Genomic DNA, 54,236 nt, shown 5'->3' with positions numbered 1-54,236 from the left:
CATCCTCGGTGCTGGCCGAGGGGGCTTCAGGAGGAGCGTGGGTGGTGCTGAGCGGTGAGCGCGGCGCTGAGGAGCGACCTCCATGCCGGGCCGACGCGGTGCCCTGGAAGGCGGGAGCCCAGCCGGGCCGCCGCTTTTTTGACCCATTTTCGGAGTCAGCGGGTAGGAGCCTTGCCGGGGCTCATGGAAGCAACTTCTGGGCGCTTGGTCTTTCCTAGGGCTTCTGTAATGTGTAGTGAGGTCACATGAGCTGCTGGGGGAAAAAAACCTTTGAAAAGCAAGGTGTGCAGCTGCTCCTCCTCTGCACGTCTCCAGTCCGTGCTTCGCTGCTTGCCTGGGATGATGTGAGGATATATGTTCTGTGCGGAAAAAGGAAAAGTTCAAGCTGTTTGTTGTGTATCTAGCCTGAGTTCCCCTTGAGCTCCTGACATCTAATGGGTTGCAGATGTTGCTTCCAATGGCACAGCCGTCCGTGGAGAATGTAAAATTTAACTGTGCTACTTGTTCTTTTTAAAAAGGAAAAAGGCGGTCTGAGCAGACTCGTAATACTTTAACTGTTTCCCCAATTCCAGTGTTGTAACTTTCTTTGCGTTGGGAGTATTGGACTACTTTTTGAAGGACTTGGTGGAGTTTTTTAGGTTTATATTGTGTAGCTGGTAGGGAGAGCTTCCACCTTTGTTATGTAGCATCTAATTGTATTTTTGACGTAGTTTGTTAATACTGGAATAAAGCTACTTGTGTTAAAGTTCACAGATGTCTTTGCAAACCCTTAACTGCAATAGCTTAGTTAAGCAAGGTCTTGTTTGTAACTAACTGTGTACTTTAAACCAGCACAAAGTACCTAGCAGCATTTCAAAGGCTGAAGAAACCTGTGTGTAGAGATGCTGTGACATGAGTCAATCCTGTTGGATATTGTGGTTTTTTTTGTCTAATGGCGAGTAGTTCTAGCTTTTAAAAAGTAGTAAGTCTTTGAACCCTTGAGCATCTCTTTAAAAATGTAAAATTTCTGTTAATTTCCCCCCTTTCCCGAAAGACTTCAAGTCCTCTCTGGTACTTGTCAAGCATAAAAACAAATAGTACTTTCACTTATAGCCAAGTGTGAGGCTGTGTAAGTGTGAGTTTTCAAGGTAAAATTTTAAGTACAAACAGCAGTATCTCTTCACTTAGAATAGCAAACAAACATTAAATTCAATTTTTTTCTCTTAGAGTATCTGATGTTGTCCATGTCTGTTAAAAAACCTGATGTTTGACCTTGAGATGGAAACAGAGTATGTGACTTCTTCATCTTGTGGTTCTTCTGCCCTAGTTAACACCTGTAATTGCTGCTCCTGTGATATGAGAGCTGAAAATCAAGCAGTGACAACAGTGCAGCTTTATGCAGCTTTCCTGGTTGCCCTGGAAGAGGGAAACTTTGCCTTTGCAGAGGGGATAGGTTTGTCACAAGCTCTGAGGAGAACAGTAAGTTGCTTGTTGCGTTTGCTAAACTCCAACAGCCCTCCCTCCATATATGTGTAGGATACAAGAGCAGTGAGATGTACTGTGGAGAACTCGGCTGGCCAGCAACAGTCATTTATAAGCATGATTTTCTGGATATTTCTCACATCTAGTGATGTAGAGCAGTCTGGCACTGGCAAAAGAAGCTCCAAAGGGGGTGGTTATGTGGCTACTAAAAGCTAATAAAATACTGATTTCTGTGGTTCCAGTATAGCAGGAACGGTGGTGTTTTGTTTGGGGATTAGGAGGAGGGACAGCAGAGGTGATGGAAGGTAGTACTTGAGTTTGGGCAGCTGGTATTTATGCTTAAGTATGAGGATAACAGTTCTGACTCATTTTTAAACACTTGAATTTTTAATTATACTGTGTCGACGATTTCTGTTTGCTCTTCAGCCTAATTGCTAGTTGGCATCATGAAAAGGTGCTATGAGAAATTCCTGAGAAAACAGGAAGAGAAGAGGACTGTGGTCTTACGTATTCATGCGTATGATGTTTACCGCAGTACAGCCTGGCTGTCTGTGCTTGTGCTTGATAAGTGCACGGAGGCTGCCTGCTTGGTAGAAATTAAAGTCCACAAACAAGTTGGGAAATGAGTGGATACATTAAACTGGGTACTGCGGAGGGAAGGGAAGAGGGAAGGAACCTGAAGGCAACCGCTAGGCAGTTAAGAATGGTCATACGGAGTGGTGAAAGCACACACAGACCAAGTGCTGCTCTCACTGATAAGAGTGAGGTAGGAAGGATGTTTGTGTGTGTTTCACAAATGGGCAGATCATGCTGGCAGCTGACGGTGTGGAGGAGGTGAGGATGAATGAGGTAAGATCAGACTGGGTGAACAAAAAGTAAATACAGAGAATCATGAGGGGCTTTGAACACCAAGCATTAGGGGAGATAAGTTGGTGTAACGTGGAGCAACGAGAAATAATTGCCCTGGTTGTCCTGACCCCCATCTCTTCGAGGGGTATTTACCTTTGAAATGCAGGCTGCTTTGCCTTGCCTGGATTTTGTTCACTTTTTTCATTATCTCTTGTGCCCTATCACCTCAACTCCCTGCTCCACCAAGGATGTGTGCCCATCCATGACCCACCTGTATATCAACATCTCACTTAAGCATCTGTTAATGAGGTGGGAGTCTCTGTGTACCACGCTCTGAAAGCCAGAGCATTTGCAACTGTCCCGTTATCCTCTGACCTAAACATCACCACTAGATACAAAGCTTTGGAAACTTCTCAAATCAGTAGATAGTTTCAAGGAACCCATACTTAATTTTCCGTAGCATTTCAAAGTTGGTGTGTTGATGGTACTTTTTGACAGAATTGGGTCTATGGTCAATCTCAGCTTCTGTGTTTTTATTTGCAGTTGACTAACTGACTTAGAAAACTGTAAACATTAACAGAAACTGAGCAGCAAATTTAATAACACATTTACTAGATCAGTTTGAATCATTTAAATACCATAGCTGCAAGTGTATAACTGGCACCTCAGAACAAGCACTTTGGAAAAGAAGTACCAAAAATTGAAAATCTTTGCGGGCTTGAACATTATCGGTAGCAATGGAAAACTGAAAATGAAACAGCTGTAGAAGAGGGAGACAGATGTAGTGCTGGGAAAGAGCTCTGGGATAAACTGGTCCAGTGCGTGTCACTGCACAGTTACAGCTCTGAGATAACCAGAGGTGGCAAGAAAAGCACTTTTGTCTCAGTTTTCCACTATGTGAATGGACGTTCAGCAGAGAACCGACACTTGCACCTTTGACTTCAGTGCTGTAACTCAGGAGCAGCTGAACAGTTATGACACCAGAATCTGCGGCAGCAAATAATATTCCAGGGAACTTTGCATGATTTTGTGGTCATTTGTGTTGTCTTCTGTGGGGGACGGCAGCTGGACTGCTGGTAACCTGGCGTTGGTTGAAGACATTGACCTTGACAAATTATTGTGGGGGACGGCAGCTGGACTGCTGGTAACCTGGCATTGGTTGAAGACATAGACCTTGACAAATTCCCAGTGTACCCTTAAGATGGGAAGTTGTGTGTACTGAGTCTGGACACGTTTGCGGAACTTTCTCCCTCAACATCCGGGGGGATGTGCCCAGCCAGAAGCTGCTAATTGTTACCCAATTAGAATGTGAAAAACAAGTGTTTGACCTATAAGCAAAGGCCACGGTACCTTCTTCTAGTACCTTTGACTATGTATAAAAGGCACACCCTTTCTGTAATAAAGGAGCCATTTTTGAGCCATTCTAATACCATTCAGTTGTGTCGTGTCCGTCTCTACAACGACAGTCTTCATGTCACATCTCTTCTCCCAAATGCTTAATGGATAATGCAGTTCTGAGTCTGCAGCTTCAGGTCTAGAATTCAGCTTCTAGAAATGTGTAGTTCTGAGAAAAACTGAAACTGAGTGGAAGGGTCTGTAAATGAAAATGTGCGTGTAGTGAAGGTATTAGCGTCTGCAGTTACTTTCTCAGAGTGCATTTCTCAGCTAGACTGGAGTGACTGATACCTTGTCACTTAATGTCACTCTTAAGGGTTAGAATTTAAATTTGTGGTTGTCTATTCCCACTTGTTAGCGTTCCCTCTTTGCATGTCTGATGTGCAGACAGTGATAAAACCTGTACAGCACAGCAGTTTCTCCGTGGATGTGACTGACTTTCCGTAGTTGGGGCATACATCAATTACTCATTCAGGACTGAAAATGAGATGCGGCTCTGTCACTGAGGTGTTGCTATTACACCGTTGCAGATGCATTACTGAATGCACCGGGAGGTCAGGTAACATGCCGATTTTCGTGAGGGGAGTCACCTTTAGATTCCGAATGATCCAGCCTGATATTCCTTTTTATTTAAGAAGGTATTTAGTTTTTTATATCGATTTGACCACGTAGTGTGTCTCTTGGATGCTCAGAAGTTAAGTAGCAGAGTAGTGTACAGCCTTCAGCCATATCACACCTTGTGATATTTGGTCTCCAAGAAGACACCTTAAAAGCTGTTAGGACCCAGTCTAACAGCGTTTTAATGATAAGCTGAACATGTAGCCACTTTTTAATTCCAATTTTAAATTCCGTATACCTGGCCCATGCATATTACGTTATAGTGAGATGGCTGCAGTGTCCTGCACAATGTTCTTCTGCTTTGATGCTTCAAAATTTCCTGGAAATGAGCAGGAAGAGCCAGACTATGGTTGGCTAAGTGTTTTTCTTGCTGTATTTCTGATGTAATGTCTTGTTTCATTGAGCTTGGTCATTAGCCTTTCAAGGTTTATTTTAGAGAAGACAGCTTTTGCTTCCATTCATCCCAAATGGGTAGAGACCAAGTAACTCACAGTAGCAGAGCTGGGAATAACTAAGAGCCAGACTTTTTGATACCAGTTGTGTGTATAACGATGCAGTCCTTACCGTTTCAGTAATTTGTTTTTCATTGCGAATATTACTCTTCCATGATACCAGGTTGAGGTTGGTGCTGCATACTCAAATAGTATTGTCAAACATTCTCAGGTAAAAAGAAGGAACTTAACACAACAGGCAGGTAAGGTTAAGACAGTTCTCTTGTGCTCTGGCTTTCTCACAGCTGGTAATCTCCTGACTCTTCAGCTTAGTCTCCCAGTTCTTGCTCTCTAGGAATGCCAACTCTTGCTAGAGAGAGTGAGCTCCAAGTAACCTGGCAAAAGCAAAGTTTTAGGGGAAAAGAGTGACAAAAAGTAGGTCAGGAAGCTGTCTGCTACTTCCATGTACTTGTGGTTGGAAATACAGTGCAAGATAAGGGGGTTTTAGAGGCTGCCTCCTATTCAGGTAAGCTGGATGAAATTCTGGTAGCCTTGAGGCCTCATTCTGTTCAATAAGGTGTCTTTTGGGAAGGAAGTTGTTATTAGGGGAGAGGTAGGTGGCGATGCCCATGAGCTGAATCAGTTGCTATGGTTCCCCCAGAGCTGGTAATACCTCTCAGTCAGCACTGTGAGAATCTGCGAAGTTGGAAAATACATTTCTTTTAGTAGTTATTAAAAACCATTTAAAGTGAACTTGTATTCTTCCATGGTTCCGGCTACTGATATTAGTACGTCGTCTTAAAGGCAGTTCGCAATATTTGGATTTATGCTTGGTCTACAGCCTTTTCCACTCCCTGTAGTAAAGAAGATCCCAAAGTTGCTGAATAGTGAAAAACTGAGCTTAAGAAAATTAGTATTTTACCACAGCTAATTAATGAGGGCTTATGAAGATACAGACCTCACTTAGCCCAGTTAAAAGTTGGTTTACTAAGAGGCATTAGATTTCCCTTTTTTGTTTTACAAAATCAAAATGTTTTTTTCTGCTTCTTTTTTAACACCAGTAGTGGATTTCACTGTTTACCTGTATGGAACTCCTCAAGCTACAGCAGTAAGACTGGAGTTGAATTAATACTCCAGGCTTACTGCTCTTTTCTTTTTTTCCTTCATATCTTCCCTTTTTGTGGGAAAGTTGTATGTATTGTTTAACTCTTCTGTTACTATCCATTGGTTTTATTCTTAAGAAAGCTCTGTCAGCTGAGCCTCGTTTTCCTAAATCAAGAATATTAATGCAACAAATAATTTTGGGTTAAATGGTGCTTTTATGTAAGGGTAAAGTTGCTTCGCTTTTTTTCTTCTTTGCTTTTGTTCCTATAAGTACCTCCACAGTACTGGCAAAAACTACCTTTTAACTTTCTTTTGCTCTTTTTATACCTGATAACTTGGTATCCTCTTACATGCCGTTGTTTAGTTTCTGTAGTCAAATATATGCAAAGTTTTCTGTATGTTGTGCAAAAGAAATGTCTGTTTCCTGGTCTGTCTGTTATCCTCTCAAAGTAGAAGTCAGATTTCTTCATCACTGCCAACGGGGAGTAAATACTGTAACAAGTATTTAGTAGTAAAACTTGTGTTAGAGGGATTATTCATAACACACATGTAACTGACTTTTGACCCAGTCAGTTCTGGTTTTTTGAAACACCCAAAGTTCCTTTTATTCACTCCTAGAACCAGCCTATGTTTATTTACTTCATGCTGTTTTTTTCACCTGTTGTTTGTCAAAAGCTTATTCTAAATTAATCCTCTCCTGCACAGTCCTTTTATTTTAGTGAGGTTTTGTTCTCCTTCTGTAACACACTGTGCCACAGTCTCTCGAATTCTGCCAGTGTCCGCAGGTGTCTATGGCTCTGACGTCCTACAAGAATTTAACTTCTTGGTTGCATTAGTTTCTTAGGAAGGCTCAATTGAGGAGGACACTGTTGGGATTTGTAAAGATAAAGACTCAGAGGTTCGCTGTGTTGAGTTCGCTGTCCTCTGGAGCATGGTTCAGTGTGGCACGGGTGAGCTTTTTTGGCGAGAACGGAGCAGGTTGTTTCCAGTAAGCCTGTACCTGTTCCTTACTGAGTCCCAGTTAGGTCATGACAGATCAGTGTCATGAGTGCTCTCTTCTTTAGCAGCACTTTGGACATGTAAAGACCACAGTATTAACTGTTACCAATCTGGTGGATGCTGAAATCATTTGGCACCGCTTCTTTCTGGTCAAAAACCGATCAAGGGTTTGGTGTGAAGAAAAGGCCAACAGCAGCTGGTATCTTCCTGTTACTGAAGTTTTCATAATTTGCATGCAATTCAGTAGAGCCAAGTGTCGGGTCCTGCATTCTGGTCACGGCAACCCCCTGCAGCACTACAGCCGTGGGGAAGGGTGGCTGGAAGGCTGTACGGCGGAAAAGGACCTGGGTGTTCTGATTGACAGCCGGCTGAATATGAGCCAGCAGTGTGCCCAGGTGGCCAAGAAGGCCAACGGCATCCTGGCTTGTATTAGACATTTTGTGACCAGCAGAAGAAGGGAGGTGATTGTCCCTCTGTACTCAGCACTGGTATAGACTGGCATGAATGAGTGGTGGAGGAAGCACGGAATACACTTCTTTTGAGTAACAGAAATGGTTAGGTAAAATGGAAAAATTTGCTGAGTTCAGAATTTTAGAAAAAGGTGATATATATGACTGCTCTCAGTGGAGTGATCTTCTGCAAGCTAATAGATGGCAGAGAGAAAAAGACATGAAGCAGGGCTGTTCTGGCATTGATTTCTGCTGGTTTTTGTTGAAAGAATAATGAAAAATCTAAGAGCTAGTTGCTTAAATTTCTAGGAACAGATAGTAATAAAAATATGCCCCCTCTAATTCATAGAGAGCGTTGTAGACTCTAAATTGCTGTGCATTTGAAAAAAACTTTCATTACAAGAAAGATTTTTAGAAGGCTAAGTGCAGCCAACCCTGTGTGCCTTTATCTGTATGCTAATGAATTTATTTTTATGAGTACTGTGGTTTTGTTTCCTTGTGGGATTCCAGTGCAGCTGGTGAACGTTTCTGGAAGCCTGTGTGCAGGCTTGTGAACTAACCTGTAGCCGGTAGTTTGTTTACCTTTCATTTGGAAGAGGCAAATGTGTGCATTAAGCATTGCAGTGTGAAAAACTATTTAAATGTAAAGTTTTGCTTCTTATTTATGATGAAAAATGTTGCTGTTCAAGGCTGCAAGTGATGCTCTGCAAACCTTTAATTTAACACATCTATTTGTAATTTTCATTCAATCTTGGATAATTTGTTTATGTAACCTGTTGAGCACTTGGTAGGAACAGCCAGTTTTTAATCTTTGTTTCTTTATGCAGAACCAAAAAACTGTTGAAACACAGCTTTAGTTTAATCCTTTCTTCTCTTGTTTCGTATCACGATTCTCTTACCATGTCATTTCTGAAGGGTCCTATTCTTTAGGATTGCTGCCAGGCCTGATTTATGAATCATCTGATAAAAGAGCCAGCTCCATTCCCAGAAATGTGGCTTAGGTGGAATTGTATGCCAGTGAGTCAGCTTCAGGGCAGCATTTTCAAAGGAACGCTATATAAATTACACAGTATGCTTGTGGGGGTGGTTTAGTGTTATGAAAAATCTGCTCTAGAGCATGGTGCACCCACATCTACACAGAGCTCAGTCAACTATCTTCAGTTGTTTTAAGTGCCATGGGTATGTGTGACAGAAAAAAAAAAAAGACCGTAAAAATAAAAAATAAAATAATTGTGTGCTCTCGTGGCCAAGAAGGCCAATGGCTTCCTGGGGTGTGTTAGAAGGGGAGTAGCTGGTAGGTCAGAGAGGTTCTCCTGCCCCTCTGCTCTGCCTTCGGGAGGCCCCATCTGGAATCCTGTGTCCAGTTCTGGGCCCCTCAGCTCCAGAGAGACAGGGAACTGCTGGAGAGAGTCCAGTGCAGCCCCAGGGATGATGGAGGGATGGAACATCTCCCTGGGGAGGAAAGGCTGAAGGAGCTGGGGCTCTGCAGCTTGGAGAAGAGGAGGCTGAGGGGTGACCTCATAAATGTTTATAAATATGTCAAGGGGGAGTGTCAGGAGGACAGAGCCAGGCTCTTCTCAGGGATGTCCAATGACAGGACAAGGGGCAATGGGTACAACCTGGAACAGAGGAGGTTCCACAAAAATATTAGGAAAAAGCTTTTTCCCTGTGAGGGTGCCAGAGCCCTGGCCCAGGGTGCCCAGGGAGGTTGTGGAGTCTCCTTCTCTGGAGACATTCAAACCCCACCTGGACGTGTTCCTGTGTGACCTGCTGTAGGTGATCCTGCTCTGGCAGGGGGGCTGGACTAGATGATCTTTTGAGGTCCCTTCCAACTCCTGACATTCTGTGATTCTGTGATCTTGGAGAAGAGATAAACAAGTCCAAAAGACAGCAGCTGGGAAGTCCAGGAAGTGTTCATGCTGGATGCAGGTCAGTCTTATTGTTTGGGTTGATTAGTTTTTAGTTCCTTAGAGATTTTCTTCTTGGGTATATCTGTATGTCTTACTCATACTAGAATATTGCTGGTGAGCTTGCTGAATTAAGCATGTTGGCTTTTAATGGAAAGGCAGACAATGAGTAGAAAAAAAGCATGACCAACACTCAGATACACCAACAAAGGCTTTTGGTGAGGTTTCCAAAGCAGCCGGAGTAATTAACTCTTAGAGAGCCACGTAACTCTTAACATCTTGTCAGGAGACAACATAACTTTGGTCTTTGCCAAAAGCTTCTCTTGTATTATAAAGTAAACTTTTGCGTTAAGTTCAGTTCTTCAGTGCCCAGGTCATGTACTGCCTCTGTTGATTCCCAACCCACCATCCTTATATATAGATCGCGTGTTGCATTTGGAGATCTCAATGAACTTTCCTTCTGTTTATTTTTTTTTAAAAATTAGCTGATTTACATAATATTATTAGCCTCAGTTGTATACATTTGTAATTACCTCTCTCACACGTCTGATTTATTTCATCTATGCTCAGTATATTGGGTGAATGTGGGATAATGTAATCCACTGATGATGGAAATAATTGTTTATGTAAGTATGAGCCACTATGGTCTTCAGTTCTGTATATATATGAAAAATTACTCAGATTTATATGAAAATACAGACTTCTCTGACACTGGAGCTGTAAGGTAGTAGTTACTCTGGAAGGATATCTCTAATTAGCTGTGTATTCTGAACAAGTAATTCCTATACAGCAGTGCGGTTTAACTTTTCATTTACATAGTCACAAAAACTTAAAGAATGTACTTGATGTTTTCTGCAAAAATGCTAGGTACAGTTTCTAATTTTTCTTAAATTGCAGCTTGCGAATGCATCGCTAGTGATGCCAGGAGATGGGTTCAAATTGTTTCTTTTCAGCCTGAACTGAAATGAAATTAAAAGACAGCGTTCTGCTATATTATTTTTCTTCATTCAAACAATTGCTAGAACTGGCATAAGAAGGTGATAACGGTCAGAAGCAGAGAAGAGAAGTGGTCCCTATGAAAAACTTAGTACTTCTCAAGTAAGGATTAGTCATCTCCACAGCCACTGAGAAAAAGCTGGTTTGCTTTATATAAGCTAGGTATTCTTTATCACGAATCAGTTCAATAACACCTAAAATGACAATGTGCAATTCAGGTTAGGGTGTCATGGTGTTTATTAAGTATTTCAGGCCTTATCATTTGTTTGGATGAAACTCATTTCCTTCTGACATTGCAGGATATACAATTATAAAGAAGAACATTGGCTGAGAGCAAACGAAGCAGAAATGTTATGAAGGATGTATGGGTGGCCAGATATTGATTGAGAAAGGGCGTGCATACCATCTTCAATCTAACTCTTTTGCAGTAGTATATATTACTTAAGAGAATACATTCCATGATAGTTGTTCTTTAGGAAGCTACTAACACCTCTGTTTGAATTTAATTTTTTGCTTTTTAATAATTTTTTATCTTCAGAAAATCTCTTCTCAGAGCAAACAGCGCTGTGAAAGAAACACCCAGTACCCTATCTTCTGTCTAGTTGGAACCCGTGAGTTCAAGGTGCAATGAGACCAAACAGCAGGTAGTTTTTAACCAGATTTGTTTTATTTTTCTAAAGGGATGGTTTGTACTTGCCCTCTCTTGCCTCCTTCCTTCCATCTCTGGCAGAAAATGTAACTTACGTTCTGATGGCTTAGTGAAGTGAATCTACCCAAGAAAGGATGATCGAGTTCTGGTGCGGAGGAGGGAATGTGACTGCGCAGCTACGGTTAGGTGGTAGAAAAATCAAGGGTAAGATCCACCTGTGTTAGTGGCAGTGAACTGTTAGGCTGTCTGGGCTGTCTCTGCTAATCTGACCTTCAAAATCCTTCTGAATTTCTTCGGTAATGTGCAAGTTTAAATATTCTGTGCCTTTACAAATGAGTCCATGATTTGAAAATATTTCCCAGGTGTTATGGATTAGGGCTGGGCTGGCCATTAAATATGGACAGACACTAACTCCCTTTCCCTCCCCAGATGGGAAGGAAGAGGGAGTGAGACAGAGAGACTTACAGACTGGACAAAAGAAAATTAAGACAGCTTTAATGAATAAGGAAATAATAAAAATAGTGAACTATATACATATATGCAAAACCAATATTGAACCAAACTGTAAGCATCAGGTGTTATTGCTGCTAGTAGCACACATTGTCTGCAAAAACATGCTGCAGACTTCAGAAAGGGCACGAGACTGAGCTGGGAAGTAAAAATGACTGAACAGAACTGATTCTGTTTAGCTCAAACCAGGACACCAAGTAAATATATGATTACATCTTAATGGCTTCTGCATACGGGTGTGTTTTATGTATGGCTGGAAAATAAAAAAAAATCGTGAAGTAGTTTTGGCTGGAAAAATGTAGCACATGAATTTTTTACAGAAATGCCTTTTAAAATCATCAGTGCAATATCTGTGCATCACAAGGAGAATGACATTTCTGAGGAATGTCTAAGTATCCATCTGTGTCTGTAAGCATCACAACTTATTTTTCTGTGCAGTGTTCTCATTTAAGTAAAAACTATGTTACTCTAGCATCACCTTTTCTAGTGCTGTTTCTGGAAAGGTGAGTGGCAAGAAAGGAATGGGAATTTTTCAATGTAGGCTGTTCCTCTCTCTGATCTCTACAGTTCTGAAGCAGAACTAAATCAGTACTCTTTTTTTTTTTGAAACAAGGCTTTCCTTGGCATAGATATTTTTCCCTAAACTGTCTGTATTCTTCCCTGCAGCAAAGTCTGTCTGAGTCATGACAGGCTTTTTTTCCCACTGAGATAAATATGAAGTTCTTTTTATAGACATGCTAAACTCAAATTGTTAATCAAGGGACCTGGAGAGTAGGAACCTCATCAGAGCAAGTTTTTTTCCACATACGCAGAAAGACGCATCAGTGTTGACCAGATGGACTTCTGTAATGTTACTAGCCCTGGTGCTATATAATTCACTTATCACTGTATCAAAGACCAAACCAACATGGTTGGAGTAAAGTAAGATCTGACTTCATTTGCAATTAGACTGTTAGCAAGGTGAAAACATGTGGACAAAAAGTTTTTTGTTGTTTTGTTGTTTTTCTTCTGTCTAATAGGTCAAAGAGATGGAAAGGCAAGTACAGGTGTTCTTATAGTCCCTTTGGGAGCTGTGAGTTAGATGATGTTCCCAAGTAGGATGTTTGTGGAGAGTCTCTGGTTCGCTTTGGCTGCCCTTTAGCTTTGTGTCGAGCTCTGTTCTTTGTGCTCCCCAGGCTAAAATAATGAATAGTGCAGAAGCTGTTCTGCAGTTATTAGTATGAATATTTAAATGCATTTCTTTTTGTCCAGGCTAATATTCTTCTGGTATGTGTTTGAGCAACTGGATTTTCCTTTCCTGTACATTTAAAAACTCCTAGAAAAGATATTTTCTTTTCAAAGTGCATGACCAGTGCAAAGCTGGGAGTTGCACTAGCAGGTACAATAGATACCCCACTGTGTATAACTCTTGGCCAGTTACTCAGTCATCAGATCTGTGGCTTACTTGCCTGTATAATAGGACGAGAATTACTTGATAGTGTAGATTGGTGGATGAAATATGTAGAAATACTGATTTTATCACAGCTGCGGGATGCATTTCTGTCTAAATCCAGACGTATTCATCATCTGGGTTTGTTGATGCTATGGCCTTGTAAATAAATTGCTTCTTATGTGATATTTGTTGCCTGGATTAAATTACCATCTACAGAAATTCTTTTAAGTTATTTTCAAGAGAGTTTTACTCAGTGCAAGTATTGACAAACATTTTTCTGTATATATTCCTATATTTTACAGTTTGTTGGTTTTTTTGAGGTAAAATGCTGGGTTTACTGTTTGTTTAGTTTTTTTTAATTTTGGTTTTGTGTGTTTGAGGTTTTTTTCCCTGTATTTAGCGGACCTAGAGTTGTCATATCCATCTTTCTTGTGTTGTCTGATACTGACTAAGCTTTCTTTCCTTAACTGGTGTTTCTTTTCCATAAATATTTTCATAATTCCCTTGCACCATATAGAGCATTTTATTCATTAGCCTGAAGGAAGCATGAACTCTATTTCAGCATTCTTTAGAAGAAGTTGGAAAGTGCGTTAGGGCAGACAGGACACTGAACTTTTCACAGCACCTTTCAGATGGAGGGAAAACAGCCTTAACCTGCAGATCAGGAGGAGGAAGCAGCCTGTGGTTAGGTACATATATTTACAAGCAGCTTGGGATGAATGAGGAAGGTGAAGGATTATCAGGGTACAGAAAAACCTCTTGGAACCATCCGTGTTTTCTCAGGCTGCCCAAGTACTAGTTGCCTGTGTCTGCAGAAACGAATGTGTTAAAAAAACCGCAGATTAAATCTTAGTGCTGCTTTTTCTTGTCTATGATTTTTTTTAAGTGCTATAAATTTATCATTTACTATACTTTTAAAAGCACAATTTGTTCCGTATTATTCATGTATAAGTGAATGTGGTAACTGAAAGATTTTTATGTTGAATTCCAAGTGAAGATGAGGTGGAAGGCAAGGTGTGAATAATGAAGATAAACTAATAAATATTGCTCTCTAAACCAAAATTTCCATGAAGGTGCTTCAGGTACTTTTTGGGTTGATAACATGCAAGTTATCAATCAGGTAAATGTCTTGGGTTTTGTATCTGCACTGAAGAAATGCATTGCATTAAATTACAACTTGAAGTAATACAGAGGATACTGTGACGGGTGGATACTCTTCATGGCTTGCAACTCCTATTATTTGTTGCTGTTTTCCTGGCAGATTTCGGAGAAACTAAGCCAGCCAGTGGGTTCTCATACAACCAAGACTTGTGTGGGAGACACTCAAGGAGCACCTGAATGGTGTATCAGATCCTCCTGAAAAGTCCTCACGTGACTCACCAGTGGTTCTCTCTTGAGAACAAGTGTGTTAGACATAGTTAGTCCATCTAAAAGCATTGCCTGTAGTTGTCGTAAACCTTGAGGCCTGGACAATTTAGTACCGCTTCAGGGTGCTTCATGTAAATACGATGTTGTTCCGTGAGATCTGCTGGCAGAGCTATTCCGCTGGAAAAGGTGTTTGTAGTCTTGCTCTGTAACGTTCAGCAGCCGCTCAGTTTCTGCTCAAAGTGACTGGATTTCTCCTCTGTCATGTTAGCACAGTAAATTTGCAAATTAGCATAAAAGCACTGTAATTTTATATGTTGAGGTCCTGTTCAACTAAAATTAGATTTCCCATAGAGTGGAAACTGAACTTTTTTCTGGTCTATGGACGTAGATGACTACCAAGTCTGGAAATTTTCAGGCTGGCATTGTTCATAAAGGCTAAAGTTTGCCGTTAAAATATGTTAAGAATTCTAGGTGAAGAAGTGTAGCATATCTTGCTTTTAATACATTGATTTAAATTTTATAAATTAAGAGTTTAGAAGTACTTTTATTATTTTCTGATCTGTTTTGATTATTCTTGTGAGGCAAATTCTGTGCAATGTGATTTCAATACCATCTTTCATGGGAGTGCAGAAAGAAAAATAGTTTGGTGTGATGGGATGAGTTCACTAGAAAAAAGGAAATAAAGAAGACCAATACTGAACCGTGCTGTCTGTAATTGAAAGCAATGAGCTGTTTAGGTAATACTGTGAAGAGCAGGTTTGAGTTATGTGTGTAAATTATTATTACCTTTCTGTTCTTGTGCAGGCTGCTGTATTGCTGAAGTCCATACCTAGATCACCCAGTCTTCCAGACCGTGTGCTCCATGCTTTGAGACCAGGAGGACCTTGGTGTTCTGAAATGAAGATGGAGGCGGTGGGAAAAGCAGAAGAACTTGTTGATTCAGAAGTTCCACCAAAGGCTTCTGAAAAGCAAGAGGCTGCTCCTGATGAAGACGGACCTATAGAACTCGAAACACAAACTCAGAAAGACAACATACCCACTGCAGCAGACTCTGCGGTGCTCTCTTCGATGCCTTGCTTACTGATGGAACTGAGGCGAGACTCCTCGGAGTCTCAGCTAGCATCTACAGAGAGCGATAAGCCAACGGGCGGTCGAGTTTACGAGAGTGACTCTTCTAACCATTGCATGCTTTCCCCTTCTTCCAGTGGGCATTTGGCTGACTCAGATACATTGTCTTCCACAGAAGAGAATGAGCCCTGTCAAGCTGAAGCTGCTGTAGAGGGAGACCCTTCTGCTGTGTCTGGGGCTGCAGTTGGGAGGAAATCCAGGCGATCCAGGTCTGAAAGTGAAACTTCAACAATGGCTGCCAAGAAAAACCGACAGTCTAGCGATAAGCAGAATGGCCGAGTTACCAAGGTAAAAGGTCATCGAAGCCAAAAGCACAAAGAGAGAATCCGGCTCTTAAGGCAGAAACGGGAGGCAGCTGCTCGCAAGAAGTACAACCTGCTGCAGGACAGCAGTACCAGCGATAGTGACCTGACGTGTGACTCGAGCACGAGCTCTTCAGATGATGATGAAGAGGTTTCAGGGAGCAGCAAGACAATCACTGCAGAGATACCAGGTAGAGGATGTTTTTTAAACTGAACTGTAACGCATCTGACATCGTTTCTCAGCTGTCATGCTATATTAGATGAGTTACACTTGAGAAAAACCAGGAGAACTGCAGCTCTGTGTAAATTTGAAGACTGCAGTACGTTAACAAGACATGGGCAAGTCATAAATTCTGTTCTGAGGTTTCAGTGCACTTTTGCACACCAACAAAGCATAGAAATGGCAAACTGGAGGAAGCACTATCTTTGAATTCTGGAATTTTTAGATCTTTTCCTTTGTAAGCCTATATGAACTCCTCTCAGTGCTGTCAGATCCCATTAGAAAGTGATAATCTAATAAATACATTCTTAAGATAAGTGACCAGCTTTGCTTTAACGTGTTAAGACCACAGCTCTGCAGCGGTGTTAGGGATACTGTGGCACGCCTCTTGCACCTCTTCCAGTAAGGCCATTCATTATTGCACTTAGGCTGTGCGTTCAGCTCTGCGTTTCAGTGCATGACAAACCTACTCAGCCTTAGTGAAAGTTCTTGCAGGTTGCAGCTGGTCACCTATTTTAGGACATAAATACGGTTTTGGTTACGCGGGTGCCTGAGCTATATCCACACCTAAATTTTACATGTTTTAGAAAAAGCTGTTTCCATTTTCCTATTGCTTAAGCAGCTAAAATCTTTATATTACAAACTTTCTGACACATACATGTTAAGATTGGAGGGAGCAAATTTCAGGGGCCTTCTCATGATTTTTTAGCAAAAGAAAGATGAATTCTTCAAATTTTTGTCTGCTGAGTCTTTGTTATTTTATTAGCCCAAGTGCTGTGGACAGGAATTTATTTGAATTATTCTTGCAGCTTTTTATACCATAGAACCATCATCATATGGCAATCAAAAATAAAATCATATAAAAGTAAACTTTTTGGCTTGCCAGTCTTTACTGTTACATGCCTTTTTGGCCTCTTGTGCTAGACTTTTAGAGCTAAAGATCAGTTTACACAGGGCGAGAACATTTAAAGGAAAACTGCAATAATTAGTCTTTAAGTTGCTGACTAATGTTTGCTAGATTAATTATTCAAATATTTGCAGCTGATTTTACAAATAATTGTGTTTTAACCGACTTGATTATGGTGAATGAATGTCACCATGAGAACTGGCATTTTTGCCACATATTACTAGGAAGCAGGTTGCACAAAGGAAGTTCATATTTATTATTAGAAAGTCTGGGAAAGGCATAGTCCTCCTATAATTATTGAGTAGTAAACTTTTAATAGAGATCTAAAATTATTTTTACCAATTTAGTAGTTAGTCAAACTTACAGCTTTCATGGTTTGTGCTCTTTTACTTACTATATTTACACTTTGGGCAATTAAAACCTGATTTAAAGCCTGTCAAAGAAGGCTATTTCATTGAGTTTTGGGACACCACCCCACCCTTCAAAAAAAACCCCAAACACACCCAGTAAGTTCCTCAGGCTGTATTACTATTTCTTCTAAGTCATAAAAGTACCTTGTGACCCAGAGAGGCACCAAATGGTATTTTCAGATCTGCCTAAATTTCTGTCTTCCATTGTGGAGAGCTGAAAACACTCTAGGGTACTTTTGCTGTGTCACTAGGCTCCTCTGTGTTTAAGCTCTTGGTGTTAACAGTGATATGCTTGCAACTAAAAGCTTTCCTTGCGGTGCTCAAAAGAACTTGGTGATTTAGTGGTAGTTACACCAAGGCCCAGTTCTACCTGCAATGCAAGATGTGGGAGTGCAAAACCCATCCTGAGGAGCAGTGATGTTTGTTCTTACCTCATAGCACGTGTTATCTGCTTGACACTAAATCACATTTAAGAAATTGGAGCCTTTGAGCTGTTCTTGTGGAATCAGATGCAATGCATACCTGCCACATTGCAGTTTTCCCTTAAATAGGAATGACTTTGGTTTGTGGGAAACAGTCTCCAAGTGCAGGAGAAAAATATTCTCTATATAGACCAGGACAAGGTTAGCCAAAAACGTATCTTGTGCTACTTATGGGTTAATGACTTGGTGTTGTCTGAGCAGATGCAGCGGAGCTATGAGTCCAAGTAGGGGTCCCAGCTCTCCGTCGCAGTGGTTGGTTCGCATGCCATCTGTGATCCCTCTTCTTGGAACTGGCAAAGTGCTTACCTTAAGTTGTTTTATCTGAGTAGAAAGCCATTTTAGTGCACTTAGCATTACACTGTGAACAGCCTCAAAATTTAAGGAGTGAACATATAGAAAAATAATACAGGGATATCAAAAGGCATTACTGGAAATTCAGGCCGTGAGTGTCCTCTGCAGGCAGTCAAAAGTTAAAAGGTTTAATTTGATACTTGAACTTGAGTGTCAAGAAACTACAGTGCGCCCGTCAGAAGGAGATAAGCATGAAAAAAATCTTTTGTCTTCTACTTTTGAAAAAAGTCTGCATACAATGATGCAGGAGAGATTTACAGGTAGCCTGTGTTGTTCTTAGTCCTGCTGTGCTTGGACATTTCAGCTGTAGTGTTGGTTACTGTCTTGACACCAATTATTATTGGGACTGATTTTCAAATGTTTGTTGTCTGAAAAAACAGTTTTGCCAACAGAGATGCTCAAAGTTAGTGTGGCCTTCATGTCGGAAGGTTATATATACTCTGGCTCTTTGTGTTGACAAAGGTAGTGCTCCAGAAGGCAGTTTGCTTGTGTGTGGTGTGAAGAATTGAAGTGCACCATTTGAGAATACAGTAGTCCTTCATCTTGCATAACCAAACCTCTTCCATTTTAATAGTGCAGTTATTTTTTTTATAAGCCATCCACATAACTGGCTCTGAAATATGTTTGGCTAGATTACTGAGGTAAGGAAGATGTTCGGTGAAATATGTAATAATGCCATAAAGTTCTGAACTGAGAAGTTGTGGAGTAGGGAATCAGTTCCCTCTGCTGAACTCAAATGGAAAGGAGGTTAAAATAACTGGCACGCTTATTTTTCTTGTCTAGAGTGAATGAAGTGTAAAGAATTAATATCTTACTAGTGATACTTCCGTATAAGTAGGAGCTAAGCACAATATATGTTACGTTATTCTGAATGCACTACATCATGTTGGTTTGCACCTGAATGCACAGGTACAATCTAAACTTCACAGGTGCTGACAATCTTTTCACTGACCTGAGCAGCCATAGTCTTGGGCTCTTCAATTCAGGGATTGCCACGACTTTTGACTTGTTGCAGGTGAGGAGCCATTTCTGATATTCAGATGATTGAGCCTCTCTGTTGGCATTTAAGATTTTACCAGATAGTATTCATGACACAAGAGGATATTCTTTGAGTCCTGGAATACATTCTGCTAGACCTGCTACCATTGCAAGTTTTTCCGTTAAACAGTTTTAAATTTGACCATGCAAATTAACTCTGAATTAAATTGGCATGAGAGTAAGTTTGGAAGTCGATATTTATTTCTGTTTAAGCACTTCCTTTGGAAGAAGGAGGTTTTTTTTTAAAAATGAAATATATTATGAAAATAGTGGCCTTTCACCACCATTGTCCTTTCTACAGCTCAGAAAGATGGGAATTGACATCAGAGGGACTCACGTTCTAGGGTTTCAAAAAAACTGTTCAAAAGTTTGAATATGTAGAAGTCCAAAGAGAGGGGCACAGTGTGCATGAGGGACCCTCAGGCAGGTTGCTTCTTCCAAAGAATTGTGCTTAGAGCTTGGATAAAACGTCTGGCAAGGGATGACTTTGGTTGAAGTAACTCTGAATGTCAATTATATAAGAACGCTCTGTTAAGAGTGATTTGCACTAAGATACTCTTTTGGGAATATTGGGCAGCATAACGCCACGGAGGAATCCGCCAGCGCTAATTAGAATGAAGCAGTGGCATATCTTAAATCGTTGGGTTGTCAGGCTTCCTAAGTTAAATAACTTCGGACTTGGTTATTATTTAGATAGTACTTAATAGATCCCATAGACAGCATTGGGGCATTTCTGAGGTGGTGTTCTGCAGGAGGTGTTGTCTTTAAAAATAATACGCGTCTTGGATTCCTACCCCTTTGCTGCTGAAAATTTCTTCACCTTTTAACTTGGTGTAACTTCAAAAACCATGGAGCTGTAAGTTAACAGATAGCTAAGGGACCAGTTAGATAAATGCTAGCTTTTTTAATGTAATAGAAATTAAATTTTAGGGTTGATGTTCTGTTTAACCCTCCAGGCCACCAGTAAATAAAAGATGGAATAAGGCGTATTATAAGAACTGCAAATGAAGTATTTGAAACACTGATTTGCTGCTACTGTAAATTGTAGATATACTGTGAATGATGTCTTTTTAAAATAGTATTACAGGGTAATAGATATTTCAGTGCATAGTTTCTTCAGTTTAGAAAACAATTTTGTCAACTTTGACCATGCTAGATCATTGTTAACTTTAAAAGCGTAGTGAGATTGTATCACATATCGTCATCAATGTTTTTTATTTAAGTTGCCATTAAAACTTAGTTAACGTGTCCAGTCATAAGCTGTGGACATCAGAAAAACTGCCATTTAGTTACGTGATCTTAGGATATAATCCCTGACTAAAGATGAAAAAATGGAAGCATGTCACATATACAATACTGGTATATGACAAAATGTTTTCAAGGAGAAAAAGATGCTGAATAAGCATCTGTTTTATTAAAACAGTACCATTTTATTTAATTACCTTTAGTTAAAGTGCAGTCAGAGGGATGTAAATTGGTTGCTCTCAGGTAATTTATTTTGGAGCAGAGGACCTGAATGCTGAATTTCCAGCCTGTCTGATAGGTGAGCAGATAGGAGAGAAGACTTAAAAAATAGGGGTAAAACATTTTTGGCCCCTGTTGTGTAGCACTGCTACTGCTCAGAAATAAGAGAATAATCCTGGGCTTTGTTTAGCTGTTACTGGAAGATTTATGTATACCTCATTTAAATAGCTCCTGAAAAGAATGTATTGTTTAAGTAATACTGTAATTTCATGTATGCAGTGAAATCCCTATAAAGATTTGGTGCCTTATGTTTTTATTAGTAAAAATTTGCTTAGGTTGTGCTATGATTGCTCTCATTCTTAAGGTATTTTCTATTATTCTTAAGCTAGAGTATCCTAAAAGTTTCACGTTTACGCACTGAATTGTCAGGTTCTGTAGCTGCTTTCTATAGTTTAATGTGATGCTTGTCTCGTTTTAGAATTACCTTAAGTAGCATTTTTGTTTGGAGGGCACATTGTTCACTATTCCTTAGATAGGTGCAGAGCCTTGTTTTCTTGGGGTTTTATTGCTCCCTGGGGGATTCCTGAGGGAGCTGTAAACTTACAGATAGATACTACTGCCTTTTCTTATTGATGCGTAGTGTAAGATAGTGAGGATAGCCTTCTCGTCTTGCTGCTAAAGTTCTAATTCCAAAGCCAGTCGTTTGACTCATCTTTTTACGGACGGAGGAAGGACAACAATTTTCCTTCCAGCCTTCCCCGTCTGTTTTCTGCCTTGCCTAGATTTAACACTGGGAATGCTGCAGAGCTGGTGGCTCGTGCAACGAAGGGCACCCTACGAGGTGACGTGAGGTTGATGGCTCCTCTGTGTTGTGTGGGTTACCCCTGTGATGTAGCTGTGTCCACCAGACCCAGGAGAGGTTGCTTTCACCTTGTGTTAGCCCAGCATTTTCATCTCTTCGTGTCTGTGTTTGTGTCGTGTTCTTTTCATTGGTGTCCAGTGTATTTTCCAAAATTCAACCCAAGAGCTTTGGGCTTGGCTACGTTAGATGCTCCAGTGACTATATCAGGCTTTATCTGCTACCTTGTGTACAATTTTGTCAGTATTTAACAGTCTGTTATAAAAGGGTTCAAGTATGTAAGTAAAATACGCATAGTTATCCAGGTCTATCAGTTAAACAGAACTAAATGTGTTATTGTATAATGTTTTTGATGCCTTCAGCTGAATTCAAAACAGAAGTTGCAAGGGAATTGGACTAATTTGATTTATTATTTAAAAAAACCCTAAAACTTTGTGACCAAATTGTCTGAGGATTCTAGAATAAAAATAATTTTGAAGGCAAAATTTCTATCATAACCTCAGTGAGTGTAAAATGTTATTTATTTTTTTGATGGTAACACTGTTGCTTAATATTTGCTAATTCCTCACCCCGTTGTCATTTCCAAGGGACACAATTAGAAAAGTTTGTTTTCCTGAGTTAACATGCCTTAATAAACGATATTATGTTCTTACTTAACGATGTCTTATCAAATGGCCTCAATGTCTTTAAAGCTGGCTTCAGTCGTGCTGGGGGATCTGGAGGAGCGACCAGGGAAATTCCAGGATTGCTTGACAGGGGCACCGTGTGGGATAGGAACTGCATAGGCAATGTCCTGGAAGAGGCCATGAACTGCTTTGCCGAGATGCAGAGGCAGACAGAGGAGAAATTTCGCATGTGGATAGAAAAGCTAACCCGTCTTGACACGGATGAAGAAAGCAAGCAACAACTGGAGCCCAGGGAACCTAAAATTCAACTAGTTGGCCAAAGAATCCCCCCTACCACCCAGTCAGGGGCTTTCATACAGATGCCTGATAGCCAAGTACTTCCACAGCAGTCATTTAATTCTTACGTGGGCTATCAAAATGTGGATGCTACGCTAGAGTTTCCGGCGACTTTTAATAACAATTTTCCACCTATCTTTCCAGAGAATGGGAATATTGCAGAGCCTGATCTGAATCAATCATAAACTTAAAAAAAAAAAAATCCGTTCTTTGCAATCTTGATGTTGCTTTGGATTATGTTAAATCAAGGTTTGCTTTTCTCTTATGTTTGTTTTCTTTTTCTCTTTTGGGTTTTATTACCATGGTATCACTTTTTTTTTTAAAATTTGTAGAGGATTATATGTAGTTCTAAAAAACCCGCAGTATACCCATGTGCATGTGCCAGCACACACACAGACACTTTTAAAGGTGTCTGTGGGGGAAACACTTGGGAAAATACAACTCAGAATGCTTGTTTAGATACCCCAAAATCAGTAGAGCTATATTTGCTGGAATAGCATTCAGAGTATTCATCCAAATGCTCTTTTTGCATGTTAAAACATTTATATAAGGAAATAAGTTTTATATTTAAAGATGTAAAGTACCCTAGAAAACCTGTCTAGATAGACTCATAACGTTTTCTTAACTATCTGTTTAGTCCCAAGTTTTGAAGCTTAAATAGTCACACATTAGTTTTTTCTTCTTTGTTTTTAGGCAGAAGTAATAAGTAAGCTTACCCTGAAGATGTAGCTATATATAACAAATGTGCACAGCTGATTATTTTTTTTTGTCTCCCATTTAGTAGTTCATTTTCTGTCCAGAGTTTTTATTACTGTCACTGCTGTGTTGTACATGGCATATTTATGGAAGCAGCTGTCTTATATTTTGTGCACAAATACACACATGTATACGTACATCTGTGTTCAGTTTTTGGTGGAAGTCACCTGCTCTAATTTTAGGCGTTGAATTTGCTGTCAGTGCATCTCCTGAGTCAGCGGGAAGAGGCAAGCACCTGCAGAGGGTGCTCCTCTGGCCGTGCCTTTCTCGTCCATTAGTTGTCTCAATCTCCCTTATAAACAGTTTAGAATAGATAACTTTGGGCTAAAGGTAGGCGAGATGAATCGCCCCCAAACTGCGTGTGCACGCATGATCCGTGCGCACAAAGCGCTGCCGCTTCCCTCTGCGTACACGATCCAGCCGCGTCCTTCGTGCGGGAGTGAAAATAGTTGTGTCAGCCACGAGATAAGCAGCTGCCGGTGGATGGATTGAGCTGTGTCACCGGAATTTAAAGGAAGCCTTGACGGTCAGATTAGTAAACACTGTGATGGTCGGAAGGTGTGGTTTGCTGGTCTGGGTCAGACAGCAAGAGCCACCTCTGGACCATTTTTGGATGCTACTGCAATCATTATTGACTTGAGATGGGGAATGCTAGAACATTAATTTCATTTAAATAATACAATAACTTGCTATTGCGTGGATTTTTTTATATTGATAGTTAACCTCAATAGGCAGGCTTGAAACTGTGATGTTTAAAGTAGGATTAATTTAAACTATATATTAGAAATCTCTATTTAATTCTTACTATTATCACTACACACAGGGATTTTTTGGTCACCTCTCCATTAAGGCCTTTCTTCATGTGAAGTAACTTCTCCATAGCTACCAAAAATGTATATTTATCATCAGTTAGAACTTACTAGAAGTTTCTAATGCAAATTAAATCAAAATTCTAATAATGGAAATCTAAAGTCTTTGCATAGATGTAGTTTAAGTAAAGGGAACACTGTAGGTCTCCTTTGGCTGTTATTTTGCTTTTTGAACCACAGTCACTTTGTCTTTTAATTCACTGTGATTCCTTTTATTCCTGCTGGAAGTAACCACTGTATCTCCAGTAGGTCTGATTTTTTTTTTTTTTTGGCCTCCCTGAAGTCAGTGGGAGTTTTTCCATCAATTTACATGGAGATTTGGATCAAACCTGTAACTGGAACTCAAGAAATGTTTTTTGTTATCAGTATAATGCTAGCACTGGTGTGTTAACATTATTCTTGGCTCAGAATTAGCTTTTTTTTAAAAGTATGTGATGCCTTCATTTAAAAAAAAAAGGAAAAAAAGGGTTGGAGAGTTGTGTTATTTTCAGAGTAACAGTTTGAAAGACTGTGCAGGAGCTAGTTTTTAAGTACTGGAATAAATTCTTTACAAATCACCTTCATGCATAATTTTGATACAAAGATTTTGATATGAACTTCTAAGAAAACTCCCTCGTCTGACAGTGTGTGCGTTTTTAACTTACTTATAGGTAAAAGTTAAATGAGTTGTTTCATGTTCGATTGCAATGTAATAATCATGTCCTCATCTGTTTAAACCTTAAGGTCTTTCAAGGAAGATTGTTTGCTGATACTGAAAAAAAACCCAACCCAGATCCTTCTGGTGTTCATAGATTTGAGATATATATATATATACTATATGTACCTTTGCGATGAAGATAAGAACAGCATATTTTAAAGCATGACAACTTTACAAGTCTTCCCATGCATGCAGAAGCAGCTTTTTGCAATGACTGGTTTCTTTTAATGTGTAAGAGTCACTTAACTCGGTACGTCTTTAAGCATGCCCTTAACCTTTTTTTTATAAAGTAGTATCTATGGAACAATTAGATATTTCAAAACAAGTTGTGTAAGGAGATCAGTTGAACTAACTTAAAAAAACCCAACCTAAAATATTGAAATAATTCAGTATATTAATAGATTAAAAATTGGGTTGCAATAGGCAAAAATGAAAAATAGTCTGTAACATTTTTATCCATTTATGTTGATTTTTTTCAATGTAAGTATGAACGTGAAAGAATGAGCAGAGGATTATAGCAGTTGAGCATAGAGACTAAAGCTCTACTCTTTCTAGGATAAATTTATTCCAAGGCACCCAGAAGACTGAGGGATTAGTTCATATTAGATACAATTTTAATTTAATTTCCCCACAAAAGCTACCTACTGTTAAGAACACCCGTGCAAAATCAGTGGTTGTAAATGGTTTTGCAGGTGGTAAATACTGTTTTGTTTGGTTGCTCTTTTGAGTTGCCCCAAACCTGGAGCCAGAACTTCTGCTTGCCGTGAATCGGCTCCTTTGAAATCAGAAGTGTGTGTTGATTTACACAGTTGAGTGTCCGGCCCATGGGTTTATCTTCCACATGACGAAGTATGTTTCTCCTCGGAGCCGAAAGGAGAACCCCATCTTTCTGTTCAGGTGAAGTAAAACCTGCCCGGTGGAGGATTTGGCAGGCTGCGCCATGGAACAGGGGCAGATCTCTTCTTGCTTTGTACTGTGAATTTGAGGTGCAGAGCACTGAAGAAACCAACCTACAGATAGGGGTACTGGTGGTGAGTCTGTATTTTTAATGTGTGTGTGGCAGCCTTTGGCATCTCTTTGAGAAAACAGATGCCTAATACAGAATTTCACATGTTGGGGTTTTTTTTTTTCCTCCTGGAAATTTTTTTGCTATGTTATATGGCTGCAATTAATTGTGTCGTGATTTCCATTATAAGCTCTTATTTTCAAAGAGCTTTGACTGGAAACTTTCAGGGAGTTAAAATTTCTTCAGCTGAAATTTTAACATGAATTCTAATCTCATCCATTCTGTATTTCGTTAAAGCAGTCTGGCTTTATTTAAGACTATCTTGAGATTATCAGAAGGAAACTCTTCTACTTTCCAACCCAGAATTATGCCTTGAACGTATGTTTATGCTCACATCTCAACAAATTACTTCAAGCCCACCAGATTTAACAAGTAGAGGAGAAATCGGTAGGAGTTTTGCGCAGATGGGGAGAATCACAGATGATAATTTAGAGTTTCTCTAATTGCCCGAGGCTTTATACTTCAGAATGGAGTACAGAAACATTCTAGTTTCTTTAAAAGAATTTTATTTATCTTGTAGCTTTGAAAGTGTAAATGCACCAAGTCAGGTCAACTGGTGTTAGACTGGTGCAATTCCAGGGAAGATAGTGCCAGTTTAAACCCAGGTGAATTACTGACGTTCCCGTATTGCCATTTTTGTGATGGAATTACATGTTTTCAGTGTGGCATCTGTTTCTTCATGGGCGTAACTGAACACCCCTATGACTGCAGAGTCGGGATTTAGGAGCAGGTGAAACACACCGACTTTGTTGGCATTTTTAGTGCCAGTGCAAAAGTAGGTCTTTATATAAAGGCTTGGCTCAAATGTCACTAAATGTCAAACTGACGATTCAGTAAATAAAAAAATAAACAATCTGCTCCAAGAACTGGACCCTGTGTGGGAGCCTTTGGAAGTCCAAGGGCTTTAGCCTGCGGAGTTTTCTTGCAGGCTTGGCTGTGGGTTCTTCCCCAGACATTAGTGCTGCTTTCCTCCTCCAAGTGGGGTTTTGGTAAGGAACGTACATAGGGATTTCCACCCTTCACACATTGTTTGATCTGAGAGCTTGGGGTTTTGCCTCACATGCTTTGAATAAAATACCTGAATATTCAGGTTTTATTTAGGAAATAAAAAATTAAGGTAATATGCAATGTAAAACCAAGTAGAGGCAGTGGAACTTTATTCACTGTTTCTGTTACAAAAAACCAACTGAGCAGGGAAAAAAAAAAAGAAAAATATTAAATCTTTTAGATATACTGCTCCTCAGTGTTATTTTTAGCAGTATTAAGACAAACTATTTCAGGCAGAAAAATACTTCTCTATTTTTTTAAGTTATCAGTGTCTTTTAGTGTTTTTGCAGTATTGTTAGTTTATTTTATCTGAGCTGCTAGAGTTAAGGCTGGGGGACCAGTCTTAACTTCAATGAAATGGGGTTATATTTGGCAGTTATTTTACAAACTGAAACTTATTATCACTGGTTTCTCTTGTTAATATATTTATCTCCTCCTGTATCCACATACTGTAAATCTCTTTTAAAGTAGTATTTCAAGGGCATTAAGAAATTAAATCCTAACTGTATTAAAACCAGTAGAAAATTTCTACTTATTTCAACAGGGCTAGCGTTTCACCTCCTTAGAAATTGAATTTATTCTGCGGTTTTTGGTCAGAGAATCCCTCGGCTGACTTTAAGGGGAGTCTTTGCCTGAAGGGTTTGTGTAAATCAGGCCAGTTGAGCAGACGTTTTTGAAATAATCGCGCTCTGCACTGCGACCACTGCAGTTACATTCGGAAGCATGAGAACAACCGCGCTGTGCAGCTTGTACTGTAGCAGCTAAAGTATTCAGGCTGACTGATAGGGATGGACAGTACTTTGCAAAACATGGAGCTGGAAACTGGTCGTTCTCACAAATTGGATGAGCCTCATAGTGTCAGATCAGCAAAATGAAGGCACATGGAAAATTAGGTTTATTGAGTTAGAAGCGATTCCGAGCACTCTGTGAAATCTCACAGACTGATCGAGCTGGGGGTTAGTCGGGACCTTCAAAAGATTTTTTTTTTGTCGAGGCTGTATCGGGCCTTCCGTGGGAAGACGTGGTTTGTGCTTGCAAAAATGTGAGGTTTTCTGGAGGAATGTGTGTTTGCCTGCCTTCTCCTAATTAATGTTAAGTTGTGTTTATGTGAAGGATTTTTTTTGTTCAACTGTGATACCTTTGTGAGAGGAGGTGTGTTGATTCCAACTCCCTCCTGATACACTTTTGCAAGTAAAACTGGGGAAGAGATCTGGCTAATGTATCTGCTTCCATAATTAATGACTCATTAGGAGGTATCCGGGAAAATAAATCCTATGATGAGCTACAAAGTGCATGCCACTTCCTTATATTTTCCATACACAGCCAGGTTCCATGTGCCTTTGCTTAACGCACAATGAAAAAGGCTTTATTATGTCTTTATATATAATTTGGTAAAACAAATCCAAAGTATTCTCCATCTGATCAAACAGCCTGAAAGAATGAGTGTTGATCACCAAGACTTGAATTTGAAAGATCTCTTTTGATGTGATATATTAAAAACAATCCAGTCTGAGAACAGATACTCATTGGATCATATTGGTTTGAGTTCACAATTTTGTCATTATGGTAAAAAGGAAAAAAAAAACCAAACCAAAACACAAACACAAAAGCTTTACTGTGTGAAATAAAGGAAAAAGTGAGGAAAGTGGATTCATTGATAACTTATTGTTCACTTTATGATTTTAAAGAGAATGTTGTTACACTGCTATTGTTTTTTATTGTATTTACGATGTAATCTTTGCCTAACCTTGTAAATTTTGAAATCTAACTACTGTAACCTGGAATAAATAAATAAATATGAATAGTGATGAAGCCTTTCATGTTGCTAAACGTTAAAAAAGCACAGGTCTCCTGCCCTCCATGCCCCTCTGGGATGGATTCAGCTAGTTTAAGCCATTTGAACTGCATGTATTTATGAAACTGCAGCTCTGGATCATGTTTTAGGTGATACCAGGTTTGTATTGTTTCTCTAAGCTGAAAAGACTGTCATTTCAGCCTGTGGTCTGGTATATGAAGCCTTTCTGTTTGCATAAAATTTACTGATGTGCCTACTATAAAACCATTTTGGCAAGTTTAAGATGAATCTTCAGGGTTTTGGCACACAAAAGGCAATTACTGTAACGATCATCTGATCTTAAAATATAGGGATTAGAGTCTATTCTGTATTTCGTTTAATTCTGAAGTAAATAGAGTTATGTCTTAAGTTTCAGCATAAATGAGGGCATTCTTAGATCTTTTATTTTAAAATGTCTCAGTATTCTCTTTTCCTACGTAAAAGTAAGTACAGTTTAGTCTAGAGTGCTGAGAGTGTGCCTGCATGCCCCGTGAAAGATGCAGAGGTGAGGCTGGAAGAAGACATCTCTCCTGTGTGCTGCCTTTCCAGCTTTTGCATCTTTTGTGAGGGCATTCCTAAACACTATTTTTAAACTCCTCAGTAATTTACCAGTTAAAAATATCTCACTAATTAGAGGTGAGTGTTGTTTTCAGCAAAGTTGAGCTCCTCTATTTGTTAGCCCTGAGAAAGCTGTAGATCTCAGCTCACCTCAGTTTCCACCCATAGGCAGAAGGAGGTTAATAACCACCGGGGAGCTCGGTGAGATCCGCTAATGGAAGGCTTTTTGTAAGAATGAAGTGCTGTAATTATTGTTGCTATTATTATTTTACCTGTTCTGTATGTTTTAAGGCTTAGGGTGATACTCACACTGAAATAACGCTCCATGTCTCCTTACTGCAAAGACACTGATGACTCCAGAGGGCGATTTAAACCCCCAAAATTAGACTTTTAATTTTGAAATTACCTCAATCAGGATAGTCCTCTGGAGATTTCAGTCTTTTTCCACCACCTGTAGAGAAAATACAGCGAGGTTTAAATCATGTCTCTAAGGCTGGAGTTCATCTTGCTGAATTTTAGCAGTGCCTTGTCTAACGTGGTTTTCTAAGCTATTTCTGTTCACTAGGGAAGGAGGGGAGATGATGATGCTTCAGGAGGCAATTTCCAGACTGAGATGACCCTGAAATTCCTCTCTCCAGCTATGGTGGGAGGATTTAGGTGACACTACAGGCCTAAATTTAAGAAAACTAAAGAGAAATAATAACTCAAAGGATGAAACTCCCCCGTTCGGGGGTTCTGATATCTTTGGTTTCCTATGCCCAAGTCCTCCAGTGGGCTGATGCTGTGTCAGCACCAAGGTATAGAGATCCTTCTAGGATAGCTGCTTTTAGTGTACAGCTGGAATTTTACACTTCATTTCCCCTTTTTCTTTGTGCTGCCATTATAATGAATTAAGGGATAATAGGAATGTGGATCTTGCCACACAGTTTAGACTGAGTGCCGAGATGTGGCTCTAGGAAAAGCATAGGAGTGGCTAGCAGATGAGAAATTACTGAATTTTCTGTGTTGGAGGCTTAAAATGAGAGTTGATACGTGTAGGCTTGGATTTTTGTGCATGTGGCTTCTGATTCGATTGTCCCAAGCTGTGTAAATTAAGGGAGAATTGTGCGCTTGGAAACGACATCCCCATGATGACCTCTGCCTCTGAATTCCTAAAAATAAATAAAAAATAAAGCAGTCTTTCCCTCTCCTGTTAACATTAAATGTCAACAGCTGTATTTTGCTTCTGGTACTTATTAACTTTTTCAAGCATTTGTTGCTTTAGAAATGTATTAAAAGCTTATCACCAGGGAAATATAAGTCTTGCTGCTATCTTGGATTCTTGAAAGACACAATTTTTCTAAAATAGATAGTTAAAATTACTGGCCAGGGAACCTCTTAATTGTACATTAAATTTTGATTCTGGCATGGTAAGTTTTGGTGTCTGTTTTTCTATCTGTGGACGTCCTGTTACAATCAGTAATTATGAGGAGTGGCTCTATTTCAGGAAGAGTTGATAATTTACAGCTGTGGTTGTAGTTAATCATAGACTGGCCTAGGCTGGAAGGGACCTTAGAGATCATTTAATCCAACCTCCCTGTCACGCGCCGGGATGCCACCTCTCAACTAGATCAGGCAACACGTGGGGGCCGAACAGGAATCTTTTTTACCCCTTCAACCTCAGAGCATTTTTTCACTTATTTTCTAGCTGAAGCCTGACGTCCTTATTTCTTGGTACCATGCATTCACTTTGCATCACATTGTGGGACGATCACTTAGTTGGCTAGGGAAATATTATTTATTTCCGAATTTAATCCCTCCTGTCTCATCCTTGTAGCGCTAAAAAGGAAACAGACTTTGGTGAACAGAGGAGTTTTTAGAGGATTTTCTTCTATGTGCCTTTGCTGCAACTTTCATCTAGTCGTAGTTGTCTACAACTTATTTATTGCTTTATTTATGTTTTTTTTTCTTAAACACATGTAGGCATTTATTGTTTATTTCTTTTTTGATACATGCCGGGAATCCTAGGAGTTGTTGCAGCGCTGAGGCTGTTATCTTGGCCCTGCTGGTTATCTACTGGTGATAGGGATGGAGAACCCTGGTGTCAGAGGCCTTGCATTTCCAAACCTAATCTAGAATGGCAAGGCTGAGAAAAGCGAAAAGAGTTCTCTGCTGTGATTGCTTTGTAAACAGGCAGATTGCTTTTTTTTTTTCCCCCCAGATTGTTAAATCAGTGGCTGTTACACTGACAAATATAATTACAGTATGTAAATTATATTGAAAATATTTTTGTCTGTTTGATGTATACTAAATTTAAGCTAAGTTATAAGGTGTGCTGTTTGGAAGTGTGGAAGATACAAGAGTGGAGCTACAGATAACGAGTTTATGCTTGTATTTCCTACTGATGAAGACTTTCACACAAGTTATTTCTATGGGTAGGTGATGAGAATATCACTCTGCATGTATATACATTTATTATACATTTTTGCATGATTATACATGTAGGAGTGGTACAATTTTGACTTGAGACTATTGGTGCTTTTTATCCAAATACAATTTTACTTGTGTAGACATATCTATCTAAAATCAAATTTCGCTTCTGCTTTTTGGAGATTCTGGTAAGAAGCGAAAGAAAAAAAGACCTGAAGTAATAGTACATAGCTCCTGAAATTTTAGATAACCTTTTGAAAAAATGGTCAAATAGTCAATATTGTACTTGACCCTCGTATCTTCTGCACTCAACTGTTTATTTTGATATATCACATTATATATGTTCATGCTGAACTCTGATGATAAGACTGAAAGAAATCATGCCTCTCATGATTCAGTCGAGTTGTAACTTCTGCATGTAATTTAATCATTGGCTTTCACAAATAATTAACTGAATGTCAGCCAGCTTAGTTTTGAACTTGGTATTCTATTATTTTGTAATTGCCTCTTAAAAAGACAAAGTTTGCCTTTCAGTTATTTTCGGGACATCTTTTCCTGTCATAATCATCAGTGTTTCATGTTGTGAACAGTTTGGTCTTTAATACATTGGCATTTAACTACTCATTTATTTTTGTCAGTTCTGTTTTAAGTTTGTGATATAACATTGTTTTATGAAGCTGCTGTTTTGAAGGCAGGTCTGATCAGGAATAGTTTGTGAATTTCTTCATACCTTGTTGCAAAACTGATATTTAGTATGAATTAAGCAATATGGTCAATCTTTAATGAGGTGTGTTGCTAATCACCAAATAAGCGTTGCTTAAAATAATGAGTTGGATTATATTTGAGGGACCCAGTTTTCGAAAAAACCCAAACCCAAATACCCAAACAAAACCAAAACTGAGAAAAACCCACCCTAAAAACTTCAGCTGAAACAGGTTTTCAGAAAACTAAATTTGAAACTCTTAATTCATAATATTCTCTCTGTCTTCAACAGGCACTTAACACTCCTCAGAGAAATTAATCTCTCCTGAATAGTCTTTTAATTTTATTCTCTGTGACTTTTAAAGGCTTCTTTAGTCAGGTTGTATCTTCCTAAACGTATTATTATTTTCTATTATCCCACACAAATTGTAGCCTCTGTTTGTCATATCCATAACAAAAAAAAATCCTGCAGACACTCAGCTGCCAGAACTTTGTTGGGGTTGAAGAATTACAGCAGCCAAGCAGCTGAGCTGTGGCCCAGCCTGTTTTTCTGTTTCATACTCAGTTTTGTGGATGAAATCTTTGGGGAGTGGGAACTCCAGACACTTTCATCCACTCTGAACCAATAAACTGTGGCTGAGATGAGGCATTTGAATTAAAATGTGGATCCTTTCAGAATTACATTTTTCTGTTTTCTCTTTACTTCTACATTAATGCTTGTCTTGAATTTGACTTAGTCCTGAGCCTCTTCTCTTTTGAGCAGGCTTCCCAATCATAAGTGTTTTTCATTCCTCACAAAGAAAATAGTCCATCTTCACAAAAAATAAATAGATTTTTGTTACTCCTCAAGAGTAGATTTCAGAGTCATGTAACCTATTTTCTCTCCCTCTATCCCCTTTCACTTTGATGGCCAAAGATGCATATGGTAATCATATTGAATTAAAAGCATGTTTATAGCTTTGTTGTAAAAGCACATTATAGTTTTTTTTTCTTGATATTCTTGATCTTAAAAAAGCAACACCGGAGCACATTGCCGTTTTGAAAAATTCCCCTGTCTCTGACAGGTAAATATTGTGAAAGGAGATTTGCCTAATGTTAAACTTGGTGTCACTAGATCAGTTATATCAAAAAGTTAGTTTTATTCAGTCAACCCTTAAGTAATGTAAGCTGTCACTTGAGTTTTGTAAAATTCACCAGATAAATATCTTGTCTTGCCAAATTTAATGTCCTGTAACTTTTTTTTTGTTGTTTTAAACTGAAGGTTTTATCCTTTTAAGATTGAAAATGTGACATTGTCAGAAATGGAGATGTTTGTGTGTTAATGTAAAAGATAATACACAAGTAACTGATACATTGGTAAACATGTTTTTCTTATATATGCGTGTTCTGTGTATGCAAAGGTTAAAATGTCTCTAATATCAGACTATGTACATTAACTCAAGTTTCGTACAATTTATAGTCCTTTTAAGAGCTTCATGTAGGAGAATGCATTAATCATTAAACAAACTACTTGTACTTTTAAAGGTGCCTTTCACAGTATGCTGAGTCGTAATCCGCCGTGCTTTTCTCTCCTCCTGCAGATGGACCTCCAGTTGTAGCTCATTATGATATATCAGACACAAATTCAGACCCAGAAGTGGTAAATGTGGACAATCTGTTGGCGGCTGCAGTAGTTCAAGAGCACAATAATTCTTTAGGAAATCAAGACTCAGGCTCTACCTGGAGAACCAGAGGGCTCCTAGATGAACTGAGTGCTGATACAGGTTTGTTTAAATTCCCCTGCTCTGATGTTTCTTCCAGCATTTTGGTCAGTGTTTCTGCTTTTCTTGCTTTCAGTGTTTTTGTAGTTTTTAGAGTTTTAAAAGCTACTTGTGTGGATTTAGCAGTAAATCAATAGAGGTGCTTATTATCTTTACTGGTGATGTGGACAGCGGGATTGAGGGCACACTTGGCAAGTTGGCTGACAACACCAAGCTGTGTGGTGTGGTCAACATGCTGGAGTGCAGGGATGCCATCCAGAGGGACCTTGGCAGGCTGGAGAGGTGGGCCCAGGTCAACCTCATGAAGTTCAACAAGACCAAGGGCAAGGTCCTCCATCTGGGTCGGGCAATCCCAAGCACGAACACAGGTTGGGCAGTGAGTGGATTGAGAGCAGTCCTGCGCAGAAGGATTTGGGCGTACTGGTTGATGAAGAGCTTAACATGAGCCGTCAGTGCACACCTGCAGCCCAGAAAGCCAATCGTGTCCTGGGCTGCATGAGAAGCCGCGTGGCCAGCAGGTTGAGGGAGGTGACTCTGCCCCTCTGCTCTGCTCTGCTGAGACCCCACCTACAGTTCTGCATCCAGTTCTGGAGCCCACAGCACAGGAAGGACATGGGCCTGTTGGAACACATCCAGAGGAGGCCACAAAGAGGATCAGGGGGCTGGAGCACCGCTCCTGTGAGGACAGGCTGAGAGAGTCGGGGCTGTTCAGCCTGGAGAAGAGAAGGCTCCGGGGAGACCTCACAGTGGCCTTTGAGTCCCTGAAGGGGCTCCAGGGAAGCTGGGGAGGGGCTGTTCACAAGGGTGTGTAGTGACGGGATGAGGGGCAGTGGTTTTAAACTAGAGCAGAGTAGGCTTAGACTGGACTTTAGGAAGAAGTTCTTCACCAAGACCCTGGCCCAGGTTGCCCAGAGCAGCTGTGGCAGCCCCATCCCTGGCAGTGTCCAAGGCCAGGCTGGACCGGACTTGGAGCAACCTGGGCTGGTGGGAGGTGTCCCTGCCCACAGCAGGGGATTGGAACTAGATGACTTTCAAGGTTGCTTCCAACTCAAGCCATTCTACCATTCTATGTCTGACATTTATTCCAAAATACAACTGATAAAAATTGGCAAGGATTCCCGCAATGCATTTTTTGACACTGATTTTTTAAATTATTTTTTCTCTTTCTTTTTCTTCAATTACTGCTTGGAACTTAGTCTGAAGGTTTTTTTGGAACTTAGTCTGGTGGTAGTTTGTTTTTTTTTTTTCTTAATGAAAGTGAGCTGAGCTTGTTACTGAATGGTTGATTATGATGACTCATGCCACCAGCTAGTAAATGATCATCATCTCGTTTTAGGTATTGTAATTGCCCTTGTATATATTGTTTATGTCTATTTCTTTAAAATAAAAGCATATTCCATCTGCATTTCTAACATACCTTAGAAAATTGGACAGACCAGCAGCAGGTAAAGATGATGGGTGAAAAGGTGCTGGTAAGTGGGTGTAGCATCAAGAAACAGCAAAGGAATTTCCTTCAGGAAAGCAAGAGCAGGAATACTCTGGAAGAATTCAAAGAAGTTCATGTAGCTCCTAAAAACTGCTTGCTAAATGCCTGCAACTCTTCACTAACAACATGAAATACTACTGTGTTCTGGATGCAGAGAGCTAAAAGAATTTTTCCCATTGACTTCATCCCATAGTCTTGTATGCTGACATACTGCCTTTCCACTTATTTTTTAATACCCATGTTTAGATTTTTGGCTGCCTGAGACATAGAGTCTTGCCTGCAGCGGTGGAGCACGGCACTTTTTTTCTGTTTCATTCTGTCTTTTCCAAATGTAAGCCTGCCAAAGGGCACCTACATCAGAAGCCTCCTAGTAGCTCCGTGTTACTTTCCAGTGTCTGTAAGGCTTAGAGAAAAATGTATGTGGCTGATTTTGAGAGAGATGTTCCATTGTTATAGAGTGGACAAGTCCATATTTGAATAGCAGAATTTGTGCTGCGTTATTTTCACTATGGTGCGCAGCTGGATGTTGTTCCAGCCTTTTTTGAAGCTAGCAGGCGTTTTGCAAGCTCACTGACGGTGTTTGTAGGATGGCAGCTGACTGGTAGTTAGCTGCTTGACCCCTAACAAGCCCATTCTTTTATTAAGTGATTAAATGATTAGAATAGCAGAAATTAACTTTATGATATAGCACTAATGGATTGATATTTAAAAGGAGTGTAAGGAAATAAAAAGTAATGTTTCTCACCAAGCTTTCTTCCCCTTTCTGCTTCCAAGTGCAGTGCTGCGATGCGCTAGACATTTGTCTTCTTTCCTCCAGCTGTATCCAAGGGGACTTGATAGAAAGAGGTTGCCAGGTGTTGTGGTTTGAGCCAGCTGCCCGAGCCAACAACAAAGAACCACATGGCCACTCATTCACTCCACACCGCAACAGGGAGTGGGGAGGGGTAAAATTCAACAAAAAGGCTCAAGGATTGAGGTTAGGATGGGGGGGGTTGTTCACCACTTCAGTCACGGGCAAAATCCAGAGTAGACTTGAGGAGAGGAGATAAATTTCGTTTGCCACCACCAGTTATCAACTAAAACAGTAGGACAGTGAGAGAAAAATACATAAATAAATACAACTTGATCTTAATTAAATGCCTCCTGACCCTTGCCTTCTTCCCAGCTACCTCCTCCACCCCATTCACTCCCTTTAGCTCACTGGCAATCCTCTCCTGCCATCTCATTCACTACAGGGCTCTGGGAAAACACTCTGCTCCAGCGCTTTTCACCCTTTCCTCACCAACCAAAGCGTTCATTCACTTTCCTCTCTCCTTCCCCTCCTCCCAGCAGAAAACGTGGCCGACATGAAAGACAGGACACAGAAGCAAAGAGAGACAGAGTGAGGAGTGACCCAACAGGTTTCCCCTCTTAAATCTGATCGCAGAGGTGCTGATGGGCCGTGGCCAGAGGCAGGTCCCACTTTTACCTGGGGGAGACTCTGGAGGTTTTGCAAGGAGCCACCCCCACAGCCCCACCACTACCAAAAACCTTCTGACTGTGAATTTGTCAGTATTGGTCTTTTCTTACTGTGTCTGGGATTGCATGTTTGAAGGCAGAATTTTCAAATCTTATATCTTGAAGTGGGCCTTGCAGAATTGCTTAATGGTTGGACTTAGTGATCTTAAAGATCTTTTCCAAGCAAAACGATTCTGTGATTCTATGATCTTGTTCCCAAATTAATCGTAAGCCAGTATCTAGTTTAACAGACATGAAATGACGTGTTCCCGTGGGTAAATTAACAGCATAAGCTGTTATCTAAGTGAGAAATCGTATTAGGACACTCTATCATACCTGTGCAAGGGCAAATATTTTGGGCTGTTTTGCAAGCCCTGATGTTGTAGGGCAAACAGAACATCTCCTCTGGGCGTCATCCTGGTGTTTGTGCGAAGAAGTTTACAGCGTAGGCATGTTATTGGGCATGAAATTTGTATGGCCCGAGGCTGCAAATCTCTCGTTATGCTCTAATCCTGATTTACACTCAGCTACTGTTGCAATATTTACCGTGCTAATCATGGTTTCTCTACTGCTGATTACCTTATTGTTGTCTGAACTTCAAGCTATGGTAACACACGGCTGTCTTGGGGCTCCCGTTTATACATTTGGGGGTTCATTTGGGGGCTGTTTAAGAGCCGGTGTGCTTTGCCCCTCTGCCAGGCATTACGCTATCTAGCAAAGGGTGCACGTTATTGTACCTGGGGCAGGCTGATGCCCGCTCCAGTTTGCTGACCAGGGATCACGTTGCTGTTGTGCAGCCTGTGCTGTAGCAGCAGTGACGTTCAGGATCGGGGTGATGCGAACCACTGGGGCAGTGACTGTGTAAAGCTCCTGGTTTTGCAGCACCAGCATGTGAATCAAAGCCTGTGAGCGCTACTGAGTCACGTTTCACACTGTCCCCAGCCACTTCTGTTAAAAAAGTGTCTGTGATCCATTTAGGGGCTTTCTGACAGTATTTGCCAAAAAGTGTTCAGCTGAACTGTAATGTTAGGGAAAACCAGCCTGGGCTATCAATTTGTTTTAAGTTCTGCTGTGAAATCTTTTTCGTTTTTTTGTTTTGTGTGGTGGAAACTCCTCTTTTCAAGTACAGTGCAGCACTGATCAAATGTTGCATCAAGGGTGTTCGCTTTCCAAAAACTGAACGTACAGTATGGTCTGTGCCCCTCTATTTGCTTAGATCTTTTCCAAGTACCTACAGCAGTCATTGAAGGGTTTCCCTGGTACTTGTTTCAAGTTTAATTTCTTCCCTCTGTGTCCTCCTGGTCTACCTGGGCGTGTAATCAGTTCTGCATGTTCACACACCTTTGAAACTTCCCTTAGTGCCTGTGATGTTTCTATCCACCCTGTAGGCTTTGTTTTCCACAGTGTCATTGTGTTTAATGTTTTGACAATAGATGATCTTGTTTCTTTATTTCGGAGAGTTTCAGACACAGTCTAACTTCTAGCATTGTCATAAAATAACATCTGGAAAGCCTAATTATATCAAGTGTTGCTGTTGCAGTAGTTGGGCTTTGTTCACATCTATGTGGTAACACCATTACTAGACATACCGAGACTGGATGAATCCAGTGGTCAGCCTTTACCAGGTGATAAACTGAAAGTCGGGTAGTTTGATCTAATAAGATTTTCTAATCTCAGTGTTTCAGTGTCCTTTTTTTTTTTTTGTTAGCTTGAGAAATACCTTTTCCAGCTGATTGCCGAGTTGTGTAAACTGTTAAACATTGGCATTTGCATTTTCTCTGTCTGTAGGTCATCTGGATCCAGGCTTCCTTACAAGTGACAAAACCTCTTCTGGCAATGCCCAGATCAATGAAGAAATTAATATTGCCTCTTCTGATAGCGAAGTAGAGATTGTTGGAGTTCAAGAACATGCCAGGTACGGATTCCTTTTTCTTGGTTTTATATTCCTTTAATTTTATCAGAATATCTGTATTCCCAAAATTAATAAAGAAGAAAACTGCTCACTTCTGTTTCTGTGTTTATCCATCCATGATGCCCAAAAGGTAACAGATGTTGCACTTGTTTTTTCTATTCTGCCGTTAGAATGTTATCAACTTAATTAGTATTCAGATTAAGCTTGTGATTTGATATCAAACATTAACAGGCTAAACATACATAGTATTAAAATCTCAAATCTCTATGTATCAGGAATTCAGTTTTTAAGGGCGTAGTGTGACTGTGCAAATACATCAGGAAAAATATTTATGTGGGTTCTTGTTTCCTTTCAAAATACTTACTTTAAGCATTTAGTCAGCTTCCAGTTCATTTAATAAATCAGTAGCTGTAAAAATGCTATTAACTTTTCAATGGCTGATGCAGCAAGATAGCCCCCTTAGGTTAAAAATTAGATCCTTATGAATCTCGGTTTTATTCCAAGATACAAGAAAGTTCAAACCCCTGAAGTGTAGATGAGGGTAGGGAAGCCAGAGGTTTCTCTCAAGCTCAGCAAGAAAGCTGTCCAGCTGAGCTCCAGCTGTTACTTTGATAGGCATCTTTTGATGTTACTCTTCCTCTTTAGTCTGTGATCTGTCCTTGTCTGAAGTATTATGAAGCAGTTGAACAAGACGGGCATTTTCATACAGTTTGGAGATTAATTTAGGAACTAAAAGTAAGTTAAAGCAACATACAGACGAGCTCTTTCTAAAAGCTGCCTGGGGGATGTGTGGAGGTGGAAAAGCGGTGCGAGGGACAAGGAGCAGAGCTGTTCCTCTTTGTCCCTTCACTGCATCTTTCTTGAGGGAAGGAAGAAGGAAGGTGTGCAGGGCCCTATGTCACAGGCAGGAAAGTGTTCAGATACTGAGGGCACAGTCAGGCGCTTTTGCATAAGAAAAATTTTAAGATGCTGAGGGTAGATTTAGTTTTTACTTTGAGAATAGTGAAAGTCCTCGCCGGGGCTCTTTTGGAAGATTGCTACTTCCCAAGGAATTGTCATCCCGGTTGTTTATCCACCAGACGCAGAGACTGGGGGATCTTTGTCCTAATGATAAGCAGTGTGGCCTTGTCCTCCAGGACTGGTTTGTGTAGATCTGTCCAGCGCTGTGTACACACAACCCTTCTGCTTGAGGGCCCCTGTTCAGAAGCTTACCTCAATAACATTTACCATATACAAGCACAGAAATGCTAAGTAAATACAGAGTTGCTGTTTAAAGTCAGTTTTAGTAGATATGCACTGAAATAATTTCAGCAAAGAAAGACTCAGAGCGTACTTTGTGTTTTCCTGTGTTAATATAAACATCTACCATCTGGCAAAGACTAGTTCTTACCAGCTCCATTGAATACTCACACGTTTCAGTTGTTCAAATCCTATTTAGAATTTTATTTCTCTTGCAGGTCTAGGCTTGCAGTTATGAAGTATTGATGGGCTTCTGACAGGGTTGTCGTTTGGAAAAGGTTTAGGTTTTTGCTCAGTATTTTTTGCATGCTTAGTTAGTATGGTGTTTGGATGCGGTTTTTTTGCTCACACTGGTTTTTTTATCATGCTCCATATTCCATGTTGTGGTTGGACTGGTGTGAGTTGTGACACTCCAAAGTTTGTCCGTGATTTGTAATTTTTCAGATTGTAGGTATATTGGCAGTGTTTCTCATCACTGGAATATTGCTCAGCATCTGCTTAGGACACCAAGTCATGTTTTTCAGTTTGTTTTATTTTTCTCCATTGATTATTTTTTTTAATCATGCATGTGTATAAAACAATCTTCCTCTGTGTTTTCCTAGGCTTTTTTTCCACCTCCTGTTTTGTTTCCCTTTACTTGGTATCTTCCCTGAGCTACAGATTGGAAAGCATGTTCCCAAAGCTAATGTTGAACGTTTTGTTATTGGCTGCTTGTGTGACTTGTTTGGGGATAAACACTTTCATTTTTGCAAGATATCATTTCTGTGAGATAATTTACAGCTTGCTTTTTCTCATCTTCAGGGAGAAAAGTTAGTATTAGCTTTGCCTAAACACTGAGGAATGTTCTGTATCAGAAGATGGACCATAGTCCCTGAGACCAAACATAGTGTTTAGTTTGCTTTGGCTACAAACTTTTCATGTCAGTTATGCTTAAAAATATTTATTCTTAAAAGAAAGCTTTCTAAAAAAAAGAAATCCCCTGCATTTGTTAGAGTTGCAGTCTCTTATTACTAGTTCTTTGCAGACCTGTGTTTTAAGTATGCATCTTTAAGACTGAAGAAGTAATAAAAAAGTCAGTCTGAACATTACATCCAAAACGAAATAGCGTATCTGAGGAGGAAATGAGACATTTATATTCAGAGAAGTTAGAGCCTGGAGGATGAGATTTTTCATTCTATTTCAGGACATTCTAACCAGAGCCAAGAGAGAGATGAGCATAACCTAAGTAGTTCTGAAGAAAATAAATTGCACTACTTTAAAATAAAACAAATAAAATGTAAATGTCAGGGATATTTGACCAGCGCAGAAAACCTGGGTTCCTGGAATACAGTACATGTGCCTTCACAAAGAAATGGGAAAAGGTTATCCCAGCAGCCAAACATCCCTTGATTCTGTATGCAGCTAGGAGCAGCTACAGGCACCACCAGCAAAATAATTTCTGGGGCACTAGGTGTAAAGTTTTACTAGTGCTTGCTTAAGATTTACAGCTGGAAATGGAGAGCTCATCCTAAAGACTCCCTAAAATTCTTGTCGCGGCTTCATCATACAACAAAATTAGTCTATCTTTAATTTAGTTATTTTTTTCCCCTAATTATTATTATTATTAACTTGTACTTCCATTGTCACATATCTGTTAGGAATACAATAGGTAAAAATACTGTGCAAATAAGTAGATATGTACCTCACTTCAGGTAGGCACTTGAGCGCGTGCTTATCCTTAGATGCAGGACTTAGTCTCATTGACTGTAATCACTGAAAGCTTAAATGTTTTGCTGAAGTGGGGCTGCGTGTTATTAGTGAGCATCTCCCAGCATGTTTGTGATTTTTAGTTGAGACCACCAAAGAAAAATCAAATATAATGGCTATAATAATGTAATTACATGATCTCTCTTGTAATTATTGTAACAAAAGTATCATTATGTCCTTATTTTAACATGGTTTTGGTTTCATATAGAAGGATAGCTTTTCTCTTTGTCTCATTAAACTCCACTTAAACTTTCTCTTTTTAAAAGTCCAGAGGGTACAACTGCTAGCAGGAGATTATGCTTCTGAATAATGCATGGCACTACACATGACGGGGCAGACTTCCTCAAGATCCTTGGGATCCATGCACGCATTTTGTAAGGAATATCACTTTACACCCACTGGCAGAACCCAGTTCTTAGAAATAGTTGAGTCCTCGTCACCACCCTGAGTTTAAGTTTAGCCTCAGCTTTGTTACCAGGTATTTATGATGTCACAGACTCTACAGATGGAAAATCTACAGGGACGTTTTGGAGAGGGACATGTTATCAGTGGTAAAACACTGCAGCTAGGAATCTCATGTCTGAATTCAATAGTAGGTTTAACCCTTTGTGTCTGTTTGGTGTTTTGTTTTGTTTTTTTGCCTTGCTGCAGGTGTGTGCATCCCAGGGGAGGCGTGATTCAGAGCGTGTCTTCCTGGAAGCATGGCTCCGGCTCCCAGTACATTAACACTCAGCAAACACAGTCATGGACAGCTGTGACACCCCAGCAGAACTGGTCTTCGCCCCCAGAAGTAGTGGACCTCACTTTGGATGAGGATACCAGACGCAAATATCTACTGTAAAGCAGCATCACTGTGTTTCTGTCCCCACCCCTTCCCCCTTTTGTGGCACAGAAGTTTGTTATTAAAGCTTCAGCTTCAGAAGCCCTGTTCCTGGCATTACAAAATTTGAACTCATGACATTTTTAATTTACATAAGAATGTAGTATTATTTCAGTATAATTTAAAATAGTTTTGCCTTCTCAAAGGAGGATTCCTCCTGGAATTAAAAGCCAACAGCTCCAAATTGAAAACACGTTTTACAGTTACTAACTTGTGTGTGTGTGTGTTACTCTGAAGAAATAAGTTGTGTGCAAACTTATGTCCACCCACCCTTTCCCACCTCCAACTTCAGAACATTTTTAACTTATCAGTATCTTGAGTTTGTTAGTAAAAGTTAGTGTTTTGCTGTGTGAACATCGGTGATTTTGAGAAATGCTGTGTCTTCACTGATTTCAGTGGAACTGGGGTTATTCAACATTTCCGAAAACTGGGCCAGGAGTATTTATACCCAAGCTGATTTGGTTATGTTACCAGCAGGAGGGACTGTCTCTAATACAGCCAGCCCATAACATATGCACTGAACAGCTTTTAATTAAAGGCTTTTTATTTTAAATATAATTTATAGTTTACACTCTTTTCAGTGCTGAGTCTTTTGTCTACTTGACTACTATTTCACTGATCATTTCCCACAGCTTAAAATAGTAATAGTATTGGTTTAGTAGCAGCTGATTATTGCAGAAGCACGAGAAAAAGTAACAAAAAGGCCCTGTATCGCTGCTCTTTTTAAATCTAGCTCAGCTTTTTTGCCTGTATCTGAGTCTTGCCTGGAGTAGGAGAAGGAGGGAAAGGAAACATTTTGAACCATAGATCAGGGGGCCGGTTAGCTCGGTCAGTTGAGCGTAGCGCTGACAACGCTAAGGTCGCAGGTTCAATTCCCGCTCGGTCCCCATGTGTTGCCTGATCTAGTCAAGAGGTGCCGTCCCTGCCCATGGCAGGGAGGTTGGATTAAATGATCTCTGAGGTCCCTGCCAGCTTAGGCCGTTCTATGATTCTGTGAGTACTGGGTTGGAAGGGACATCAAGGATCATCGAGCCCAACCCTTTAAGGTAAAAAAAATACAGTTTAAATGAGATGGCCCAGCACCCTGTCAGGCTGAGCCTTACGACTCTCTAAGGTTGGGGAATCCACTGCTTCTCTTGAAAGACTATTTTTGTTAGCAATTAAGACATTTTTCAGGAAACACTGTGCTCATAGTTGCTTTGTTTGCTTCATCGGCCATCTCAAAAAAAACCCCAAACCCACCAAAACCTGAAACACCTTGCAAAACCCCGCTCTGGCAAAGCGCTTTAGCAGCTGCTCAGTGTTCACCTTAGACAGTTCACTAAAACTTGTGGGGCCATTCAAGTGCTTAAAACTGTGTGCTAGAAGATGTTTCAGGATCAGGGCTTAAGGTTGTGATTTTTCCTTTTTTTCTTTTTTTTTAATTGTCAAACTACTTCTGCACCATTTTCCTCTCTTTAGATGATGTCTCTTATCCTAGTTTCGTAATTGTTTTTAGGTTATGATCAAGGAAACACATTCTACCACAATATTTACTGAAAACAGTGGAACTACTTACTGCAGTGGGTTTTAGTTTCTGTAGTGTGCATGGAAATTCCTGCCCCTCATTTGTCATTTTGAGCCTTCCCCAAGGCAGAAACCAAAGATTAGACTTCAACAAGATGATATTCACTTTAAATGTCTATTGTGCAATTAAAATATTCCTTTGTATTCAGAATGTTTCTAGTGGGAATTTTGTACAGGTCTATCATCGGGGGTTTTTTTTCCATTTAATGCCGAATAGGGGGTAGTAAGGACAGAGGAAGTTCTGTTTTCTTCTTGTGTTGGCTGATTTTTACATTTATGTGGTCTCTGATAATGTTATCTGTGGGCAAAAATAATAAATAAATTTACCTATGTTTTCACGTAAGTTAAATGAATGAAAAAAACTAACCAGCAATGGTGGTTTAATTAGTAAGAAATTTTTTTTTTTTTTAATAAGCAGAACAGTTGTGACTGCACTTTAAAGAACAGCTAGGTAAGAGACTGATATTCCACTTCCAGGCTTTCTAAAACATTGAACATAAGTGTATTGCATGGCCAGAAAATTGTACGTGGTGCTTCTAGTGACCGATTTCTTTCTCTGGGGGCGGGAGGGAGGGAGGGAGCAGCGCGGGGACAGAGCCCCCTCGCACTGCGGCAGGGAAAAGCCCCGTTCTGCCGGGGGGCACCGCATCAGTAGTGGCTGTCACTCTTTTCTCCTCGTATTCTAATCGTGCAACTTGGCTGCCGTTTCAGTGGGCTAGCACACGTGCTGTAAAGGTAACTTCGGAGCAGTGGTTTAGTGTGGCTGCTTTTTTTTCTCCTGTTTCACAAAGGCTTTTGAAGATCAGTTTTGAAGAAAGCTGCAGGGACCCATCTGTAGTCCTTCCATGAAAAATGCAAACTAACTCTCTTGTTTTTCAGTTTGTATATGTGACTTCCATGTATATATAAAAATGACTGCGTCCTAACCAAACTTCCTCCAATTGTGCACTGTGTTCGTTTAAAACAATTCACGTATTGTAGTTTGATGCAGGTTCTCTTTTATTTAAAACACTACATATTTTCTCTTAACAAATTTGAAAGGGTAGCGAGCTGAAAACCACAATCACTGGATAGCTAGGCACCGTTTTGTTTATATTTTTTGTTTGTTTTTCATTTGTTGGTTGTTTTTTTTTACTTAAATAAAATGAGCAAAAGGTGCCTGGATGGTTTTGCTCTTCTCATTACGAAAGAGAAATGTTAGCCGTTGTATGGCTAAGAACCAATGCACTTGGGGCCTGATCCAGAACCCACTGGAGCCGATGCGGGGCTTTCCATCAACTTCAGTGTGCATTGGCTCAAGCCCTTTCTGTTTAGCAGTTCCCGAATTGCTGGAGTGTGAACTTGTAATCTTCTGTAGTGAAGACAAATCATTGCTTAGAATATAAATGTCTAAAACTTGCAACTCTAGTTAAAAACAGTTGATTCTTCTCGACACTCACTATTTAGTTCTCATTTTCCATCTAGTATTTAATGGTCTTTGGAGAAAAAAATAATAATAAAACAGAGTGTTATATATATATAAAAATATATATATTTTTGGTGCAAGATAAGACCTTCTGTTTTTTGAAACAAGTCTGTAGCATAAAGGTTAAACTATTTTAAGACAAAATAAAATAGAGTGTATTATTTAAACAATCACGACTTGTGTGGGATTTTCTTTTTCCCCCTGGTACTTCTCCAGCTACATCGCCTTGTCTCATCCTCCGGGCTGTTTTCTCCTGGTCAGGGAGAACATTTGAGTAAGAGACCAGTGTTAGCTCGGATTTTTTTCACGCAGCCAGATAGTGCTGACAAGCTCAGACCTCCTGCCGTTTGAAATGGCTGCGTAGACCAACTGTGAAGCTCTGGGCACGTCCTTGAGAGAGACCATGAGAGGTGGTGCCAGGCTGAACAGCGTTTGGAGAACCACTGAATTATACCGGGGAATTTACAGCCACAAGGGGAGAGAAGGACAGTAAGTAAAATTGCACTGTGCTAAACTTGGGGTCCTGCTGCCTGCCAGTCTTCTTGTAGTGAGTGTGGATGTAGGAATAATAATAATCAGAATATCATAATAAATATCATACCATTACATTTCCAGCTAGATAGAGGAGTTTGCTTTATTTCTGATGTTTTCATCACATGAGAAAACTCTCGTTGACGCAAATAAGGAGAGACATCCATCCATGTGTTTTAAATGTCAAGACGGGTAACGAGAGTGAAGTGAGCTGGTTTTTCAGCCCCACTGAGTTCTTGGCTTGTGTGAAGGTTGAACATAAAAATTTGGGGTCTGGCTGCGGAGGTGGACACCAGACTTGGAGTTTATTCACGTGTATTTCCAGCCGAGGGAGAACAGTGCTGTGAAGTTCCCTGCAGTTGTGGAAAGATAAGTATCTCCTGAATATTTTTTTCCTCCATCACCAAGATACCCAGAGTCTTCAGACTTCAGAATACACTGAATGGAAAGCTTAAAATTTCTCCTGTGGCACTCAGCAAATCCCTCGTGGCTCAGGACACTTTTCTGTTATGTGGGAGCCACTTGACTACAAAGCCAAGTTGTCATTTTTGAGTTGTCGTTTCTGGGGCAATATGAGAACTGACAAAAACTACCCAAAAAGGTTAGATTTTCTGTTGCTTTCCCCAGTGAAATCATTGCAGTGCACATCAATTTTGTGACTGAGAATTCAGTTTGTCTACCTTAAAATGGGTTTTACCAAGTGGATTAGTTCCCCATTTCCCTGCAGAATCTCTAAGTGGTGTCTTCTGCTGTGTGTATCACCTCTGTTTGTTGAAATTCTGCTTCATTTTCCCTCTCCTGTTTAGGGTTGTCATCTGAGAATGTCAGCTGCTGTGTCTTTCTCTCCAGAGCATCGCAGCGATGGAGTTTCCCATCTGTCTGCAAACAAAAGGAGCAGCAGGCCTGCAAAACGCAGATTTGTGACAGACAAACCCTGCACTTACTTTTGTCTTTGGTGAAAAGAAAGGTGAAAGCCCTCCTTTCATTGGAACTAAATAGCGACGGAGGGTCCAGCCCCACCCACATCTATAGCTGGATTGGAGGGAGCTTGTGAAAGTTGAAGAGCAGTCCTGGGACCCCTTATGACTACTGATTCGTAAATGCCCCTTGGAAGTTTTTCTTTTGGAGCTATTTAGTCATCTGGATTTGCAATTCAGTTTAAAATTAGAATTGAGTGCCAGCTACTGGGAAGGAAGGATCTTTCAGGCAGTAAATTCTGGGGCAAAGCTGAAGTTGGTAGGGGAAAACTGAAAGTTTAATTTCAGATGATTTTCTGCATTTAGTAGCTGCATCAGTGGCTTTGGGTGGATCCAGGGCAACTACATCAAAGCTGGAAAAAGAAACAGGTAAGAGTCCCCTGTCAAATTAATTTTTCATTGCTGTAGGTGACACGAATGCAGAACTCCTGGAGCCGGGCTGGTGCCTTTTGCAGGGGGAGTTCCTATGCGGAGTTCCCATTTGGTCTCTGACCAGATGCCATCTTTTACAGCTCAGGATCACATTTGCTTTGCAACGTTGGCAGCTTTTGCCTGGCATATGATCACTGACACCCAAATCTTTCCCATCTCCTTTCTGCCACGTCCTTTTATTCCTACCTTAAATGCGACACTACTGGACGCCAGCATCGCATCCAGCGCTCCAGCTCGTCTGACCTCATCCGCCTCTTCCAGTAATAACAGCGTTGCTGCACAGCTCCCTGTGATCAGCGGTTTTTAGTAGAAATCCACAACTCTGTATGCCGAAGTCACTTGTAAAAATAGTGAATTTCTAATGACAGCACCAGTGTATTTAATTGTCTGCATCCTAAAATACTGTTCATTTTTTCCCCATCATTACAGCTATAGCCCTCTAGATGCCCCAGCATTTGGCAGCATGGACTTCCACCAAATGCTGCCATTCTGAAGCCTTCAAATCCCCTCTCTGAGGTTGTAGATAGGTGGGAGATGTTTATCTGTGGTGTTAGGAGCTGGCAATTATCCTGTAAACCCAAGGAGGAGCTTTCAAGTCAGAGGTGGCTGGTTTAGGCTGGAGTGATGCTGTTAAGATCCTAATGGGAAATGTGTCACTTCTGTTATGTGTTCTCACTCAAAGCTCGTCTTACCTGGCACAGGATATGACAGAGATTCAAGAAAGGGTAATTTTCTTGCTTTTCCACATGACTGCACTTCCCATTCAGGTCCATGTATTCACACTCTCTCTGAACTGCATGCAACAAAGCCACCGAATAAAAGTACCCCTCGCAGGAGCTCTGTCAGTTACAAACCACTGGCCAAGTGCCTTGGGTCTATTTTCTGACATCTCACTAACACCTCCTTTTTCCTAACATTTTACAGCTCTAAGGGGATCCATCATCTGCACAAAGAGCCAAGGTGAAGGTCTCCATGAGACGGCAGTGCTCTGGGAACCACCTCCTTGTCTGGGCTTTCCTCCTCCTCTTGGTCAGCCGCATATCCCTGAGAAGAGGATGCCTCCTCCTCCTCCTCCTCATCTTGCATCAAGAGGGAAGGGTGCCCTAAGACTCCGTATTGCACTTAAATAAAGCGTTGATGTGGGTTAGTGAACACATGTGGGAAAAGCAGTGATTCTGAGCATGCAGGGTTGGCTTTTGAAAGTGAGGGATTGCACTTGCTCAACTTCCCACCTCTCTTGCGTGGGAGCAGGGAACGATGGAGGCATCCTCACAACACGGGGTGCCAACGAGGATGGGACCCATGGAAGTGGGGTGTCATCGAGGACAGCTGGTTAGTGAATCCTTAACCACTCCTCCAGCTTGGCCTCCTTCTTCTGGAGGAGATCCCCAATTGCTGGGCTGGAAGGCCATCTCCAGCGTGGTGGAGTGACATGGCCAAAGCCTTGGCTTGTGAACACATCCCTGGTGCGGTTGGTCACTGATTTTCTCAGCAACGGTGGGAGATGAGACCTACTTGTCAATGAGATGCATCCTAAGGACAAAAACCAAGAGGTTTGGATATTATGTCAAATAATTTTTGTTTCTGATGGGTTTTTATGTGTTTCCTGTGTTGTTAGTGTCACATTTTCAGTCCCACACTAAACATTAGGCTGGGCAGGCAGTGACAAGAGCTCACCTTCAGCCTGTGGAAGGACCAGAGCTCTTTGGAGAACTGTATTTGGCTCTGGACAGGTGAGAGATGGACATTATCCAGACAAAATCTTAGTGGATAATCAGATGTGGGAGCACCAGCTTGTAGAAACATCCTCATTCCTGTGCTTTGTCTGATCAGCCTCCCAAATACCTCTTATCAAAAGAAATGCCTGAAACAACGTAAAATCCGATCACTGGGAGTCGCTATGTGTCTGCAAACCACATCTGGCCTGAGAAAAGCCGGATGTGGGAGACAGGACCTGTAGGGGAAGCAGCGTATATGGGCGACAACCTTTTCTCAGTCAGGTACTTGGGGCCAGGTGGAGGTTTGCTCCAGCAGCCCTGAGACACACTGAATACCCAGACACTCAACCAGTGCCATAACACCTAACAAAATCTTGTGGCTTTTTGGTGTCTGTTGCCTCCAGGGCAGGTGTTAAGCTGCCGAAATGACCATGAATTGCTTAGGCTGGAGTGAGTAAGCAGGTGCTTTCCCTGGAATACACGAAGACTGGGTGTTTACCTGTGTTGATGCACTCATTTACTGTGGGTGTACAGTAGATAAATTCTTGCTGATGATCATCAGACAGCCCCAGTACAGCCCTTGGTCTCCCCTTGTGCAACCAAGCCCATGCCACCAGCTCAGACCCTGGTATCTGATGGAGCATGCTGCCCCTCTGCCACTGCAGGGAGATAAAGAATTGGTCTTGCTATCATTCTGCATTCGAGTTCTATTTTCTTCCATTCCATAAGAACCTTATGGGTTCCCCACAGGTTTGAAGACCACTCTCATAGAATGGGTTTGGGTTAGAAGGTACCTTAAAGATCATCCTGTTCCAACCCTCCTGCCATGGGCAGGGACACCTCCCACCAGACCAGGTTGCTCCAAGCCCCATCCACTGCCAGGGATGGGGCTGCCACAGCTTTTCTGGGCAACCTCTTCTATTACCTGACCACCTTCACAGAGCTGTCCCCCACAGAGGTGGGGAGGTGGGTGCAGGCGGCCCTTGGGGTAACCCAGAGCAGACTAAAGCCATTAAAAGTCAGTGGTGAGAAGATGAAGAGCAGGCTGAAGTTTAAGACACCCGAGGCACAAAACAAAACAGCTCACAAGACAAGGCAGCTCATGGCATGTCCTGAAGAAGACTTGGCAAGTTGAAAATCATGTTTAGTCCGTTTCTTCTGTTGCAAAAGAAGGATGAGCCCCTGGGGCACACCTGACCATACTCCACACCTCCTGAGAGCTTTTGAGGACCTTTTCTGTGGCTGGGATGCTGCTGAAATACCGAGTCTGAGCTCCCTGCCACCAAAAAAAGTGTTATACCTTGGTAAGCAGGAGCACTGGTTTTCAGAGAGGTGATGCTGAGCTCCCCTATCCTTTGATGGCCAATCTGAGGTCTTGCCCTAGACCAACACCCCTGCCTTGTGCAGGGCATAGCAAAACTCTCAAATGCTGAGAAAAGTTCTCAAAAATGCTTCAAAATTAACTTTACACTCGCATATTTCCTTTCTCCCTGCCTCAGGGAGAAAACCCCTTAATTCCTTAATTCCAGGCTCAGCCTAACCCTCTCCCAGCCCCATGGAAAGGCTGGAGGGGGACATGTAGGTGGAGATGAGGTTCTCAGCAGCACCTAGTCTGCAAAGGAAGTAATCTTCATGATTGTTTTAAATGCCATTTGTCCACTTGCCATTTTAGCTCCGAAAGCTCAGGCTGGAAGTAGCCAGTGGGAAGGCACTAGATGGCACTAGAGCCGGAGGATACGAGCTCTGGGCTGTCATCGCACTGTGCCCTGCATCCCCCAGAACTGGGGAAAGTTCCCCTCAAAACAGGCAAAAAGATAAAACCACCGAATTCAATGGTTTTACCAAGCACGCTGGACTCGGTCACCTTGGCCCAGATGCGCAGCCAGCATCCGTCCCATGGCAGGGAAATGGGCCCTGGGAAAAGCAAAATAAATTAAATCATCTGGATGTAATGCCAAAATTAAATTACCCAGCTGTGATTTCAAAGTAATTAATCACCAACGAGTACAACGAAGGGTTATTTCTCCAGGTTTCCATCGCTGGGATCTTGGAATACAGGCAGGGGTTGTCGACCTTGACTTATTTTTGGGTTAGTGCAAAGCCAACTGGAGAGCAAGGGGTGGATTTCACAGGTAAAATATTGCAACGTCCTCAATTAGGGACAGAAACTGCAGTTTTGCAGCAGGGCTGCTGCCAAGTGTGGTGCCAGGAGAGCGTTTTCCTTTTGCCCTGGCTGTGGCTGCATCTCAAAGCTGCTGGTGGGATGCTGGGATAGGGAGAGCATTTGGCAGGGGGAGACCAGCAAGGAAAACACACCAAAAACTTCCGCTCCCCAAAAATATGGGCAGGATGGAGGAGAAAAGAAGGCGTTTTGGGTCATTCTTGAAAACGGGTGATGAGGAATACCCTGAAGCCCACTCTGTAGGGTGGCTCAGGGTCAGCATCGAGGACGTGCGGTTAACGGTGTGATTTGAAGGGAGCATCTAACCAGCCCCAGTCTCTTGTTCCAAACTCACTGCGGAAAAACATCACCAGCCCCTGTTTGCACCAACTACTGCGTGTCTGAGAAGTTAATTTATTCTGTAAGCTGCCCTCCCTGTCCAAATGGAGAATGAAGATCCTCGAAGCATAATTCAGTTTTAGCAAAGTGTAAACGGGGCATGCAACGCCCTGCCCCTCCCTGCCGCAATAAAGGGTGACTCCTCTTACACAAGCTCAAGAGGGTGCTGGGTCCCTTCGAGCAGCTGTGATCTCCCAGAAAATCCCCTCTTTCAGGGGAAAGAGGGAAAACTGCCTTGTGCTTTCCTCCAGAGAAAGTCCTGGGCCAAGTACCTGAAATCTCACTCTGACAAAATAAGGGCATGGTGGTTTTTTTCTTGCTTCCCAAATGGCTGTTCTTTGGATCTTTGGATGAGAAATTTACCCATTTTCTTACTTTCACCTCATAAAAAAAAAAATTTGGAAAATTGGAAAAACAGAAAATTGAAATGCTGAAGTGTTTCATTTTAATTTTAAGCACGTGATTTTTCTCCACCTTGCCTTTTTAAAAAAAATAAAGAAAAAAGAAGAAGAGAGAAAATTACAGGGAGGTAGAAAATAGAGGATCAAAATAAGCACAGATTAAAGATCAGTGTAAATAAATCTCAAACAAAGCCCTTTCATGAAAGAGGAGCCCCCCTGGTTCTGACTCCCCACCTGGGTTTGGGTTTCTGTAGCTCCCAGGCACGATACAGTGCTATGGTGTTTGCTGGAGAGACTTTGCCTCTCCCTTCACCCTTCCCCATCCATTCTTCATTTTCCCTATAATTTTTCTACCAATTTTTCCAGACTCGTTCTTCTTCACGGCGTTTGAAAGACCCACCACCCTTGCCCCAGAAGCATCACCAGAGATCCAGGCACGGCCATGCTATGGTTCTATCATCACTGACATCAAGACGTGCTGCCAAGGAAATCATTATCTGGAGTAGTAGGTGAAGATCAGAAAATAATTGAAGCCTCAGACTGTTGTCTAGCAAATATATCACATCATCCATGTGCTCCATCCCTACCAGGAGCAAGGCATAAAATCTTTTCATATCATCAATCCCATCGCTCCCCACCCTGCCACAAATGGTCTCTGTGGGTGCAGATGTCCTTCTCAAGAAAACCATGGCTTCAAAACTGGGGCTTTCCCACTGTCCTGACCAAAAAAACCAACCCAGTTCTGAAGAAAACAGGGTGATCAGTTTTTGAGCCGGTTGATCCCATCCTGACTTCCCAAAGGAATTCACCCAGCAGAGAAGGCGAAAAAATCTCATATTATGTCAAAATTACTGAGGGCTTTGAGGTGGGCAGAAGGTCAGTGCCAGGTCTGGCGATGAGCTGAAAGTTATGGTCACCCCTAAATGTGCCCAAGGATGGTGGCTGCTGGGGCATATGTGCCCCAGAACTTCTCAACTGCTCCAAATCATGTTTGTATTTATTTAATATCCTCCATGCAGAAGAGAGACCATGCCCACCAAGGGATGAGACACCCCGAGGCTCCGATCCCTGTGCTGCAGCATCTCCAAAACATGGCATCCCTAGACGGGTGGCACGTGTGACATCCACAAGGCTGGAGAACATCGTGTAGAGGAAGGATTCCACAATGTTAATTTTTATAAGAGGATGCCCCAAAATAAGGATGCCGGGACCGCAAAAGCTGCATCAGGAGACACCAGCAGGCCCCAGCCACGCAGAGGGGAGGGAGCCAAGGGCTAATTTTAATGTCACCCCATGCCTGCGGCATCTGCGTGACACACAAGCCCCCAACAACCGATCGGGTGTCTCGAGGGAGAGATGGGGGAAATGTGTGCGTGGATGAAAAGCGACAGCGGCGAGGGCCGAGCCCTGTGAAACCCCCACGACAGCTGTGGTGGTGGGGCCTGGGAGCAGCTGCCCGAGGCAACCAGATCCTGGCCTGTGGCCAGCAGTGGTCCTGGGGACCACGGAGGGGACACCATGGCGGGAGGGAGTGTGTGCTCTGTCCAGACATGTCCTGGGTCCCATCCTGCAGCCACAGGCAAGGAGAGGGATGGTGTGCTCTGCCAAGACATGACCTGGGTCCCATCCTGCAGCCACAGGCAAGTAGAAACGAGCAGGAAAGAGCTCAGAGTGACAAGGTCCAGTCTTTCCCTGCCAAAAACCTCTCTGGAGTCACGATGGAGACACTGAGGGACAGGGAGAGGCAGGAGGGAAAAATCCAAACTGGGACGCAAATGGGTGGGTACTGGGAGCCATTGGGGACCTTGGGGCTTTTCCCTCTCTGGTTCTAAGGGAA

At 41.2% G+C, this 54,236-nt stretch overlaps 1 protein-coding gene across 2 annotated transcripts; it reads left to right on the top strand.

The window, feature by feature from the left end:
• Window positions 1–14,971: 14,971 nt before the first annotated feature.
• LOC104272773 (chromosome unknown open reading frame, human C18orf25) lies at window positions 14,972–42,928 on the top strand. Of its 2 annotated transcripts, XM_009867860.1 has the most exons (4): window positions 14,972–15,789; window positions 33,810–33,992; window positions 38,761–38,887; window positions 42,521–42,928. In XM_009867860.1, exons 1-4 carry the CDS (start codon window positions 15,066–15,068, stop codon window positions 42,708–42,710), a joined length of 1,224 nt encoding a protein of 407 aa, XP_009866162.1. In that variant the 5' UTR covers window positions 14,972–15,065; the 3' UTR covers window positions 42,711–42,928. The 2 variants fall into 2 exon arrangements, with proteins under 2 accessions (XP_009866162.1, XP_009866163.1); XM_009867861.1 differs by lacking the exon at window positions 33,810–33,992 and having other exon boundaries at window positions 42,521–42,710.
• The last annotated feature ends 11,308 nt before the right edge of the window (window positions 42,929–54,236 follow it).

This window comes from Apaloderma vittatum, unplaced genomic scaffold (genome assembly GCF_000703405.1).
Source record: "Apaloderma vittatum isolate BGI_N311 unplaced genomic scaffold, ASM70340v1 scaffold9904, whole genome shotgun sequence".
NCBI lineage: Eukaryota > Metazoa > Chordata > Aves > Trogoniformes > Trogonidae > Apaloderma > Apaloderma vittatum.
The sequence above is the reverse complement of the archived record's forward strand: the minus strand, read 5'-3'. Positions and strand labels throughout refer to the sequence as shown.

Excerpts from the sequence above, each read along its gene's own strand:
- LOC104272773 (XM_009867860.1), top strand. The coding sequence starts at position 15,066 with ATGAAGATGGAGGCGGTGGGAAAAGCAGAAGAACTTGTTGATTCAGAA. Across the intron at positions 33,993-38,760 it reads TGAACTGAGTGCTGATACAG|GTCATCTGGATCCAGGCTTC; the intron begins GTTTGTTTAAAT and ends CTCTGTCTGTAG. Across the intron at positions 38,888-42,520 it reads GGAGTTCAAGAACATGCCAG|GTGTGTGCATCCCAGGGGAG; the intron begins GTACGGATTCCT and ends GCCTTGCTGCAG.